This window comes from Anomaloglossus baeobatrachus, chromosome 2 (assembly GCF_048569485.1).
Source record: "Anomaloglossus baeobatrachus isolate aAnoBae1 chromosome 2, aAnoBae1.hap1, whole genome shotgun sequence".
Lineage (NCBI taxonomy): Eukaryota > Metazoa > Chordata > Amphibia > Anura > Aromobatidae > Anomaloglossus > Anomaloglossus baeobatrachus.
In genome coordinates, this window is record NC_134354.1 from 734,842,606 (window position 1) to 734,914,694 (window position 72,089).

Here is a 72,089-nt window from a genome sequence, read left to right on the forward strand (position 1 = left end):
GGTCCGGAGCCTGTCTCCTTGCACAAGTGTAGAAGTTTCTAAGTGACCCGTTGGCCTGAAGCTGTCAGGGCCTCGCTCCCTATATTTATATAGTGGAGCTGTGCTTTCGATGGCTGACACTTGGGATTTCAGTGGGTTACATAAGCTGGAAAACCCTATCCCCCTCGTTGTATTGATGCCTTCGATCTCTGAGATCTTGGGGAAAGTTCATAAAGATACTAACCCCCACAGGTTATTTATCAGGTTGCGTGACGCTACTCTCCGATCTAGGGTCCTGTACCTCGCCGTGCTCGGTACCGGTCCGGTTACTGGACTTGCTGGTGCCGACCGTTCTCCAAAACTAATTCAGTACACCCTTTCCAATGCCCTGTGACCGGATCTCCGACTCCTCTGGTCCAGACCACCATTTGCGACCCAACCAAGGTCACACAGGGAGCTACAACTCCCGCAGCTCCTCACTCTTTGAGGGCTACTACTCAATTGACTTCCTCCCTCCCACCAGTCTGCCTGACCCTTAGGCAGGTGGCCCTATTCCAGCTAGACAACCCACTGGTGTGTCTGACAGGGTGTGGTGTGAGGTGTGGTTAGGATTTGAGTGCTGATGGAAGCAATACCAGTGTGTAGGAACCCAGAACCATGGAGGGTGGGTTCTGCACTAGGAGAAAGGAGAGTGCAGTTCCCTGTGACACCCTGATAGAGTCAGGGGCGTCACACATATCCAATTGGGTTTGTTTACCCCCTTGATTGGGAACTTCATTGAATATATACCAATCATTCTATCGGTATTTTGCCCATTAATTGAGAGGAATTATGATTAAATAGTGTTTGGTATTCACCTTGTTGATTTCTTTATATCAGTGTCTCTCTTGATATATAGGGAGTGATACCTTAAGGAATAATAGATATGGCAAGGAATTGTTACCTGTTGCATTGTCTTAATTTTCTATTTATTTAATAATTGGATGACTATGTTTGGGTACTTTGTAATGGTTTAATATCACTGTGATGTTGTGTTCCCTAATACCTGATCAATAAATATATTCCATTTGCATATTATATGGACATTTGGTCATAGTTTTCTCCTTTTCTTTGCTAAGTTATTAAACAATTGTCCATTACACAGTCCTGATATTCCACATGATTATTAATATGATTATATTCCATGAACTAATAATGATATTGAATATACATGCCTAACCATGTGGAAGTACGTTTTGTCATCAGTGTGTTTCTGTCTAAAGAGATGTATTTTTAAAGCAAGCTTAAAAATGTAGGGGCTAGGTATTAAATCAGATTGTCCCGGGTAGTCCATTCTAGAAAACTGGTGCAGGACGAGAGAAGTATTGGAGACAAAAGTGTGAGTTTGGGATTATGGATTATACATAGGGGCACACACATCTGTAAAGGAATACCTTCAGTGTATAGACTTAAAAAAACGGTGTGTCATCTTCTCCACTTATCTTATCTTTGATAACCAGCCAAGGTAAAGCTGATCGCTGGGAGCTGCAGCTTGTAGTTGTCTGTTTTATCTGTGCTGGTTATTAGAGTTGAGCGCGGTTCGCGGTTCGAGGTTCTCCAGTTCGCAGCTCGAGTGATTTTGGGGGCTGTTCTAGATCGAACTAGAACTCGAGCTTTTTGCTAAAGCTCGATAGTTCTAGTTACGTTCGAGAACGGTTCTAGCAGCAAAAAGCAGGGCTTTTTACAGCTACAGTGTGCAGGAGCCATCGCTGGCAGCCTGCCAGAAGCTGGTAACCAAGATAAATATCGGGTATCCAAGCAAAGCGCTTTGGTTAGTAACCCGATGTTTATCCTAGTTATGTGCAGGAAGCCCACACTTCCCCGCTCAGCTCACTCCGCCCCCTCCTGCACGCGGCATGTACACACACACACACACACACACACTCACACTCACCTGTCCCCAGCCAAGCAGTCCACGACACTGACGTCCTCAGCGCCACCCACTTCGCACTCCGCTGCCAGCACACATGGCTCCGCCCACCTGCACTCTGCACACATGGTCCCGCTCGGCTTACCTGCGGTGATGAAGTCCCGACCTCAGCGCTGTCACTGTCCTCCATGGCCGCCGCTTGTCACATCATCTCTCGCTTCCGACCCGAGACTGACTAGCGGTGACGTCACGGGCCGCTCGCGATACTTGGCTGTGAAGGCGGCGGTCATTGAACTCAGTGACAGGTGCTGTCAGCAGTGCAGGAGATCAGCGCAGGTAATGTACCTCGCTGACAGCAGCACTTGTCATCCCCTGCAGTGACCTGGGCTGACCCATTGATGTTAGCTCAGGTCACTGCACTGCTCTCCCAGCCAATAGGGAACATCCTGCTCTTCATTGACTGGGACAGTGTGGATCTTCATGGCAACCCTTTGGATTACACCAGACCTGGATTGGGAATGTATTGGGGAGTGTTTTTTCAAATAAAAATGTGTTTGTCGTCTATTTTTTTTTATTACTGACTGGGTTGGTGATGTCGGGTATCTGATAGAAGCCTGATCTCACCAACCCCAGGGCTTTATGCCAGGTGACATTACACATCTGGTATTAACCCCATATATTACCCCGTTTGCCACCGCACCAGGGCGCGGGATGAGCTGGGGCGAAGCACCAGGATTGGCACATCTAATGGATGCACCACTTCTGGGGCGGCTGCGGCCTGCTATTTTTAGGCTGGGGAGAGTCCAATAACCATGGACCTCCCTAGTCTGAGAATATCAGACCCCAGCTGTCTGCTTTACCTTGGCTGGTGATCCAATTTTGGGGGGACCCCTACGTGTTTTTTTTTAAAATTATTTATTTCATTTAAAATAACAGCGTGGGGTGCCCTCAGTTTTGGATTACCAGCCAAGGTGAGGTTGCCAGCTGTGGTCTGCAGGCTGCAGCCGTCTGCTTTACCCTAGCTGGCTACAAAAATAGGGGGAACCCTACGTCATTTTTTTTTTCATTTTTTTGGCTAAATACAAAGCTAAGCACCCCTTAGTGCCACATGAAAGGCACCAAAGGGTGCAAAATTACAAAATGCAGGAGAGTGGGACATTATGTGTCTTTCTGCCATTATAATGACAGAAAAGACTGATATGAAGTGCACAAGCACAAGAAAATCACCAGAGCGCTCTACGCTGTGAAAAGCAGTAGAAAATGGCACTGGAGTGAACATGTGACCGCCTCATGTAGGATGAAGCTATGGATCCTGGGTAAATTTATGCATTTACCCTCCTTCAGTTTTTTTGCAGTACACAAAAAAAACGGAAGGCACACGGATGACAAACAGATGACATACGGACCGTCTACGGAACGGAAACGGATGCCACACGGATGCTCCCGTGAAAAAAAACGGACTGTTTTTTGCAGACCGCAAAAATGGATCGGTCGTGTTAATGTAGCCTTATTCTGATCTGCCGTTTATAAACAGCAGGCAGAAATAAGTGAATAACGCCCCCCAGCGTCAGAAAATCTCCGGGGTTTCAGGGCTAGCTGAGACCCTGGAGATCATGATTCAGGACGGTTTTTCTGGTCCCCGCTCACGTGATCACAGGTATACACCGTACACCGATGATCACGTTACGGTAAATGACAGCGCCGGTAACAAATTATTTATCTCCCATCTGGCATGAACAAACATGATAAATCTCCTCCCTGGTCCCCTCCGGTCTCCCGGTGTCGCCAAAGTGCCCCCCCTGATGCCCTCCCAGAAATCCAAGATGGCCGCGCGCACAGCAGCGCGCCGGCCGCATTCACCCTACTCCTCTGATTTCTGTCGCATGTGCCATGACACATGCGACAGAAAACTCCTCCCCAGGCCCTGCCAGGTCACCCCCTATAACCCCACCGGTGTTCCCTGGTTTCCCACGGTACCTGTGCAGCGTTGAGCCCCCCACGGCCCTCTCCTTCACAATAGACGCTGCCGCATGCACAGAGCGGCTGTCAGCTCAGCTTCCTGTGTTCAGACACAGTGAGTGGTGGTTATGCATCTGTAAGCTAAATGGGCGGCACGGTGGCTCAGTGGTTAGCACTGCAGTCTTGCAGCGCTGAGGTCCTGGGTTCAATTCTCACCAACGACACCATCTGCAAGGAGTTTGTATGTTCTCCCTGTGTTTGCGTGGGTTTCCTCCGGGTACTCTGGTTTCCTCCCACACTCCAAAGACATACAGCGCTATGGAATTAATAACGCTGCAATGCCCTGCTCATGAGGTAAGGAACATAATTGATCATGAGAGCTATATACATTTCCAAATGGAGGGATTTGCTTTTATAGTTTCCCTGCTGAATGACTACCAAACATGAGAGTCCGTTATACGCCACAAGAAAACACATCTAAATAGCAAGCTCTGTTGTTAAGTATTCATTCAGCTGGATAACTGGACTTAAGGGGTATTCCATCTCCAAGATCCTATCCCCAATATATAGTAGGTGGAATAGCAACAATATCAGCAAATACCAATATTTGGAAATGTAGAATAGTTTTCCTGATTAGGCATGTAGTACTGACAGTTTATGATGTTGGTTATCTAATAGACGCCATGACATCACAAACTGCTGGGCTTGATGTCAGGTGACCTTACAGCTAGTATCAACCCGATTTATTACCCCGTTTGCCACTGCACCAGGGCACGGGATGAGCTGGGGTGAAGCGTCAGGATTGGCGCATCTAGTGGATGCGCCACGTCTGGGGTGCCTGCGGCCTGCTATTTTTAGGCTGTGAAGGCCCAATAACTATGGACCTTCCCACCCTGAGAATACCAGACCACAGCTGTCCGCTTTACCTTGGCTGGTGATCCAATTTGGGGGGGCCCCTACTTTTTTTGTGTAATTATTAATATTTATAAAATAATTATAAAAAAAGAGCCTGGGGGGACCTCCACATTGGATCCCCAACCACGGTAAAGCTGCCAGCTGTGGTTTTCAGGCTACAGCCGTCTGCTTTACCCTAGCTGGCTATCAAAAATGGGGGGACCCAACATCATTTTTTTTTAATTATTTTTTAAATAGAAAAAATTAATGGGCTTCCCTGTATTTTGATTACCAACCAAGGTAACGGCAGGCAGATGGGGGTGGCAACCCATAGCTGTCTGCTTTATATGCGCTGAGAATCAAAAATACCGCGGAGCGCTACGTCATTTTTTTTAAAGATTTATTTTTACAGCACTGTGATGTCCAGCAATCAAAATACAGGGAAGCCCATTTTGTTTTTAGTTATTTAAATAAATAATTAAAAAAAAATATATATGGGCTCCCGCTGCATTTTTTGTATTGCTAGCTAAGGGTAATCCAAGCAGCTACTGGCTGCTAACCCCCACTGCTTGGTGTTACCTTCACTGGCAATGGAAAATCCAGGGAAGCATTTTTTATTTTTTTTGCCAAAAAACTACAAAAAAGGACGTGAGCTTCGCCATATTTTTGTATGCTAGACAGGTATAGCAGGCAGGTGCTGGAAGAGTTGGATACAGCGCCAGAAGATGGCGCTTCTATGAAAGTGCCATTTTCTGAGGCGGCTGCAGACTGCAATTCGCAGCAGTGGGGCCCAGAAAGCTCAGGCCAACCTGTGCTGCGGATTCCAATCCCCAGCTGCCTAGTTGTACCTGGCTGGACACAAAAATGGGGCGAAGCCTACGTCATTTGTTTTCTAATTATTTCATGAAATTCATGAAATAATAAAAAAAGGGCTTCCCTTTATTTTTGGTTCCCAGCCGGGTACAAATAGGCAACTGGGGGTTGGGGGCAGCCGTACCTGCCTGCTGTACCTGGCTAGCATACAAAAATATGGCGAAGCCCACATAATTTTTTCAGGGGGCAAAAAAATTCTGCATACAGTCCTGGATGGAGTATGCTGAGCCTTGTAGTTCTGTAGCTGCTGTCTGTCTGTATGGAGAAGAGCAGACAGCAGCTGCAGAACTACAAGGCTCAGCATACTCCATCCAGGACTGTATGCAGAAGTTTTTTGCCCACCAAAAAAATGACGTGGGCTTCGCCATATATTTGTATGCTAGCCAGGTACAGCAGGCAGCTACTGGCTGCCTCCAACCCCCAGTTGCCTATTTGTACCCGGCTGGGAACCAAAAATATAGGGAAGCCCGTTTTTTTTAATTATTTCACTTATTTCATGAAATAATTAAAAAACAAATGACGTGGTCTTCGCCCCATTTTTGTGTCCAGCCGGGTACAACTAGGCAGCTGGGGATTGGAATCCGCAGCACAGGTTAGCCCGAGGTTTCTGGGCGCCTCTGCTGCGAATTGCAGTCCGCAGCCGCCCCAGAAAATGGCGCTTTCATAGAAGCGCCATCATCTGGCGCTGTATCCAACTCTTCCAACAGCCCTGAAGCCGGGTGGCTTGTTGGGTAATAATGAGTTAATACTAGCTTTGTTTTACTAGCTAGTATTAAGCCAGAAATTCTTAATGTCAGGCACGTTTGGCCCGGCCATTAAGAATCTCCAATAAAGGGTTAAAAAAAAACACCACACAGAGAAAAAATACTTTAATAGAAATAAATACACAGACACATTAGAGACTCCATCTTTATTACCCCCTGTCAGCCCTCCACGATCCATGGTCTTCTGTCTTTCTCGTTCAACAAATGCAGCTCTGCTCCATCACTGCTGCATGGGGAAAGACGCTGCTTCCCGTGCAGCCTTCACTCCGTGAAGGCTGCACGGGAAGCAGCGTGCAGCCTTCACTCCGTGAGTGATCAGTGCTGCTGGCTGTCAGCGGTAACAGCGGTAACGCTGACAGACGTGTTACCATAGCAACGGTGCTCCCGGAGCCGCGGTTAGCGGTGACGTCACCGCTAACTGCGTTGCTATGGCAATGGTTATCTCCATTAATGACCGGCTGTGTCAGCCGGTCCCTAACGGAACGGGGAGTCGACCGTGTGCTAGAGCATGTCGCCGGTACACGACGATACACAAATGTGCACCGTGTACCGGAGAGTGCAATGACAGGTCCTACATGACGCGTCATAGTCATGTGACCAGTCTGTAGCCAATGAGATAATAGCCACGTGACTGGTCACATGGCTATTTTGACGTCACGATAGGTCCTGCATCACTGCTGGCAGTGCTGGTCACCGGGAGGATTCAGCGATCATCGGATGGAATAGCGGCAGGAGATAGAGTGCAGGAGGGATCGCGGGGACCGGTAAGTGTTATGGCAATGTTTATTAACTGTATGTGTACATTTATAATGCGTTTTTATGTGTTTGTGATTGCCTCCCATTATATCCTATTGGTTCGAGTTCGGTTCGTCGAACGTTCGCCGAACTGAACTCGAACGAGACCTCCGTTCGACGAACCGAACTCGAGCCGAACCACGGCCGGTTCGCTCATCTCTACTGGTTATCAAAAATAGGGCAGGAGCCCACGCCATTTTATTAAATTATTTATTTATTTATTTTTACACTACAATACAACAAACTGCTCTGCAGCCAATCACAGACGTTAACGCAGGTGGCGTACATAGTAGTCTGCAACCAATCACAATATGCTGGCACAGAAGGCAGGTGGGGAAGCAGTGAATATTCATGACGTTTAATGAGCGGGCCAGAAAAGAGTCTTACTGTTATGTAATCTTCCAGGAAACACGGTTTTTATAACTGTCCTGCTCTTAAAACCATTTTGCTACTTTTATAGGATTCTGCATTCAGGGTCAAGTTGGGTTACCAAACCAAATTTTTCAAGTACGTGCAATTTCGGCAACCACGAATATCCATGGGTCTGCTCTCATCTCTAGTCCTACCATATAAAATAAACATTTATATAAATACCATCAAGAGGGCCATAAATCAAAGGACCTAATAGAGATAGCAAAAAAACACGTGTGATTTCTCCTAGAAAAGAGTAGAATATTCTGCCACCTGTGTGGGCCCCTCAACCTCCAGACCCTGTAGCATCAGCTATTATTATAGTTACACCCATGGTCATAGGAAAGGAACCATTATCAATCTTAAATCTTCTTTCAAGGGTCGAGTTCTCCATTTATAAAGTCTCAACCTTGTGTGATGATACAGTTTGAGAGCAAAACTTTAACCAAGTTCTTCCAGCTAAGCCACATTCATACGTATTACACAGGTTTTCTAATACCATGAGCTTTAGTTATTTTACTCTGGGTTCAGCAAGGTTGCCGGCTGAAAAACATCATATATTTCTTAAAGGAATTTTATATCATAATTTAGAACCTTAGGTTAAACTTGCAGCTAATGGCAGGATAATAAACCTAAACAGGACCTCGAGGGCATTTATATTTTCTATTAAGACAGTGACTTTTGGCTCTAAACAGTTTGAAGAAATCTTGCATTGTGGAAGAATAAAAGAAAATACTACAAAAGATACTAACCTTTATCTCATAGCTTCTTGTAAGAAGAAAATGTGACATTTGGTTTTGACTCCATCTTTTGAATATTTTTTTTTGTAGCATATTTTTAAATAAAGTATAGGAACTGCTACAACGTGAATAAATCATTTGTGACCGTCCCCGAATAAATCAACCTTCAATGAATGACTTTATCCGGAAAAAATGTCATTTATCTAAATTGGTAAACAGTAAAAATAATAAAGACTAAGATCAATTTCTATAGAAAATTTATATTGGAAGGAAATTATATACAGCATATTACAAAAGTGAGTACACCCCTCTCACATTTTTTTACATATTTATTTTTAGCTTTTCATGAGACAACACTAAAGATATGACACTTTGATACAATGTACAGTAGTCAGTGTACAGCTAATTTGGTGCCCTCTAAATAACTCAACTCAGCCATTAAGGTCTAAAACGCTGGCAGTGAAAGTGAGTAAATCCCTAAGTGAAAATGGCCAAATTGTGCCCCCAGTGTCAATATTTTGTGTGGCCACCATTGTTTTCAAACACTGCCTTAACTCTGTAGGGCATGGAGGTCACTAGAGCTTCACAGGAGCCACTGGATCCTCTTCCAGCCTCCATGACAAAATCACAGAGCTGGTGGATGATAGAGACCTTGTGCTTTTCCACCTCAGGTGACTTCATTAAACTCAGTGACCTGAAGTAAGGTTACCTACGATCAAAGGTGGAGGACCATAGGAACCTCCAGCTGTGATTGCAACTAACCTGAGTGACGTCACCGCTCATCGCTGAGGCTAAAGCGGGCTTTACACGCTACGAGATCGCTCAAGTGATCTCGTTGGGGTCACGGAATTTGTGACGCACATCCGGTCGCTTTAGCGATGCCATTGCGTGTGACACCTATGAGCGATTTTTCATCGTCGCAAAAACGTGAAAAATCGCTCATCGGTGACATGGGGGTCCATTCTCAAATATCGTTACTGCAGCAGTAACGAAGTTGTTCCTCGTTCCTGCGGCAACACACATCGCTCCGTGTGACACCGCAGGAAAGAGGAACCTCACCTTACCTGCGTCCCGGCCACAATGCGGAAGGAAGGAGGTGGGTGGGATGTTATGTCCCACTCATCTCCGCCCCGCCGCTTCTATTGGGCGGTGGTTCAGTGACGCTGCTGTGACATCGCTGTGACGCTTAACGAACCGGCCCCTTAGAAAGGAGGCAGTTCGCCGGTCACAGCGACGTCGCAGGGAAGGTAAGTCCGTGTGACGGGTCCGGGCGATGTTGTGCGACACGGGCAGCGATTGGCCCGTGTCGCACAACCGATGGGGGCGGGTACGCACGCTGGCGATATCGGTACCGATATCGCAGTGTCTAAAGCGGCATTAAGTCTCTGTCTGAAACTCACAGCGGGCAGTCACTGTTCTATGGCCGCATGCTATGCCTTCAGATGTAGCAGTCCTGGAATTGTTGTGGGACCTCATGTGGATTTCATCGGTGCTTTTGGGGTTAATAAATTGATGAAACAGTGTTTTTTTGTATTTTATTTAAAGTACAGGTCTTTTTCGATGTTTGTGTTTATTTCTTTTCACTTACAGTTTAGTAATGAGAGGTCTGTCATAGACCCTCCCCATTACTAATCTAGGGCTTAGCGGCAACAGTGAGCTGAAATTAAGACTATGGACACACGAGCATTTAGCATCCGATGCGAGAGCATTATTGTAAGTGCATTATTAAAATAATCTTTGTGAAACAATCAGCCCCTTGAGTAAATTAATATGGCATGGACCATGGTGTATCTGGAGTCTCAGAGGGAATTTTGGTTTTGCATCCTTTTCCAGTTCATGGCAGTTAAGGTCATGTTATGGCATGTTGCCACACAATACTACATTAAATGTCTAGGGGGCTATCAATTCTTTCCACAGTTTCTTGGCTTCTTCTACTCAGAGCATGATGAGGAGGAGTCTCAGCTCAATAAAGACATGAAGGGAGTTGAGAATACGGCTGAAGGTGTAAGTGATTTACATTCAAACATTCTGACTTGTGTTACAAAATCACTCTTCTACATCAATAAGAAAAGAAGAAATAGGAGTTATATTTTAATGTTAAGAACTAGGAGGATCCACTTTCTCTCTACTCAAATTGACGCCCTAGGCACTAGATTGTGAATATAGAGCTTGGTGGAGAGTCAGTATTTTTCCCAGCTGTGAAATTGAAAAGAATAACACAGGAGGCCAAAGTCAGAATGCAAACTTATACTCTAACAGACAACAATTACACTGGCAGTCAGTTAGGCACAAAATGTTGAAATGGCAACTTGCCACTTGGTCAGAATATTTAGAGTCTCTGGTAGTGTTAAAGTCTCTCTTCATCTCTGGTAGTGTCATGTCTGTGACTCGCACGGCAGGTATGCGCCATCATATTCACTGCTGTCATCATCCTGTGCCTGGCTAGCTTGCTGAGCTTACTCAAACAACTCTCTCTCACAGCTTTGCTGCTTCCACCTGTTGCTGGGGAGTATACCCCTGGCTATAGGGAGGCGCGGCCAGACTCTGCAGGAATTTGAATTGCACTGGAGGTGGCAGCAGGTACATGCGCTGATAAGCAGCTGACAGAGGGCAGCCCCAGAGGATAAGTAGTACCCCACCAGCAGGTGTCATGGACACAGTACAGTCATTAGGTAGAAGCGGCAGCAGCAGGCAGAGCAGCAGATCTGTCCGGGATGGATGGATGATACAGCAGCAGTGACCGGCGTGGATACTTGCAGTAGCGGGTATCGTGTAAGCCGGCCAGGGAGGATGGTGGATGGCAGCGGCAGCAGCAGATCAGCAAGATGGCACAGAACTGAAATATAAACCAATGTCAGCAGCAGTAAACAGCCCAATCTCTGCAGCAACACTAAGGGAACTGACAACTAGCAATGTAACTAACTCCTGGCCCAAGCACTTCCTAAAGAGAGGAAGTGATTTAAATATCTTAGCTGATCTGAGAGGCACTTCTGGTTGAAGGGACGCTGGCCCTTTAAGAAAAAGTGTGTGGCCTTGTGCGCATCCTTTCGTCACAGACTGTAAGACTGCAAGGTGCACAGAAACTCCGGGAGACAGCAGCATGAGACAGGGACGGAACAGCTACCGCAGGACTCTAGAACAGGTGAGAAAACAGATGACCCCCGCCGTGGGCGGGGAGCAGGACAATGTGGGGACGCTGGCATAGGCATCACACTATGGCTCAAGCATATCATCTTTTGAGGCCCTAGTAAAAACCAGGTAACCACCTAGTTATGCCCCTTCAGGGTAAGCCTGGCTTGTGGCCCTGAGTGTCCACATCCAACAGCCATCACGGGTGGTTTTTGTCCTACATATATATTCAATAGGGGAGCTCTGCATCCTGCCAGGAAAAAGCACACTTGAACATCCAATTGTGTGAATCAGCTCACCGTGTAAAGGCTCAATCCCGATTCCGTCCTGGAGCGCGGACAGGCACTGCCACAGCCTGGTATAATGTAGAAAATAAAGGATGTCCAGCTCTTCAGGCAAAGAATCACGTCTTTATTTCATCATGCAGACAAAGAGAATGACATGACCAGCACTACGCGTTTCAGGTGAAAACACTCACCCTTAATCATGATGCTCATGATTAAGGGTGAGTGTTTTCACCTGAAACGCGTAGTGCTGGTCATGTCATTCTCTGTGTCTGCATGATGAAATAAAGACGTGATTCTTTGCCTGAAGAGCTGGACATCCTTTCTTTTCTACACTTGAACAAACACGAACCTCAGTCGCCACAGGGTACTGCACCTCACTTAAGGTGCGGTACTCATCCTGGATACAGAGGAGGTCGGTACCGGATCCACAACACACAAACTCATACACATATCATGGTTTCCCTCCTCAATGGGGACCGGGCTAGGGTCGGGATTTAAGGCAGTCACCAAACATGGGGGCAGCCACCCACTAGTGACAGGAACTTGGGGGAGAAGCAGCCACCAGAGGAAAATAGGAGCTGACACGACAGAGTTCTCCAGCAGGAGAGGAAGAGAGCAGATGGGTTTACCAGTGGCTCTGGTGGGACGCAGGAGTCAAGATGGTCGCCGAGGGTAGAGCTTAATTGCATCCTCGGGACCGGCGCGGTGCAGGGTGCAGAATCCCAATGTTTAACATACTTCAAGTTGGATCACCAGAATCTGCAGTACTGGGGGATTGCATGTCCCTCTGGCCACCAAAGTTCACGGAGCACAGTGCTACATTGGGTCCGGAGTCGAGACCCACCTCAGCCCCCACCGCTGACCCGTGGCACCTGCATATGGGACGGGAGACAACAATTCAAGAACCAGGGTCCCCAAGTAGCTTCAGGCCTTGGGGATCTATCTCAACAGGCGCAAGCAGGAAGGGCCCACTGACCACTGTACCGGGTCCGACCTCCAACGGAACCGGGATTGACCGGGGCCCATCACAGCAGTGACCTGTACTCTGGGACAGCACTGGAACAGTGAGTAAAGACACCTGGAACTGCAGCCACTGACTCAGCCTTTTGATTGCCGGGGCCATCGCCCCGCGCTTCAGCGCCAACGTCCATTACTACTCACCTAATCATCCTCCCCGGGGCCCACTCCACCTGTGGGGAGCAGAACCATCTTTGCTGCTACTACCAGCGACAGTAGCGGCAGCTATTCATTGGCCACATACCGCAGGTGGCGTCACGAGACAATCAGCCTTCTCACCCTCATCCACTACTACCCTCATTCTCTCCACCACCCATCCTCATCCATCCCTTTTATTGTACGCCTCGGGGCCATGAAGCCAGGCAGGGCCACCCGTGAAATCCCCAGACCCGACATCACCGACCCGGCGACAAGTAACAGTTAACCCATGGCCCCATGGGTGTGTGACGCCCCGGACTAGTCGGGTCATCCCAAGTAGTCACACACAACACCACACGACCTTCCAGTTAGGTGACATCAGCCAAACTAAAAACCTTGTCACCACCCTCCAGGTTTGATGTCCACACCAGGGGGGCGGAGCCAGGCAGTTTGCTCCTCCCACCGAGGAGCTCACAGGCCTGGAGGCGGGAAAAGACATAGTCTAGTTCAAGTACAAGTGGAGAGCAGTCAAGTTCACGGGCAGTCCTGTGTCCAGGCTGCCAACAGACTACCAGGTGGCTGGGTCGGAGCCCAGTCGCCATTGGCAAGGAGGCAGACGGTGGTAACCGCCTGCAGGAGACTGGGAAGATGACCGGTGGAACCGTAAGGGACCGGCACAGGGTAGTGGCCCGCTGGAACCGAACCGGGGAGCCAACTGGATACCGGAGCACCAGGCAGGGTACTCAGACCCAGTACAAAGCCCTGAACCGACAGGGCCGAGTCGAATCAACTGATTGCGGACTGGACTTAAGGACCTAACCCACACAAGTCCTGTTAGAAGACAACATCCCAACCATACAGGGTAAAGCCACCGCCAAGGTATAGAGACCCAAAGGGCCAGCGTCTGCAGGCAAACGGGCTCCTACGGCATATACAAGTCGGGGAGCGGATTACCGGTGTCTAGGCATAGGAGTCAAACATTTACACACAGAGGTGCAGGAGAAAGGCGGAAACCACCAACCTATTCTGGGAGAAGCTGCAGCCGGCTGCAGGCCCCATTCATCACTCCGTTTGGTTTACCAGAGACTCCAGTGTCTTGTGTCAGAGTGAGTACACTAGTGCCATCAGGCACTGCACCGCACTGCACCGCAACACTTCACCCTGCACCCCGGCCCTTGCCTACCGGGCCCTGGGACCAACACCCCCTACCCACGGAGGGGTCAACACCTAGCTGCGCCATTACACCGCTCCCGGGAGCCCCCATCCCTTCGCCGCAGCGTTGGTGTCTACAATCACCACAACCCGTGGGTGGCGTCACGAACTAACATCCCAAATCAAACCACCGCGGCCCCGACCGTGGACTTCCTCACCCAAATCCCCGCGTGTAGCGCCAACTCCCTTGCAGAGCGACGTGACCCCCGGGTCCGTGAGAGGCTCAAGCCACCACCCGCAGTACGAGCACGGATCCGAGCGGCTCGGCGGTCGCAGCCGAGCCCGCGGGGCGCTACACATCGACTCTTCTGGCGTCACGAACAGGATAGAACCGTCCACTTACCTGTGGAAGTGCGCCTTCAGATTATCGCTAGCGGCGTCCCGCTGAAAAATTGGAGAATCCGCCATCTTGGGCGCGAAAAGTTCCCACCTGAGCCGTCTTCCCTGAACAGAAAGGGCGCGAAGACGAAGCCCCGCCCCCCGAGAGCGGAGCGGAGCAAAAAGCAAGTGAAGTGCTTGGAAAACACCAAGGGGGGGGGGCCGGTGAAGATCCGGCCTCATGTGACTGAGGCGATAAAAGGCAGGGATGCCAGGACTCTGCTACCCGTCTAGTTCCTGGACATCCACCGAGCACCATGTCCGCCCCGCCAAGAAAACCCGAGTTCCCGGAGCCTGCGCACGGATCAGCGGCGTGGCTGGAGGTCCAGACGATGCTACTGTGTTGCCGCCACCGAGCTGAAGTGCGCCTCCTGATGGAGCGATGGACAGCCGAGGTGGAGGAGCTGGTTGCGGTCGCGCGGTCGTACGAGGTGGAGACCATTTTTGCAGAGCGGGTAGGTGACCTACGCCCCTATGTCCCTGAGGGACCAGACGCTGCGGCTGAGGGACCTGGTCTGCCCCTGGCCCCTATGTGGTCTTCCCCGCTGCCCGTGCCAGCCACCGTTGCTTCCCCGCCCGGCCCGCTGCCACCTCCACCGGCAGTGGGGTCCGCGGCCCTGGCCCGAGAGGATTCAGATACCCCTAGGATCGTTGGCCCGGAAGAGGGCATGGCAGTGCCCGCGGGGGCTGAAGGAGCGGCCGACCCGGAAGTGCCAGCTGCGGCCCCCGGTGCGACTGCTGGCGTTGAGCGGCCCGCAGTTGAAAAAGGGGTGGAACCCGGCCCGCAGGATCCCGTCGCCAATCCCGAAGAGTCGGATAGCAGTGACTCGGGGCCCGACACGGAGCCGGTTCAGAAGATGAGGAGACCCCCAGCCTGATCGACATGGAGGCAACGTACATCCCGCAGAATGGTGGGAACGGGTACCGGGCGGCCCTCTCCCGCCGCACCTGTTGTGTGCTGGAATTGTACGAGGGCGAGGCGGAGTCTGCCTTAGAGGATGAAATCCCTTGCCCCCAACCAGAAGACAACTAAGAAAGTTAAAGTGCGGTAGCGGTTCCCGGCTACCATGTTGAAGTCCCCGTTGGGACCCTGACTGCCCGTCCCCGTTGGGACTTTTGTTGCCCCTGTTTCACAAAGACATGGCCGAGAACTTGCAGGCCACCCAAAAACTTTTGGGCTTGTAAATAATACCCCCCTCCCTTAACTGGCCGTCTGATTTCACCGCCACCGGAGAGGCAGACTGGAAGATGGGCTTGCGGGAAGCTGTTGGCCGAGGCCCGCCACCACTACAACCGGTGGACACTCTCCGAGTCAGGGGTCCCCTGGACATGGGGCCTCTGAAAGGACTGTCAAACCTGCACCCATCTCATTAAACATACCTGGGCCCGTTCCTGGACTGGGGAAAAGGGGTGCTGACCAATTCTTAGGGGCAGCATCAAGGTCTAGGTTGTTTGGGTGGGTGACTGAGGACCCGGTTCCCGTGTTATTAAAAATGTTATCGTAACGTTCAAGTATGTGCCTCCTGTATGGCAAGATCCAAAAGATGAAAATGTTGAAACTTTGTACAAATTTTATTATGCTTGTATTATGTTCCCGTTTTCTATCTTTGAGAAAAACAAAAATAAACCGGTGATGGACGGGCAGCTTGCGGACGATCTGCATTAAACCAAGGGGTAATGTGACCCCCCGGACTAGTCGGGTCGTCCCAGGTAGTCACACACAACACCACACCCTCTCCTGGTTAGGTGACATCAGCCAAACTAAAAACCTTGTCCCCATCCTCCAGGTTTGATGTCCACACCAGGGGGCGGAGCAAGGCAGTTGGCTCCGCCCACCGATGAGTTCACAGACCTGGAGGCGGGAAAACACAGAGTCTAGTTCAATTACAAGTGGAGAGCAGTCAAGTTTACGGGCAGTCCTGTGTCCAGGCTGCCAACAGACTACCAGGTGGCTGGGTCAGAGTCCAGTCGCCATTGGCAAGGAGGCAGACAGTGGTGGCTGCCTGCAGGAGACCGGGAAGACGACCGGTGGAACCATAAGGGACCGGGACAGGGTAGTTGCCTGCCGGAACTGAACCGGGGAGCCAACTGGATACCGGAGCACCAGGCAGGGTACTCAGACCCAGTACAAAGCCCTGAACCGACAGGGCCAAGTCGAATCAACTGATTGTGGACTGGACTTAAGGACCTATCCCACACAAGTCCCGTTAGAAGACAACAGCCCAACCATACAGGGTAAAGCCACCGCCAAGGCAAAGAGACCCAAAGGGCCAGCGTCTGCGGGCAAATGGGCTCCTACGGCATATACAAGTCGGGGAGCGGACTACCGGTGTCTAGGCATAGGAGTCAAACATTTATACACAGAGGTGCAGGAGAAAGGTGGAAACCACCAACCTATTCTGGGAGAAGCTGCAGCCGGCTGCAGGCCCCATTCATCACTCCGTTTGGTTTACCAGAGACTCCAGTGTCTTGTGTCAGAGTGAGTACACTAGTGCCATCAGGCACCGCACCGCACTTCACCGCAACACTTCACCCTGCACCTCGGCCCTCGCCTACCGGGCCCCGGGACCAACACCCCCTACCCACGGAGGGGTCAACACCTAGCTGCGCCATTACACCGCTCCCGGGAGCCCCAATACCTTCGCCGCAGCGTTGGTGTCTACAATCACCACAACCTGTGGGTGGCGTCACGAACTAATATCCCAAATCAAACCACCGCGGCCCCGACCGTGGACTTCCTCACCCAAATCCCTGCATGTAGCGCCAACTCCCTTGCAGAGCGATGTGACCCCCGGGTCCGTGAGAGGCTCGAGCCACCACCCGCAGTACGAGCACGGATCCGAGCGGCTCGGCGGTCGCAGCCGAGCCCGCGGGGCGGTACAGGTGCTATACAAAGACCCTTATGATTGCCTGAATGTAATTTATGCCAGCTAGAATACATAAGCCATAGAGGGCCCCCCTACATCTCTTGGCATGGCTGTTTCAAGCTCGTGGGTTGCAATGCAAAATGTGATACAAACCCATCCACCTACAAGCCCTTTATAATACTGGTGTCCTGTTATGTGGGAAAGATGTGTTTCTTAAAGAGTTATTCCCATCTCAGTAAGCTATGGCGTAGTGGTAATATAAGTAATCAATGATCCCATCTCTGGGACCTCAAAGATCCTTAGAAGAAAGGAGTCGTAGTACTGCTTTAGTTTTTTATCTGCACAAACACATTGCCATCCACTCTCTTTAGTGCTAGTCTATTCAAGTGATTGGGGTTGCAAGTAGTTCTCTGCACATACAGGTAGCGGTTAGTGCTTCTGAAAAGGGGATGAAACCGTGACCAAAAGTTTTGATACTGATACAATTTTTTTTTTCACAAATTTTGCTGCTGCAGTTTTTCTAGTAATAATTTCCACTAACTCTGGATTGTTATGAAGACTTATCAGATAAATTGAATGTAAATCAAACATTTAGTGAATCATCAAGATCTTCACAGAGAGAAGTTCAGTTGCTGTGATGAAGGCTTCACGGCACCCCAGAAAATCCAGCAAATGCCAAGACTGTTTCCTAAAGAGGATTCAGCTATGGGATTTGTTCAATACTGATGCAGAGCTTGCTCAGGAATGACAGCAGTCAGGTTTTAGTGCATTTGTATGCATAGTGATGTGAAGGCTTACGCAGGGTGACCTGGTGTCAAGAAAGACAAGGAAAGAAGTCTGTTCTACAAGGAAAATATAGACAGAATGGCATTCTGCAGGAAGTACAGGACTTGGACTGAATGATTGTATGGAAAAGAAAGGGTGAACACTACCATGAGTCCTTTGTCATGCCAACAGTAAATCATCCTGAAACCATTCATGTGTGGGGTTGCTTTTCATTCAGAGGATTGGGTTCACTCAAAATTTTGCTTAAGAACACTGTCATGAATAAAAAAATGGCATCTACACATCCTTCAAGAGCAAATTCTCCCAATGATCAAGAAGTAAAACACCTCCTTTGTGGCCTCAATATATGTAAAACAAACCTTTAGAATATATTAATGCCCTGAGAGAGTGTCCTAGAAAACAATGTAATGCCATGTTTTGCCCCTTACAAAGTAATAATGCCCCCTGTGTGTCCCTTTGACAGTCACAATGCATTGAGTACCCCTATATCAATAAGTGCCATAGTAGACCCACTTTGTATGATAGCCCCTTAGATGTCCCCACGCTGTATGATAGCCCCCTTAGTAGCCTCTATTATGTAGGAAGGGCCCTTTAGCAGCCCCGACTATGCATGAGGGCCGACTTAGTAGCTCCTAGTATGTATGAAAGCTCCCTTGGCAGCCCCCAGTATGTGTGAAGACTTCTTTAGTAACCACCTTACAAAATGGCCCTAACACAATATTAAAATAAAAAAATATACATCATATACTCACCTAACCCTGGTGGGTGCAGTGGCATTCAGCAACAGGTTCTGACTTTTGCGCAGACCTACGTAGTGACGTCATCATGTGGGAACTCTGATGTCATCGTGACACTCCGCTCAGGAATTGCTGTTCTGTAGGCCACAGGCCTAAAGCAACCTGCTGCCTGTGGTGCGGAGAGCGGTAGAGTGATGAGACCATTGCTCCCTGGTCTGCCATAGAGTCCTAGTAAAAGTAGCGGTAGCTCCAGTACAGATGTTCCCCTCCAAGTAAGAGGCTAGAGGTGCTGTCCCCTTCACCCTACCCTAGTAATTACGCTACTGGTCTGTGTAGAAACATCTCACTAAAAGATCTAAAACCACTGAAGCAGGAAACTTTGGAAAAGTAAAATTTGTGTCAGTCTCAAAACTTTTGGTCACGACTATATGTGATGCCCTGGCCTATCAGGTCGTTACAAGGGTGCCATGCAATCTGCCCTTCTGCATGGTACCCGCTCCTCCTTGGTTATGGGTCCTGTCTCTTTGGTGTTGCTAAGAACAGGTATACACAAATCCTGAGGAACCAACTGCACCACACCCACCAGACACCCACTGGGCGGCCTGAGGTGAATAGGGCCACCCAGATGGGGAGATGGTAGAAGGAGGGCCAGAAGTGTCAGAGTAGTCAGAGAGTGTCAGTGAGCCGTGACAGGACAAGGTCACGCTGCGGAGCTGGGCTCCTGTACCCGTCCCAGGTGCCAGACGTTGGCCTGGCCTGGAAGGAGCTGGAACCCCAGTCGCAGGGGGTAGTGACAGGGGGCATGATACTGCCACGGAGGGCAGACCGGCGGCCTTGTGCTACAACCGGGCAGGGGCCAGGGCACGACGGGGTACGCGGAACCTAGGCTGGGAAGGAGCTTTATGCAGTCCAGTAATTCACCTGACGAGGACGGAATCTTCATGAACCGTTCTCCACCCGCTCCAAAATCGGGGTACTAGTGCAATGAGGGGGATAGGACTTCCCAAATCCGTCCAGAGAATCCCAAGAGTGAACCCTGAGAGCAAGCTCACCCTGCTAGCCACACAGGTGAGCGGGACCCGAGTAGTTTCAGGCAAAAGAGATCCACACAGAGGAAACACAATGCCAAGGGACAAGGCTTCAGACCAACCAGCAACGCCAAAAGGGCACGGACCCAGCATGCTCACCCAAAGGTTGCAAGGCATTCAGGACTTTGGTTTCCCCGGTGTTAGTGTCTGCATCTCTGGACTGTGCGAGTACATTGTGCCCCACTACTCCCAAGGGATTCCCAGCCAACCATCACAGAGCCCCGGGACACCATTCCCCTGCCCACGGAGGGGTTAACATCACAAGCTGCCATCCCATCACTCCCGGGCGCTCTCCTCCAAATGCAGCAGCGGTGGTATCCCGCCTTACCACGACCCGTGAGTGGCATCATGAACACTATCCAACCCTTTCACCCCCTTTTTGTAAATATCTTTTCCCCCTTTTTCATTTCGAGCGGCCGTGCGATCCCGCCTCGGGTCCGGAGACCCCTCGAGCCACTGCGGATCCGGATCCGAGCAGCCCGTCGGCTGTCGCGGGGCGGCACATATACATCCCTTTCAATTCCAGAACATGATTCGTGTGGGACCCAGAAATAGGACCACCAACCAATGATCATGAAGTGACGCCATATCCCAACAATATGCCATGCTTACTAAGAGGGGAGTTCCCCTAAATTACAGCTTTATTACGCATGTGATGCGATTAAATGGCTTTTGTTTTCTTAGGAAGACCACTTCTTGCTCAGGCTGTCTGTGTCATTAAAAAAATAATTAAAATAGAGGCCGTTTTAAAGCAGGGTAAATAAAAGTTTATTTTTCCAAGGGTTTGAGATAATGGGATTCTGGTAATTAAATACTCTGGTGCTGCTTCAGTAACTCCATTCGCCTGTCCTAGTGTTTATTGTGTGCTGTTGATAATGAATTTGCATATTGTTATTGTCGTTAAAAAGTGGAAATTCATTTTTGCACCACTGTTCAGTCTTCTTGTCTTCATACCTAAACACATATTATTTTAGACATAGTCATAAGATTTGTACACATCCACTTTACCTTAATTACTTTACAACTGTAAACGCAGATGTGACATGTGTGCTAATAATGCCAAACAAATGTAATACGAAGACCTCTACAGGCTGATAATGGATTTACAAAAATCACAAAAGGTTTCTACAACTCAAAAATACCTTTTTCAGCATTTAAAAAAGCATTACAATAAAAGAACAGCTCTCTGCATACCAATTTATTATTGAGCCGAATAGCAGTTGTAGAAACACCAATGTAGTGAGCGCTGTCCAGTGGAAACTAGAGGCAGAAGGTATCTTACTATTTAAATAGATCTACAGTATCTTAGTACCTTACTTAGATATGCCATATTGGCATGAGAAAAGAATCACAGCATGGTGCGTTCGGCAATGAGTCTTGGCTCTCACGAACCCATATAAGTTTATGCGTGCGTGTGAAACATCGCACTGCATTCGGATGTCATCCAAGTGCAGTGCAATATACGCAGAGACAGTCTTCGGAGAAGAGGGAGAAAGTGCTCCCTTTTCTCCGCAGCTGGGATCCTATTGCAAGATCGGATCACAGTCGCATGCATGACACCTGGCTCACGCTCGCAGCCTGAGCCGAAGATCATTAGCATAAGCGCAAGTAAAACTGAGGCCTTAAATAGAGGTCCAGGCATTGCAGATATATGTAGCAGCCCATTACTTATGAAAAACACTTCTTTTATATGATATATCAAGTTTGAGTCCTTCATACTTTAAGTATTTCTTTCCTCTGCCTACAACTCATTTTAGAGCAGTACACAACTCCCAACCTGGCTAGCCCACAGTTCTTCATTAGTAGAGAAGAGTGAACCAGAACTGTAAAGGTCGGGATTCCTACTGAACACTGGGTGTTCAGGGCTCAAACCCTCATATGTACAGTGAGGCAGGTACTTCACGGTTGCCTAGGGAATGGAGAGCTAGAATGGGAGGAGTGACAGATAGCCAGAGGGTTGGCTGGTGTGACAGGCCTGAGAGAAGTTAGTTCTGAGTAGGGTTCCTGGTGTGTGGACATTCCTTGGTAACTTGGGCTCATCAGGGAACTCCGAGGTATCCTCCAATTGTGCGTGTAGCGCCCCTGAAGCCATCAGGGAGCTACAAGATACTGCCTCCCCACCAGGATGCAGGGCCTACCCCCTAGGGACCCAGAAGACCAGTTCCGGTAACAACCAAACACTCCAGATAATCCCTGTTTTCCCCAAAAATTCCCCATAGAATGGTACCAGGCCAGTGTCGGACCAATGGATGGCTACCTAGAGGTGGAGCCAATCCAGTCCACTAGATGACCAGGTGGGAGGGGCAGACAATGGACAGTTAGTTAGTGAGTTGGCGACAGTGAAAGAGAGAGGAACGACTGTCAAGGGTGAACAGTGACCTGAGGGCCCAGGCAGTTAGTTGTCCGTGGAGTACGGTGGAGTGCTCCCGGAACTACGCACAAACGGGGTACAGAATTCTAGGTCAGGCAAATGCTCCAGGCAGACATGATAAAATCTGCACCGTGAGGAGACCATCAAGGATCTCACTGACCTTGAAGTTTGGGACACAGTAGCAAAAGGAGAACCGGGGACAGGATCAGAGACTCCAAGGCCACGGTGTTCACACTACCGTCATTCGGACTGCTGTAAGAGACAACCAGGAGGGGACCCCCAGTCTCTCCAAGCCACAGAGAGTCACCAACCAAAGACAGGTGCAGGGGAAAGAAGCCACCAGGTCACTTAACCGGCACTGGAACTAAGGGGACCTGCGGTTGAGACCAGCCAGCCTCGGGTGACCAGTTTCCAGCTTACTGTGAGTAAAGGAACCAGTTACACTGTTCAGCTGTATATACAAGAGCATCTCAATAATTTAGAATATCATCAAAAAGTTAATTTATTTCAGTAATTCAATACAAAAAGTGAGACTCATATACTGTATTATATAGAGACATTACAAACAGTGATTTATTTCAAGTGTTTATTTCTGTTAATGTTGATGATCATGGCTTACAGCTAATGAAAACCCAAAAGTCATTATCTCTGAAAATTAGAATAATTACCACAAAACACCTGCAAAGGCTTCACAGTCATGGGGAAAACTGCTGACTTGACAGATATCCAGAAGGCAGTCATTGACACACTTCACAAGGTGGGTAAGCCACAAAAGGTCATTGCTAAAGAAGGTGGCTGTTCACAGAGTGCTGTATCCAATCATATTAATGGAGAGTTGAGTAGAAGGAAAACGTGTAGTAGAAAAAGGTGCACAAGCAACCGGGATAACCCCAGCCTTGATAGGATTGTTAAGAAAAGGCCACTCAAAAATTTGGGGGAGATTCACAAGGAGTGGACTGCTGCTGGAGTCAGTGCTTCAAGAGCCACCACACACAGATGTATCCAGAACATGGGCTACAACTGTCACATTCCTTATGTCAAGCCACTCATGACCAATAGACACCGCCAGAAGCGTCTTACCTGGACCAAGGAAGAAAAGAACTGGACTGTTGATCATTGGTCCAAGTTGGTGTTTTGAGATGAAAGTCAATTTTGCATTTCATTTGGAAATCAAGGTCCCAGAGTCTGGAGGAAGAGTGGAGAGGCCACAATCCAAGCTGCTGATGGTTTGGGGGAGCCATGTCATCTGCTGGTGTAGGTCCACTGTGTTTTATCAAGAGCAAAGTCAGTGCAGCCGTCTACCAGGAAAGTTTAGAGCACATCATGCTTTCCTCTACCGACAAGCTTTTTGGAGATAGTAATTTCATTTTCCAGCAGGACTTGGCACCTGTCCACACTGCCAAAAGTACCAATACCTGGTTTAATAACCACAATAGCACTGTGCTTCATTGGCTAGCAAACTACCCTGACCTAAACCACATAGAGAATCTATATATTATTGTCAAGAGGAAGATGAGAGACACCAGATCCAACAATGCAGACAAGCTGAAGGCTGCTATCAAAGCAACCTGGGCTTCCATAACACCTCAGCAGTACCACAGGCTGATCGCCTCCATGCCACGCCGCAGTGATTCAGTAATTCATGCAACAGGAGCCTCGACCAAGTATTGAGGCATGTACACCGTACAGACTTTTCAGTAGGTGCCAACATTTCTGAGTTTAAAATCATTTTTTTCAGTTGGTCTTATATAATATTCTAATTTTCTGAGATAATGACTTTTGGATTTTCATTTTCTGCAAACCATAATCATCAACATTAACAGAAATAACCATGTTAAATAGATCCCTCTGTGTGTAATGACTCTATATAATATTATTATTATTTATTATTATAGCGCCATTTATTCCATGGCGCTTTACAAGTGAAAGAGGGTATACGTACAACAATCATTAACAGTACAAGACAGACTGGTATAGGAGGAGAGAGGACCCTGCCCGCGAGGGCTCACAGTCTACAGGGAATGGGTGATGGTACAATAGGTGAGGACAGAGCTGGTTGTGCAGTGGTCTACTGGACTAAGGGCTATTGTAGGTTGTAGGCTTGTTGGAAGAGGTGGGTCTTGAGGTTCCTCTTGAAGCTTTCCATGGTAGTGGAGAGTCTGATGTGCTGAGGTAGAGCGTTCCAGAGTATGGGGGATGCGCGGGAGAAATCTTGTACACGATTGTGGGAAGAGGAGATAAGAGAGGAGCAGAGAAGGAGATCTTGTGAGGATCTAAGGTTGCGTGCAGGTAGGTACCGGGAGACTAGGTCACAGATGTAGGGAGGAGACAGGTTGTGCATGGCTTTGTATGTCATGGTTAATGTTTTGAACTGTAGTCATTGGGCGATGGGAAGCCAGTGAAAGGATTGGCAGAGTGGCAAGGCTGGGGAGTAGCGAGGGGAGAGGTGGATTAAGCGGGCTGCAGAGTTTAGGATAGATTGGAGGGGTGCAAGAGTGTTGGAAGGTAGGCCAGAGAGCAGGAGGTTGCAGTAGTCGAGGCGGGAGATGATGATAATATTCTATAATATATAGAAATAAATCCCTCTGTGTGTAATGACTATATGACTATATAATATATAGAAATAGATCCCTCTGTGTGTAATGATTCTATATAATATATGTGTTTTCCTTTTTGTATTGAAGTACTGAAGTACATTAACTTTTTGATGATATTCTAATTTATTGAGATACACCTGTATATGCACACACCATATACACATTGCATTTCTTTAGTGGCTAAATATAAACTACTAACATTTATTTTTTTTGGAAAGCATTCTCCCTTTGCGGCTTTGTTTCTATATCTGCTTAAAACATGTTTATTATTTTTCTTTTTTTACGTGATTTAGTAATGTTATTAATGGTAATAAATAGTGTGTATCCTTACGAATGATGAGAGTAATATTGGGAATAAAAAAAAGGCAAAATGTGTACCTTTCCAATTTATCTTACTTTTGTGTTCCATTGGTGTTATTAAGTTTAGCACATAGAGGTCATTCTGGGCGAATCTGTGAATAGAGATATGTGATGGGATTTTGTGACTAGAGACCTCATCCTGACACTGAGTGGACTGGTCTCTATCTTTATTATTTATATCAGTTTGACACAATTAGGAAAAAAGTTGGAGAAGATAATCTGCAACAGAACACAGAGGCCGAGGTCATAAATAAGTACAGCTGATATTACTTTAATTAATGACTAAAGTCTTTTTTCAGTCTTTTCTTTCCTTTAAAAGATCTAAACTGCGATCTTGATTAATAATCTGACCAACAAGGAAAACATGATTTATCGCTTTGTTTTCCTTTCTCTGATAAAAGAAGATAGCAGATGTAACATACATTGTTTCAAACTTTTCTTGCATAATTTAGTGGCTGAAAATGGGGCCCGATACAACAACTTTACATATGACTGACCTATCCAGAAATAAAGGAATGGGGGTGTCTGCCGTGAGCCATCTTCTATGACCAGCTACCTTCTGTCATGTCCCTACCAGAGTCCGCTCCTGTGAGTTCTGCTTTGATCACCAGGTGGTGCCGCATTCCTGCTGTGGACTGTGCTGGTGATAGGAGAGGAGTTGGTGCCAGTGGCTCTGGTGGGCGCAGGCTCCGCTCATCCAATACGCTGGGTTTCCCGGGGACCTGCAGTACCACTGGCTGACTTTAGATGGTGTGTGTCTTCCAGCTGAAGATACCACCGTTCAGCTATAGCCAATGGGAAGACACCACACCCTTCTAAATGTACCCTCCTATCTGCTGGTCTCTGCCAGAGATAGTTTTGTATTCCTGCTTGTGTCTAGTTCCTGTTCTGTCCTGTCTATTGATCCCTGTATTGACCTCTGCCTGCTCATTGACTACTCTCCTGCCTGCCATTTTTGTACCTCGCAACCCGAATTTGACCTCTGCACGGTTTTCGGACTACATCCTTGCCTGCCTGATTTTGTTCCTGACTACTACTCTCATTGGACTGCAGCCTTCCGCAGGTAGTGATCTCCGGGGCCCTGTGTAATTCCAAATCCCTGTATAGGGGTTAAAGGGAACCTGTCACCGGATGTTCATAATACTCACCTAACGGTCAGTGCGGAGCAGATTGGTTGGATGGGCGTCTTCGTCCTCCGGGTCCCGCGCCTCCTCTTTCGGCCATCTTTGTCCTCCTTCGGCCATCTTTGTCCGCCTTGTGAAGCTAGTGTGGATGACGTGTTCTACATCATCTACACTAGCCAACATTGAGGTCCTGCGTAGGTGCACTTTGATGTGCCCTAAGCAGGGCAGGCCAAAGATGGCCAAAAGAGGAGGCGCGGGACCCGGAGAACGGAGACGCCCATCCGACCAGTCTGCTCCACACCGACCATTAATTGAATATTATAAACATCTGGTGACAGGTTCCCTTTAAAGAGTTTCAGGGTTCTCAGGGTCCTGCTTTGTGAGCGGCTTTCCTCTAGCCTGTCTGTTACAGCTAGTCTGAGTCTGTGGTTCCAGGCAGGCGTTACACCTTCGGAGAGCCGATACTTTTCTGATGGTCCAGTCCTGTCCATACAATTCATGATCAACCACTATATGTCTGTCCATTAGAAATTCATAGCCAGATGTGTCTTATCCCAATGATGGCAACTGGCCTAATTCTATTTAACCCTTTAATGAGCAAGTCATTTTTCATTTTTGCACATTCATTTTTTCCTCCCCCTATTTCAAGAGTTATAACTATTTTTTTTTTCAGTTGATATAGCCGTGTGAGGATTTTTTTTTATTGTGGGATGAGTTGTTTTTTTTTAATGACACCATCCATTTAATCATATGATGTAATGGTAACAAGGAAAAAAATTCCAAGTGTGGCTAAATAGCACAAAAGGGAAATTGTGCAATTATTTTTTGGGCGATAATTTTACCATATAACAGATATGGCAGTATGATTCTCCAGGTCAGTACGATTACATAGATACCAAACATGTATAGTTTTTTGTTTTCTTTAAGTGGTGAAAAAATTCAGAAATTTGTAGAAAATTGTTTTCTTGTTTGTGTCACATCTTTCTGACAGCCATAACATTTTCAATTTTGGGGGTATAGAGCTGTGTGAGGGTTTGTTTTTTGAGCCATGAGCTGTTGTTTTGACTGATACTATTTGGGGGTAAAAATAATGTTTCAATTGCCTGCTATTACATTTTTTTCTGTTGTTGTGGTGGCTGGAAAACTGCAATTCCGACGTTTTGATTTTTTTTTACTAATCAAATGAATTTATTTTATATTTTAATAGATCAGACTTTTACAAAAGCAGCAACAACAAATATATTATTTTTTATTTATTTCTTAAGTTTTATTGGGGCAAAAGGGGGGTGATTTTAACTTTAACATTTTTTTTATTATTTTCACATTTTTTTCTACCTTTTACTGTATTTAACAGTCCCCTTAGAGGACTTGAATCTACAATGGTCTGATCCCTTGTCCTATAATCAGAAATGCCACAGCATAGCTGTACAGAGAAAAAAATCACAGTCTCCTATTAACACCGACCATGGGCTGGTCTTCACAGGAGTACAGCAATCATCAAAGAGGAAACTGGAGAAAAACAGTTTTTTTACCGCGCTGAAAACCACGAACATCAGTGTCAGACAAACAATTCTTTTATTTCATTCCTACTCGTTTCGGAGACCCTAACTGTCTCCTTCTTCAGGGAAAGGTCTCCTTTCCCTGAAGAAGGAGACAGTTGGGGTCTCCGAAACGAGTAAGAATGAAATAAAAGAATTGTTTGTCTGACACTGATGTTCGTGGTTTTCAGCGCGGCAAAAAACCTATTTTTCTCCAGTTTCCTCTTTGATGATCCACTTTGCAACAGGGCTGCTGCTGGACCGCTTAAGCACTCACTTATGCCTTTGAAGGAGTTGTGACTGGCACAACCCGACCAGGTGAGTGCACCACTTCTTTATTACCTTCACCCAGTAAATCGGGTAAGACCCTATTGCGCCTTTTCTCTCCCGTTTTATAGGAGTACAGCGATGACAGACAAAGGGGTCATCAGCTTAATCTCAGCTGTCACGACGACAACACATCATGATCATGTTGCGAGCATGCCTACTAGGCTACATGTGTATGCTGCCTTTATGTTGCGTTTTTGTCGCGTTTTTGGATGCAGTTTTGTTGTCAGAACTTTCTGACATTTGACTTCCCACCAAAGTCTCTTTTATTTGTCAGCGCTTTTTTTGACAAAAGTTTGTGACAAAAAAAAAAGCAACATGTTCATTCTTGCGTTTTTGTCAACATTTGTCACCCATTGAAATCAATGAGGGCATGAAAAACGCAAGGAAAAACGGATGCTATCAATTTGGTGCATTTTTGGTGCGTTTTGCATTATTTGCATTTTTGGTGCTTTTTTGGCACCAAAAACGCACCTATATTACAAGCATTTTTTTGACATTTCCAGGCTCTTTGTGACAAGGTGCAGTTTTGGTTGCAGTTTGTGTGTAGAAAAAACTGCAGCATGCACATGTGGCTCAGAAGAGTGCGCCTCCCTGCTGAAGAGCATTAAATGACGCTGTCAGAGATTGCCAGGCCCGTGGCTGTTAGAGGCAGATGATGGCTAAATAATTCACCCTTCACCTCAGCATGGAAGCTCGCTTCAAAGGCAGGGAGACGGCTTATGATGTGCATAGTACGTCATAAATCCTTAAGATGGTTATATTAATGAGGTGTCCACAATCATTTTTGCCACTCAAACTATAATTTTAGGGGTTTCCCTAGGGAGAATGTTCATTTTAATCAATAGATCTTGGAATAATAATTTACACAATTGAATGTATTTAAATTTTATTTCATGTGCTGAGATAATCTTACATATGTGTGTGATGCCCAGGACTAGCCAGGTAGTCACAGGTAGATCCCCGCACTACACCTGTCCCCCAATAAGGTAACATCAGCCAACCATAAAAACCTAGTCACCTCCCTCTGAACTTGATGAACACACCAGGGGGTGGAGCCAGGTGGTTGGCCATGCCCACTGAGGAGTTCAGAGGGCCTGAGGCAGGAAACCAGTAGTCAGAAGCCAGTTGAGTGGTAGTGGAGTGAGGAGTGAAGGAGTCTGACAGGTGCCAGGGTTGGAGCCCGGGCACCTTTGGCTAGGAGGAAAACGGTGGCCTTAGCCTGCAGGAGCCGGGAAGACGGCTCGGTGGAACCATGGTGGACCGGGACAGGGTAGTGGCCCGCCGGTACCAACCCGGGGAACCGTCTCGGAAACCGGAGCACACAGTGGGGTACTCAGACCCTGAAACGAGGTCCAGAATCCACTGGACTGAGTTAATTAACTGATTGCGGTCTGGACTATAGTTCCTTTCCCACCCAAGTCCCGACTGAAGACAACAGCCCACTGATGGGGATAGAAAGCCACCGCACAGGCAGAGAGATCCCACAGGCCAGCATCTATGGGCAAACGGGCTTTCCCGACATGCACACAGCCGGGGAGCGGACTCACGTCGCTGAAGCGCAGGCAGTCTACACATACACTACAAGGTGCAGAAGAAAGGCAAAGACCACCGAACCGGGTGGGGGACCAGACGCAGCTGGCTGCAGGCACCGACCACCATCAACTTTGTTTACCAGAGACTTGTGTGTGTCAATAACAGTGAGTACAACAGTGCCACCCGGCTGCGCACCGCCCTGCACCGCCCAGCTACCCCCCAATGGGTCCCGGGGGCCATCATCCCTGCCCACGGAGGGGTTAACATCTTGCTGCACTACCATCTCCCCCAGGTGCCCCGTAACTGCAGCGGTGGTGTCTACACCTTCACCACATCCCGTGGGTGGCATCACGAACTCAAGCGTGGCTCCGGCCGTGCACCTACCTACCAAAAGTGCCAGCATCCCCTTTCAGAGCAAAGTGACCCTGGGTCCGGAGGCACTCGAGCCACCTACCAATGAGCCCGGATCCGAGCGGCTGCAGCCGAGCACGGGGCGGTACATGTGTCCTTGCTATGTACTGTGTAATGGCCGTGTCTGACCATACAACATTTCCTGGCCAGGGGAGGAAGTAAAAAAGTATAGAAACAAATTACAGCACGGGGTCACAAATAATTGTTTCTTTGAGGTAAAACATTTATTAAAAACAGACATGGAAATGTTCTACCTCACAAAATGAATCATCTTTGATCCCCTGCAGTAATTTCTGTATACTCCTTTACTTCCTCCGACCCCAGGAGCTGTGGTATGATCAGACCATGTTCCTGTACGGTCAGACACGGCCATTACACAGCACATAGCAGGGGCACATATATAAGATTATCTCAGCACAGGAACATTTTTTAAAACATATCTAATTGTGGAAATTATTATTCCAATATCTATTGATTAAAATTATTTTTAAAATTAACTTTGTTTGTGGGAAAATCTTTTTAAGATTAATCTATGGTAAAATCACTGGATTACACACCCACTAAAAATATATACTTTTTTAAAACTGCACATGACCAAAGACATCATCATTATTTCAGAAATGTCTATTTTAGTAAATATTTATTTTTCATATGCAGTAACAATTCTGGATCATTTTTCTCAGACCTCCATTGTACCTCTCTCTTATCCATTATAGAAATATGTATAACTTGACAATTGGGTGTTACTAGTTGGGAGAGTGTAAGGCTATGTGCGCACGTTGTGTTTTTTCCTGCGGAAACGCTGCGTTTTGAACTGCAGCGTTTTCAGTGCCAAATTGCATGCGTTCAGCTTCCGCAGCAAAGTCTATGAGAAAGCCAAAAAATCAATACACATGCTGCGTTTGTAAACGCAGCGTTTTGGATGCCCAAAATCGCTGCGGAAAAAAAGCAGCATGTCACTTCTTTTTGTGCATTGGAGCTGCGTTCTCCACCTATTGAAATCAATGATGTGGGTCAAAACGCAACCAAAATGCACTTGGACTGCATTTTTGTTGCGTTCGGCATGCTTTTTTGACAAGCAAAACAGGTCTTTTCAGTCAATCTCTGTCTGTGGATGTCGGTGAATCTCCCTCTGTCTGGCGGTCGGTCGGTCTCTTTCTCTGTCAGTTGGTCGCTCTGTCTGTCTCTCCCTCTCTCAGCCCCTCTCTCATACTCACCGATCCCCAATCACCGGCACGGCGCTGCACGGCTGTCACACTGCTCTGGCGGCTTTTCCTCTTTTGAAAATGCCGGCCACTCATTATTCAATCTGGTATTCCCTGCTTTCCCCGCCCACCGGCGCCTATGCTTGGTTGCTGTCAGACACGCCCCCACGCTGAGTGACAGCTGTATCACTGCAACCAATCGCAGCCACAGGTGGGCGGGTCTATATTGTGCAGTAAAATAAATAAATAATTAAAAAAAAATGACGTGCGGTCCCCCCCAATTTTGATACCAGCCAGGGTAAAGCCACACGGCTGAAGGCTGGTATTCTCAGGATGGGGAGCCCCACGTTATGGGGAGCCCCCAGCCTAACAATATCAGCCAGTAGCCGCCCGGAATTGCCGCATCCTTTAGATGCGACAGTCCCGGGACTCTTACCAGGCTCATTCCAAATTGCCCTGATGCGGTAGCAATCAAGGTAATAAGGAGTTAATGGCAGCAGCCCATAGCTGCCACTAAGTCCTAGGTTAATCATGGCAGTCGTCTATGAGACACATTCCATGATTAATCTGTAAGTGAAAGTAAATAAACACACACACCCGAAAAAATCCTTTATTTGGAATAAAAGACAAAAACAACCACCCTCTTTCACCACTTTATTAAAATCCCCAAATACCCCTCCAGGTCCGGCATAATCCACAGAGGTCCTGCGACGCATCCAGCTCTGCTACATGAAGCTGACAGGAGTGGCAGTAGAACACCGCTGCTCCTGTGAGCTCCACGCAGCAACTGAAGTGAATCGCGCTGTCAGCGGGAACGTCACTGAGGTAATGCCAGTGTGTGTGCTGTGATGATGGGTGTGGTAGTGCCTGCGTGTACGGGGATGATGGGTGCGGTAGTTACGGTCTGTGTGCGAGGATGATGAGGGCTGTAGTGTTGGGCTGTGTGCGGTGAAGATGAGGGCTGTAGTGTCGGGATGTGTGCGGGGATGATGAGGGTTGTTGTGTCAGGATGTGTGCGGTGATTATGTGGGCTGTAGTGTCGGGATGTGTGCGGTGATGTAGGCGGTAATGTCGGGATATGTGCGGTGATGTAGGCGGTAATGTCGGATATGTACGGTGATATAGGCGGTAATGTCGGGATATGTGCGGTGATGTAGGCGGTAATGTCGGGATGTGTGCGGTGATGATGTGGGCGGTAATGTCGGGATGTGTGCGGTGATGTAGGCGGTAATGTCGGGATATGTGCGGTGATGTAGGCGGTAATGTCAGGATATGTGCGGTGATGTAGGTGGTAATGTCGGGATATGTGCGGTGATGTAGGCAGTAATGTCGGGATGTGTTCGGTGATGTAGGCGGTAATGTCGGGATGTGTGTGGTGATGTAGGCGGTAATGTCGGGATGTGTGCAATGATGTTGGATGGTAATGTTGGGATGTGTGCGGTGATGAAGGCGGTAGTGTCGGGATATGTGCGGTGATGATGTGTGCGGTAATGTCGGGATATGTGCGGTGATGTAGGCGGTAATGTCGGGATGTGTGCGGTGATGAAAGCGGTAGTGTCGGGATGTGTGCGGTGATGAAGGCGGTAGTGTCGGGATGTGTGCGAATAGTGTGATAATAAAGGCCAAGGATTCCCGTGAAATAACGCCTGATGAAGGCGGTAGTGTCGGAATGTGTGCGGTGATGTAGACGGTAATGTCGGGGTGTGTGCGGTGAAGATGAGGGCTCTCTCGGCTAAAGAAACTTAATGCAATGCGCTATTTCACGGGAATCCTTGGCCTTTATTATCACACTATTTGCAAGGCATCCGTCACATGTGTTACACAATGCATTGTGACAGATGCCGTTCAATGGACTGTCCAATTGTAAGGAGGTGGACTGATTGTTGTCTGGCTTCCTTTCCCTGAAGACACCAATTGCATTGTTGTAATTTGAATTGTGTTTTGCGTCTTTTGTAAATAATGTGACCTTTGACATGTGATGTATTGCAATGTGTTCCTGTGTGTGTTCCTGTGTAATGTACAGTAGATAATATGTAATAGTTTAATATGTTATCAACTTATAATGTATATTTGCATAGCACTTGTATATGTAGCTTCCAGAGCATAGGGTAAGAGAGAGTTAAGTGTTGGGACTAGCTAACAATACGAGGGGTTAGCTAATAGGGAAAGAAATAATTCCTTCTAAAAAGTTAGTGATGACCAAGTGTGAGAGATATGGACGTATAGTCTGTAGGTCATCAAGGCCACATACGGTGTCAGAGGAAGGAGAGAGGAGACTGGAGTCAAGATAGCATGATCCTTGAGTGTTGACCAAAACATAGAATGCGAGACAACGCTGATGTTGGAAACCGGTGTTCAAGCAAAGGGGTCCCAAGCAGAATGGTCCGGAGTATGGCTATAGCGACAAGGCCCCAAGCCTAAAAGCTTATGGGTCGGAATAGACTAAAACGTGAGCAAAGTTAGCTTTCCCGGGCAGACACTCATCAAGTGTCTGGGAGTGCAAGGCTCTACTCTGGCACTGCTAGCTATCCCCTACCACCCTCCTCTATGAGGAGAAGAGCTGTGGATACTGAAGCAACTGGTAGTGCAAAGCTCCACTCTGGCCATAGTGGCAAAACCCCCCTTACCCTCTCCTCTAAAAGGAAGAGAAATATAGAGCTGTAGAAAAAGGAAAGTGACTGTCACGAATTGGACAGTAGCGTTAGGCTTGGTTGTGCTGGAACTCACAGGATCAGGAAGAACAGAAACAATCCAGCCGGAACTGAGAATTTGTCTGAATATGCTTTGCACTTGTGTCGCGGGCGGAGGAGGGGACACTGCGCTCTCCCACTGCTCGGGTCCGGCCGCTGCTGCTGCGGCTGCTGCTGCTCGGTGGTGGCTCGAGCGGTGGGCCGGATCCCGGGCACTCGAGCGGCGCTCCTCGCCTGTGAAGGAAAAGGGGATTTGATTGGATGGTGGGGATTTGGTTATTGTCCGTGACGCCACCCACGGTTGTGGTGATATTGGTGACACCACCGCTGCTCTAGACGGGGATCCCGGGAGCGGTGACAGGGAGCAGCTTTGTTGTTAGTTCTCCCCTCCGTGGGTAGGGGTGTTGGTTGTACCGGGGCCCGGTGATGGGGTAGGGATTGATGACAGGCGGGTTACGGGGCCTGGCGAGGAGCATGGTCGCGGGGGCAGTGCTGTGCCGCACGGCACGGTGGTACTCACTCAGCCAATGATGAGGACACAGTTCTCGGTAAAACACACGGCTGGATGGACGGGTCCCACAGATGGCTGCGGTGTTGTTTCTCCCGGCAGGTTGATGGTGACTGCCTTTCCCTGTACCTGTGTACTGTAAACGGTTCCAATGGGTTCCCACCGGTAACCCGCTCCCCAGCTTGGATATGGGCTGGAGGAGCCCCTTTTGACCGCAGGCTCTGGCCCTGGGAACTTTAGCCTTGGCGGTGACTGTGTTTCCCTCTCTCGGTTGGACGGTTGCCTTCTGTGGGACTTGGCTGCTGGGAAACCCAGGAGGTTCCCTTCGCTAACGAATTTGGCAAATTCACGGCGACTCCTAGCCTTGCCGGGGTCCGTAAGCCCCTGCCAGATGGTGCTGACTTCTCTTTGCGTACCGGTCCGGTACTGCCGGGCCACCGCCCGTCCACGGTCCTTACGGTAGCCTCCGATAGGCCACTCCTGCAGACGGTCACCACCGTCTGCCAACCTTGCTGATCCGTCCGGGCCACACACCCAGACCAACTTCAGTCTGCTCTACTACCACTTCACTTCCTCTCACTTCCACTCTCAAACTGATCTGCCTGCTTTTCCCACCTCCAGGACCGTGAACTCCTCGGTGGGCGGGGCCAACCGCCTGGCCCACCCCCCTGGTGTGAACATCAGCCCCTGGAGGAAGGCAACGAAGGCTTTCGTCTGACTTCGGTGTGCCTAACCGGGAGTGCGGGGTGTGTAAGTGTTGTTCTCTGTGGCCCCTGGCTTGTCCAGGGCGCCACATTCCCCCTTAGTAAAATGCAGACCGTCCGCGGGCTGCCCGTCCATCGCCGGCTTTATTTTCACCAACTGGAAAAGATAAACGGTAAAACAGATTACAATTAAAATAACATCTTCCCACATCGGGAGGTACTCTTACTTTAACGTTGCAAACGGTTACGGCTTCCGCTCTCTCCCACCCAAGCAACCTGGCCCTGATGCTGCCCCTAAGCAAACAGGCAGCACCCCTTGACCCCAGTCCAGCACAAGTTACCCGAGCGGGTTCTGTCCTTTCAAGGGGACCCACGTCCATTGGGAACCCCTGAAACCCCCAGAGGATGAACTTCACGGTAATCATTTACTTATCATTCTTTTAAACGGTACTTTCAACACTGGTGGTCCCAACGGGGAACAACTGCAACGGGACTCCACTGCCATCACTCTGATTCTTCGGCATCGGTTGGGGGAGGGGGCACGGTGCACACACGGGCCCCTTGGCTGCCCCTCAACTTTGCATCTAGCGCAAACCACCCCCTCTCCCCGCAGTGACGGGTGTACTGTACCAGGTCTCCGGGCATTAGGTTGCGGCCTGGATGCTCCTCTGGCAGGTGGGCATTAACATCCCGCCGGGCTATAAAGACTTCGGCCTCCAGGCCCGGCTCATATATAAAGCCATAGCCCCGGCGGACATCAAACCGCCTCACCTGCCCTTCATATAGGGGGCCCCGGACACGGAAGGCTGCTTGCCTCAGACTCTCCTTTTCCCGGATCGTACAGGCCACCATCTCCGCCTTCTTCCTCTCTCTCTCGGCAATCTCCGGGCCCAGCGGTGTCGGCTCCCTATCCCAGTATGGTGCTGCTGCGAGCTCCGGGTCGGGCCCCGCGAGACCTTCTGGACACTGCCCACCACTGGTGATTTGGGTGGAAGGTCCCACGGTGACTTGGCCTGGGGTGCTGCTTTGCAGCGGCAACCCGGCGCAACCTCAGCCGAGGTGTGGGGGATGGGCACAGGTGCCTTCCTCCGCTGGGCCTTCAGCACGCAGCGGTCTGTCGGCTCCGGCTCGGGGAGTCTTTCGGGGGATGCCTCCGGCTCAGGCTTCTGCACCTTCCAGGGTAGCACTTCTGGTCGGTCACGGGCTCCGGCTACAGGTCGATCCACCTGGCCGGACATGCAGGGTACCGCTACTGGTTGCGGCGGTAGCAAGCCTAGTGGCAGGGCCGCGGTGGCCGGTACGGATAGCGGGGGAGGTAGCAGGGCGAGCGGGCGTGGACCGGGTCCCTCGGCCGCGATGACCGACCCACTAGGGGTACAGGGGCGTGGGTCACTCGCCCTCCATTCCAAAGCTCCCTCTTCCTCGCGTCTCCGCACGGTCGCTATAACCTCCGCCATGTCGGCCTCCCACTCCTCCAAGAGGAGCTGCATCTTGACCTGCAGCCGTTGTTGGAGCTGCGCGGTCCGGATCTCCACCCACGCCGCGGTTCCAGGCGCGGGAGCTACGGTGCTACGGGACGGCATGTACATCTTTCTGGCGGCCTCTTCCAGGAACAAGATGGCCGCAGGGTCCTGGCGTCCCTGCTTTTATAGACGCGGGCTACATGCGGCCAGACGCTATCAGTCCCCCTTAGTCTCTTTCCGGCTCCTCCTCTACAGGGGAGGGGTTTTGGCCTTCACGCCTCCACTACTCGAGGAGACGCTCGAGCGGGAATTCTTCGCGCCCAAGATGACGGCTTCACAAATTTTTCGGCCGGACACCTCCGGCAGTCCACCTGTTGGTAGAACGGTAGGATCCTGTTCGTGACGCCAAGTTGTCACGGGCGGAGGAGGGGACGCTGCGCTCTCCCACTGCTCAGGTCCGGCCGCTGCTGCGGCTGCTGCTGCTCGGTGGTGGCTCGAGCGGCGCTCCTCGCCCGTGAGTGAAAAGGGGATTTGATTGGATGGTGGGGATTTGGTTATTGTCTGTGATGCCACCCACGGTTGTGGTGATATTGGTGACACCACCGCTGCTCTAGACGGGGATCCCGGGAGCGGTGACAGGGAGCAGCTTTGTTGTTAGTTCTCCCCTCCGTGGGTAGGGGGGTTGGTTGTCCCGGGACCCGGTGATGGGGTAGGGATGGATGACAGGCGGGTTACGGAGCCTGGCGAGGTGCAGGGTCGCGGGTGCAGCGCTGTGCCACACGGCACGGCGGTACTCACTCAGCCAATGATGAGGACACAGTTCTCGGTAAAACACACGGCTGGATGGACGGGTCCCACAGATGACTGCGGTGTTGTTTCTCCCGGCAGGTTGATGGTGACTGCCTTTCCCTGCACCTGTGTACTGTAAACGGTTCCAATGGGTTCCCACCTGTAACCCGCTCCCCAGCTTGGATATGGGCTGGAGGAGCTCCTTTTGCCCGCAGGCTCTGGCCCTGGGAACTTTAGCCTTGGCGGTGACTGTGTTTCCCTCTCTCGGTTGGACGGTTGCCTTCTGTCGGGACTTGGCTGCTGGGAAACCCAGGAGGTTCCCTTCGCTAATGAATTTGGCAAATTCACGGTGACTCCTAGCCTTGCCGGGGTCCGTAAGCCCCTGCCAGATGGTGCTGACTTCTCTTTGCGTACCGGTCCGGTACTGCTGGGCCACCGCCCGTCCACGGTCCTTTCGGTAGCCTCCAATAGGCCACTCCTGCAGACGGTCACCACCGTCTGCCAACCTTGCTGATCCGTCCGGGCCACACACCCGGACCAACTTCAGTCTGCTCTACTACCACTTCACTTCCTCTCACTTCCACTCTCAAACTGATCTGCCTGCTTTTCCCGCCTCCAGGACCGTGAACTCCTCAGTGGGGGGGGCAAACCACCTGGCCCACCCCCCTGGTGTGAACATCAGCCCCTAGAGGAAGGCAACAAGGGTTTTCGTCTGACTTCGGTGTGCCTGACCGGGAGTGTGGGGAGTGTAAGTGTTGTTCTCTGTGGCCCCTGGCTTGTCCAGGGCGCCACACTTGTGTAAAGTGCTTGATGATGTGTGTATGATTATATACGAAGATCAAGTAGAGTTGTTGTTTAACCTAATCCAGTGGTCTCCTTGTGAAAACGAGTCATTATTTGGTCCTGGCCAGCAGACACCAATGGCAACATGTGGCCAACATGGGCATACAGTCCACACAACACAAGTCCAAATACCCAGCCAGGTCTTTTATGTAGCAAGCCAAGGCGTCCGGAGTCATTCCGTTGCCCACAACTTCCACTACGCGCCCCTTTACACAATCATCGTAGACAGTGTCAGATTTTGCAGTGACAAACCTTATTGATAAGGGGAAGGGTTACATCCAGATGTCAACATACTTTAGTGACTCCCAATATTATGAGCACTATCTTTGGCCTCTGCCACACTCACGTGAAAAAAAACATACGTGTGACGATGTCCGTTTTTGTATTCCGTGTTCCATTTTTGGAGTCCGTTTTTCCTCCTCCGTGTAGTGTCCGTGTGCATTACGTGTGTGTTACGTGTGTACGTGTGTGCATTTTTCTGTGCGTGTAATACGTCAGTGTGTGTTCCGTATGCTTTCCGTATCTTGTCCATTTTTCACATCTTCATCAAATTTAGGTAATGATTATTTGTTGGGAATAATGACACATAGGTGGATTTGATTAGCACATTCTTATAATTATCCACAATAAATTAACCTGCTGGTCTTTTTACTTGGATATCCAATGTGCTTGGATATATACTACAACCATGCCATTATCCACGCAGGCCTAAAGGGGGCTTTACACGGTAGCGATATTGCTAGCAATTTCTAGTAATATCGAGCGTGTAAGTACCCGCCCCCTTCGCGCATGTGATTGTTTGTGATCGCTGCCGTAGCGAAAATTTACGCTACGGCAGCGTCACACGCACTTACCTGGTCGTCATCGTCGTTGTGACTGCCGAACAATCCCTCCTTCAAGGGGGAGGGACGTTTGGCATCACAGCGACGTCACCGCAACGTCACTAAGCGGCCGGCCAATCAAAGCGGAGGGGCGGAGATGAGCAGGATGTAACATCCCGCCCACCTCCTTCCTTCCGCATTGGGGCCGGCGTCAGGTAAGGAGACGTTCCTCGCTCCTGCGGTGTCACACACAGCGATGTGTGCTGCCGCATGAGCGATGAACAACATGGATAAACAACCCTTAACAATTTTTGAGTTTCGGACGACCTCTCCATGGTGAACGATTTTCACCATTTTTGAGGTCGCTTAAGGTCGCTGGTCAGTGTCACACGCTGCGATATCGTTAATGACGCCGGATGTGCGTCACTAACAATGTGACCCCGACGATAAAACATTAACGATATCGTAGCGTGTAAAGCCCCCTTTAGTTTTTTTATGTTGGATTTTGTAGGGTACCTTGGCCACCTGCTAGTATTTAAATTTGTCACAATCTTGATTTGAGCCACACGGACAAGAACCGCACGAATAGCACACGGACATCATCCATATCACGTACGTGTCGACACGGACCCATAGGATGTAATGGGTCCGTGAGTACGTGATCCCGGAGCAACACGGAAGTGTCAGCGCTTTTTCTAAACAGACACACGTATGCACGGAACGTACACATGCTCCGTGCAAAAATACTGACGTGCAACTTTTAACATGAAAATAAATGATTCAACGTAAGCACGTGTCTCCGGTACGTGCAAAAAATGGCAAACACGGACCGGAGGCACGGATGTGTGACGGAGGCCTTTTATGGAGTGGTTATAGTTGGCTCTTTAAAGGTTTCTAAACACCGTATTTGTTGGTGTATGGGTATAGAAGATCGATATGTGGTGGAAAACTATTCTGGCACTTGGAAATGACTATTTGCTACTATGAAATTGCCTTCAATGTGAATCTTAACAGTTTTACACATTCCAAAATCTGAAAGAAGGTGAAGAAAATGGCTGTAGAAAAACAAGACAGGACAGAAGTGGCTGATTAATTACAACTTTCAGAGGGAAAGATGAATGAGTTTCACTTCCACAACCGTCTGTGTTATCATTATGGATTATGGCCGCATCACTGCTCAATGGTAAAAAATGTGGCTTCCCTGCATCAGCAGTTTAGTCTCGGAAGGCGGCAGGCATATATTTTTATGTTTCAATCTTTGGTAGATGTATTTGTTTACATTGAAGTGAATGTCAACCCATTATAAACAATATATTTAATTTTATTAACCCCTTCACAATGGGACCACAATTCTGACTTTTTTGGGGGAATTATTTTTACGGTGTACGTGGACATTTTGTGGTTAAAATGACTTTGCAATAAAATTGTCCTTATCAGTATAATTATGGCGAAACCAAACATGTCCAGTTTTTTTTATTGTTTTGGTGGTAAAAAAAAAAATCTAAACTTTGCACAAAAAAATTGGGGGCTTGTGTCACCATTTTCCAAGTCTGCAACGTTTTCATTTTTTGGTCAATGGAGCTGTGTAATGTATTTGTGATGTCCGTCACTAGGTGGCGCTAGACACTACTTGCGAGCAGTGAAAGGAGAGGTAGGCAGACAAGCCAAGGTCAGAAGCCAGGAGGTAACAACAGGACACTGGGAGCAGACAAGGTTAAGATATAAGCAGAGGGTCAGGATTCCAGAAGAGTACGTTCAGGATACAGAGAGCAGGCGGATACGTGGTCAGGATGAGGTCCAAGATCAGAAGCCAGAAGGTAATGACAAAAACAGGGAGACAGGCAGAGAATAGTCAACAACAGTCCAGTGTTGAGAGCTTAGATCAGATCACTTAACACTAAGCGAGCCAAGAGCACTACTGTCTCACAAGGAAGTACGAATGAATCAATGAAGCAGAGCAATCACCAGGAATGAGGAGCATCTGTGTAGGCACCTCCAAGGACCAGCAAACAACCCAGAGCTGAGAGGTAACCCATTCATCGGTGTTCAAGACAAACAGCAGAGCATCCAAACCTGCATAAAGCTCTGCGCGATGAAACAGCAAGTACCAGCTCTGCAGAAGAGCATGGCAGAACATAACAACACAAGATGCTCCGCGCATCGAAACTGTGACAGTATTAGTTTTTGCAAGGTGAGACAACTTTTTGTTCACACAAGTTTGGGATAGATATGATGTTTTGATCACTTGTGGTATTGTATTGTTAGAAACAGGTCTTTGCTGTAACACAACCATTATCTGCCAAGTATTGGACAGGCTCATCCAGTGAGTCCGCTCCATACACCCGCTTCCCTCTTGTGCTGTACATGTACAGCAGATGTCGTGAAGGGGTTAAAGCTCTTTTAATAAAAATAGGTTCAACATTTTATGTTCGTTGCGATATAATAAATATTTATCAGCAGTTGGAACTCTGCTTTTCTGATTATTAATGGGAATCTGTCAGTAAGATCAACCTTTCATCCTCCATCATAAAAAGCATGTATGGTCATGCTGTTCTTTGAAAACTAAATCCATTGACGTCTTTATATCTTTATCTGTTGCTGCATTCCCAAGAAATCAGAACTTTAATACATTTACAAATGAGGCCTTAAGTTTTCTGAGTCTGACAGAGCACTTTCAAAGCTTTTGACTCCTGAATTAGTTTCTACATCCAGAATCAGCCTCTTTAGATTGATTGATTGATTGTTTTGCTTTTTGTCTGTGTGACATCATGCATCAGGCAAGGAAATCAGGCAGCTATACATCAAGCTAAGGATGCTGATGCTGGATGGAGGAACAACCTCAGGATGTAGAGGGTCAAGAAATGCTTTGTCATATATAGAGCACTTAATATTTCATTGCATATAATTTCCAACATTGATTTCTTAGGAATGCAACAACAGATAAAAGATATAAAGGTGTCAATGAATTAAAGCTTTCAAGGACCTATAGTCATCAAATATGTGGCTTGGAGCCTTGATCTTGCTAATAGATTACCCTTAAATTCAAAATCCCAGCATACACTATATAGACTAAGGTATTGGGACACATATCTTGATTATTATATTGTTTTTTTTCCATTCAGTTCATTTCTACAGGTGTATAAAATGCAGCTCCTTGCTATTTAGCCTGCTTTTACTAGGTTTGTGAATCAAAGGGTTTCTATTACGAGCTTACAGAATGGTAATTGGTACTGTAATAGGATGTCATAAATATAAGTCAATTTATGAAATGTTTTCACTTAGTATTAAATAAACGAAATATTAACAATCAAATCTTTGTAGTATCATTGAAAATGGAAGTATTTTCAAACTGCAGCAACTCAGTGGAAACCACGGAACGTTACATATCGGGGTTACAGAGTGCTGAAAAGAATAATATGTCTAACAGAAAAGTGTTATAAAAAGTAATAAAAAACTGCCGAAAAATAGCTAAGCCCCAAGTTAAAACATTACTGCTTTATTAGTCATAAGATAAAAAATGTATATACTGTATACAGTATCTAGAAAAAAAGCCACAATGAAGAAAAAATGATAAACAACGAATGGGATGGGATACAATAAGCACAATTACCTAATGGGTAGGGCATTCAGAGCAGACAAGTGTACACACTTTCCCTACAAGGCCTTAAATTTGTCCCTACTTTGCCACTCTAATAGCTAAAGCAAGAATGGTGCCCCTGCTCTTTGTCATCTTACCCTATGTGCTTCTGACTGAATTACTGCAGAGTCCAATCCTCCTCCTCCATCATCAGCACAAAAGTTGTGCGCTAGCAGCGTCATGATGTTGGTTTCTTTGACTGAGCAGCTACATATAAGTCTTACATCACCAAGCACAGTGCCAAAAGTCAGATGAAGGGGTGTAAAGCCGCCATCACTGCACTCTGGAGCAGTGGAAATGTGTTCTGTGTGATGAGTCTCTTTCTATCTGATTACTTCTCTGCCGTCTGATGGACAGGTCTGGGTTTGGTGAATACCAGGAGAACGTTACCTGCCTGACTGTATTGTGACAGCTGTAAAGCTTGGTTTAGGAGGGATCATACTGTTAGTTTTCACAGGTGCCCTCAGCCCCTTAGTTGTAGTGAAGGCAAATCTTAATACTTCAATATACAAAACAATTTAGGTCATTGTAGCTTCCACCTTTGTGTGAACAGTTTGGGGAAAGCCCTTTTCTGTTCCCCATGTCTGTCCCCAGTGCACAATGTAAGGTTCATAAAGACTAGAGATGAGCGATGTTCGAGGTTCGAGGTTCACCAATTTCATGTTCGAGTGTTTTTGGGGGTTGTTCGAGTCGTTCGACGAACTCGAACGATTTGCTAAAAGTTCGGAAGTTCGAGTTACGTTCGAGAATGGTTCGATCACTAAAAGCGTGGCTTTTTACAGCTACGTGTGCAGGGAGCCATCGCTGGCAGCCTGCGGTAAGCTGGTAACCAGGGAAAATATCGGGTATCCAAGCAAAGCGCTTTGCTTAGTAACCCGATGTTTACCCTGGCTACGTGTGCAAGAATCCCAAAAGCCACACAGAAGCACTTCCATGTGACTTCCGTCGGATGCTGCTGCAGTCTGTGTCCTGCTCTAGCCCCAGCCCCGCGGCTGCCCGCTCAGCAGTGTCCGCAGCTGCCTGCACTGCACGGTGTCCGCAGCTGCCCACACTGCAGTGTCAGCATATGCCCGCACTGTACAGTGTCTGCAGCTGCCCACACTGCAGTGACAGCAGCCACGGGGATGACAAGCGCTGCCGTCAGGAGGTTAGTGAAGTTCCTTACCTGCGGTGATGAAGTCCTGCCCTCCCGACGTCAGCGCTGTCACTGTCCTCCATGGCCGCCGCTTGTCACATCTCCTCTCGCTGCCGACCTGAGACTGTGACTAGCGGTGACGTCACAGGCACCCGCGATACTTGGTTGTGAAGGCGGCAGTCATTGGACTCAGTGACAGCTCTGCTATCAGGAGTGCAGCGATCACCACAGGTAATGTACCTCGCTATCCTCCTGACAGCAGCACTTGTTATGCCCTGCAGTGACCTGGGCTGACCTATTGATGTTAGCTCAGGTCACTGCATTGCTCTCCCAGCCAATATGGAACATTCTGTTCTTCATTGACTGGGACATTGACTATGGTATGGATCGTCATGGGACCCCCTTGGATTACACCAGACCTGGATTTGTTTTTCTTTCTAATAAATTGGTGAAAGAGGGAATGTTTTGGGTAGTGTGTTTTCAAATAAAAATGTGTTTGTCGTCTATTTTTTTTTTTATTACTGACTGGGTTGGTGATGTCGTGTATCTGATAGACGCCTGACATCACGAACCCCAGGGCTTGATGCCAGGTGACATTGCACATCTGATATTAACCCCATATATTACCCAATTTGCCGCCGCACCAGGGCAACGGGATGAGCTGGAGCGAAGCACCAGGATTGGCGCATCTAATGGATGCGCAACTTCTGGGGTGGCTGCAGCCTGCTATTTTTCCATGCTGGGGAGACTCCAATAACCATGGACCTCCCTAGTCTGAGAATATTAGACCCCAGCTGTCCGCTTTACTTTGGCTGGTGATCTAATTTTGGGGGGACCCCCACATGTTTTTTTTTAATTATTTATTTAATTTAAAATAACAGCGTGGGGTGCCCTCAGTTTTAGATTACCAGCTAAGGTGAAGCTGCCAGCTGTGGTCTGCAGGCTGCAGCCGTCTGCTTTACCCTAGCTGGCTATCAAAAATAGGGGGAACCCGACGTCATTTTTTTAAAAAATCTATTTATTTTTTTGGCTAAATACAAGGCTAAGCACCCCTTAGTGCCACATGAAAGGCACCAAAGGGTGCAAAATTACAAAATGCAGGAGAGTGGGACATGATGTGTCTTTCTGCCATTATAATGACAGAAAAGACTGATATGAAGTGTACAAGCACAAGAAAATCACCAGAGCGCTCTACGCTGTGAAAAGTAGTAGAAAATGGCACTGGAAAGCCTCATGTAGGTTGTGAAAGCCTCATGTAGGTTGAAGCTATGGATCCTGGGTAAATTTATGTAGTCTCCCTCCTTCAGTTTTTTTGCAGTACGCAAAAAAATGGAACATACACGGTTGACAAATGGATGACATACGGACCGTATACAGAACGGAAACAGATGCCACATGGATGGATCCGTGAAAAAAATTGACCATTTTTTGCGGACCGCAAAAACAGATTGGTCGTGTGAATGTAGCCTTATTCTGATCTGCCGTTTATAAATAGCAGGCAGAAATAAGTGAATAGCGCCCCCCAGCGTCAGAAAATCTCCGGGGTTTCTGGGGGTAGCTGAGACCCTGGAGATCATGATTCAGGCCGTTTTTTCCGGTCCCCGCTCACGTGATCACTGGTATACACTGTATACCAATGATCACATTACAGTAAATGACAGCGCCAGTAAAAAATTATTTATCTCCCATCTGGCATAAACAAAGATGTCAGATGGGAGATAAATCTCCTCCCCGGTCCCCTCCGGTCCCCCAATGTCGCCAAAGTGTCCCTCCCTGACCCCCATCCCAGAAATCTAAGATGGCCACGCGCACAGCAGCGCGCCAGCCGCATTCACCCTACTCCTCTTATTTCTGTCGCATGTGCCATGACACATGCAACAGAAAACTCCTCCCCAGGCCCTGCCAGGTCACACCCTATAACACCACCGGTGTTTCCCGGTGTCCCACGGTACCTGTGCAGCGTTGATCCCCCGCGACCCCCTCCTTCACAATAGACGCTGCCGCATGCACAGAGCAGCTGTCAACTCAGCTTACTGTGTTCAGACACAGTGAGTGGCAGTAACCATGCATCTGTAAGCTACTGCAATGCTCTGCTCATGAGGTAAGGAACATAGTTGATCAGGAGAGCTATACTACATTTCCAAATGGAGGTATTTGATTTTATAGTTGCCCTGCTGAACGACTACCAAACATGACTGTCCATTATACGCCACAAGAAAACATGTCTAAATAGCGAGCTCTGTTTAGTATTCATTCAGCTGGATAACTGGATGTAAAGGGGTATTCCATCTCCAAGATCCTATCCCCAATATATAGTAGGTGGAATAGTAATAATATTAGGACATACCTTTATTTGCAAATTTAGTATAGTTCTCCTGATTAGGCATGCCCTTACCTCATGAGCAGGGCATTGCAGCTTTGGTAGGAACAGTTACGACATGGACTCTGCTGCTGTGGACCCAGGGAGAGTGGGTGCAGATTCATTGCACCCACACTCCTCACATGGAGGGTCTGCACTCCTAGAAAACGGGGGATACGTTCCCTGAGCATGTCCTCCTATATTCTAGACGGTCCAGAGTCGTCGTGGGACCCCCTTATTTTTTTTTCCTTACAATAAATTGGTGAAAGAGGGAATGTTTTGGGGAGTGTTTTTTCAAATACATTTTTTTGTCTATTTTTTTTGTTAGTAGTGACAGTTGTGATGTCGGGTATCTGATAGACGCCATGACATCACAAACTGCTGGGCTTGATGTCAGGTGACCTTACAGCTAGTATCAACCCCATTTATTACCCCGTTTGCCACTGCACCAGCGCACGGGATGAGCTGGGGTGAAGCGCCAGGATTGGAGCATCTAGTGGATGCGCCACTTCTGGGTTGCCTGCGGCCTGCTATTTTTAGGCTGTGAAGGGCCAATAACTATGGACCTTCCCACCCTGAGAATACCAGACCACAGCTTTCCGCTTTACCTTGGCTGGTGATCCAATTTGGGGGGACCCTACTTTTTTTTGTAATTATTATTATTTATAAAATAATTATAAAAAAAGAGCCTGGGGTGACCTCCACATTGGATCACGAACCACGGTAAAGCTGCCAGCTGTGGTTTTCAGGCTACAGCCGTCTGCTTTACCCTAGCTGGCTATCAAAAATGGTGGGACCCTACATTATTTTTTTATTTTAAACTTTTTTTTTAAATAGAAAAAATGAATGGGCTTCCCTGTATTTTGATTGCCAGCCAAGGTAACGCCAGGCAGATGGGGGTGGCAACCCGTAGCTGTCTGCTTTATCTGCGCTGAGAATCAAAAATACCGCGGAGCACTATGTCATTTTTTTTAATGATTTTTTTTTTATAGCACTGTGATGTCAGGCAATCAAAATACAGGGAAGCCCATTTTTTTTTTAGTTATTTAAATAAATAATAATAAAAAAAAATATATGGGCTCCTGCTGCATTTTTTGTATTTCTAGCTAAGGGTAATCCAAGCAGCTACTGGCTGCTAACCGCCACTGCTTGGTGTTACCTTCACTGGCAATGGAAAATCCAGGGAAGCATTTTTTATTTTTTTTGCCAAAAAAACTAAAAAAAAAAGGACGTGAGCTTTGCCATATTTTTGTATGCTAGCCAGGTACAGCAGGCAGGTACGGCTGCCCCCAACCCCCAGCTGCCTATTTGTACCCGGCTGGGAACTAAAAATATAGGGAAGCCCTTTTTTTAATTATTTCATGAATTTCATGAAATAATTAAAAAAAAAAACGATGTGGGCTTCGTCCCATTTTTGTGTCCAGCCAGGTACAACCAGGCAGCTGGGGATTGGAATCCGCAGCATAGGTTAGCCCAAGCTTTCTGGGCCCCTCTGCTGCAAATTGCAGTCCGCAGCCTCCCCAGAAAATGGCGCTTTCATAGAAGCGCCATAATCTGGCGCTGTATCCAACTCTTCCAGCTGCCCTGGTGACGGGTGGCTTGCTGGGTAATTATGAGTTAATACTAGCTTTGTTTTACTAGCTAGTATTAAGTCAGAGATTCTTAAGGGTGCTTTACACGAGACCACGGATCGTGCGATGCATCATCAGGGTCACGGCTTTTGTGACGCACATCCGGCATCATACACAACGTCATCTCGTGTGAAACCTATGAGCGACACAGTATCGCTCAAAAATCGTGAGTCGTGTACTCGTCGCTCAGTTTCATAATATCGTTTATTTTTACCTGTGCCGGTTGTTCATCGTTCCCATGGCAGCACACGACGCTCCGTGTGACACCATGGGAGCAATGAACTCTGCTTACCTGCGTCCCACGGCTCCCGTCGGCTATGCGGAAGGATGGAAGTGGGCAGGATGTTTACATCCCGCTCATCTCTGCACCTCCGCTTCTATTGGCCGGCGGCTGTGTGACGTCACTGTGACGCCAAACGTCCCTCCCCATTCAGGAAGTGAACGTTCGCCGCCCACAGCGAGGTTGCTCAGCAGGTAAGTACGTGTGACGGGGGTTTCACGACTTTGTGCGACACGGGCAGCGATTTGCCTGTGACGCACAAACGACGGGGGCGAGTATGATCGATTGTGAAATCGCACAATCGGTCGTTCCGTGTAAAGCAGGCTTTAACGTCAGGCAAGTTTGACCCGGCCATTAAGAACCTCCAATAAAGGGTTAAAAAAAGGCACCTCACAGAGAAAAAATACTTTAATAGAAATAAATACACAGACACACTTAGAGTCTCCATGTTTATTACTCCCTGTCACCCCTCCACGATCATGGTCTTCTGTCTTCTTTCTCCTTCAACCCATGCAGCTCTGCTACATCAGACAGCAATGTATGGGAGGAAGACGCTGCTGCTCCCATGCAGTCTATTCACTCAATGAGTGAGCAGAAGCTGCTTGCTGTAAGCGGGGACGTCACCGCTGACAGGAGGGTTTCCATAGCAACGGTGCTCAGATCACATGATCCCCGATGCCGCTATTTACTGGCTGTGACAGCTAGTCCCTGCATGTGGGCTGACTCTGTAAAGAGCACACAATGCAGAACGGGGAGTGGACCATGTGCCAGAGCATTTCGCCGGTACACGGACATGCTCAAACGAGCACCGCTTACCGGAGAGATACATTGACAGAACCTAGCAATGACGTCTAGTCATGTGACCAGTCTGTAGCCAATGAGATAATAGACACGTGACTGGTCACATGCTATTTTGACATCACGATAGGTCCTATCACGAGTGCTGGTTACCGGGAGGATGCAGCGATTATCGGAAGGAAAAGCGGCGGGAGACAGAGTGCAGGACGCGTTGGAGGGACCTGTAAGTGTTATGGCAATGTTTATTAACTATATGTGTACATGTATAATGTGTTTTTAATGTGTTTGTGTTTGCCTCCCATTGTTTTCAATGGGGTTCGAGTGGTTCGTCGAACGGTTCATCGAACGTTCGGCGAACGGAGCCTCCGTTCGGTGAACCGAACTGAACTTGAACGCTAGGGGGGTGGCTCATCTCTAATAAAGACATGGTTGGAAGAGTTTGGTGGAAGAACATGACCGGTTCTGAGCTCAATCCCATCCATCACTTCTGGGATGTACTAAAATGTAGATTATGAGCTTGGCCTTCTCCCCAACATCAGTGTCTGACCTCACAAATGCTCTTCTGGATAAATAGGTAAAAATTGCCACAGACATCTCCAAAATCTTGTAAAAATTCTTCCCAGTAGAGTGGGAGCTGTTATTGCAGCAAAGGGGAAAACAACTCTATATTAGGACCTTGAGGACCTGGCGATTGTTTTTTTGCGCTTTTAATTTTTCCACCCTTCTTCCAAAAGCTATAACTTTTTTATTTTTTCAGTGAATATAGCTGTGTGAGGACTTGTGTTTTGCGGGACGAGTTGTACTTTTGAATGACACCATCCATTTTATCATATGATGTAATGGGAAGCGGCAAAGTAGCAGAAAAAACAGTAAAATTCTACAATTATTTTGGGGTTTGTTGTTTTTTCAGTGTTAATTTTACCATAAAAATGACCTTTCAATATGCTTCTCCAGGTCATTATGATTATGTAGATAGCAAACGCGCAGTTTTTCTTTTATATAAATGGTGAAAAAAAATCAGAAATTTTGAAAAAGCCCATCTTGCGTGTGTCGTGTTTTAATCTCTTGCTATCAAATTTGTTTCTGATGTTGCGGTAGCCAAAAAACCGCAATTGTGGCATTTTGATTTTTTTTCTTGTTACGATATTTAACAATCAGTTTATTTTATTTTAGATTTTGATAGATTGGACTTTTACAAAAGTGGCAATAACATACAGTGGCTACAAGTAGTCTTCAACCCCCTGCAGATTTAGCAGGTTTGATAAGATGCAAATAAGTTAGAGCCTGCAAACTTCAAACAAGAGCAGTATTTATTAACAGATGCATAAATCTTACAAACCAACAAGTTATGTTGCTCAGTTAAATTTTAATAAATTTTCAACATTAAAGTGTGGGTCAATTATTATTCAACCCCTAGGTTTAATATTTTGTGGAATAACCCTTGTTTGCAATTACAGCTAATAATCGTCTTTTATAAGACCTGATCAGGCCAGCACAGGTCTCTGGAGTTATCTTGGCTCACTCCTCCATGCAGATCTTCTCCAAGTTATCTAGGTTTTTTGGGTGTCTCATGTGGACTTTAATCTTGAGCGCCTTCTACAAGTTTTCAATTGGGTTAAGGTCAGGAGACTGACTAGGCCACTGCAACACCTTGATTTTTTCCCTCTTGAACCAGGCCTTGGTTTTCTTGGCTGTGTGCTTTGGGTCGTTGTCTTGTTGGAAGATGAAATGACGACCCATCTTAAGATCCTTGATGGAGGAGCGGAGGTTCTTGGCCAAAATCTCCAGGTAGTCCGTGCTATCCATCTTCCCATGGACGCGGACCAGATGGCCAGGCCCCTTGGCTGAGAAACAGCCCCACAGCATGGTGCTGCCACCACCATGCTTGACTGTAGGGATGGTATACTTGGGGTCGTATGCAGTGCCATCCAGTCTCCAAACGTCACGTGTGTGGTTGGCACCAAAGATCTCGATCTTGGTCTCATCAGACCAGAGAACCCTAAACCAGTCTGTCTCAGAGTCCTCCAAGTGATCATGAGCAAACTGTAGATGAGCCTTGACATGACGCTTTGAAAGTAAAGGTACCTTACGGGCTCGTCTGGAACGGAGACCATTGCGGTGGAGTACGTTACTTATGGTATTGACTGAAACCAATGTCCCCACTGCCATGAGATCTTCTCGGAGCTCCTTCCTTGTTGTCCTTGGGTTAGCCTTGACTCTTTGGACAAGCCTGGCCTCGGCACGGGTGGAAACTTTCAAAGGCTGTCCAGGCCGTGGAAGGCTAACAGTAGTTCCATAAGCCTTCCACTTCCGGATGATGCTCCCAACAGTGGAGACAGGTAGGCCCAACTCCTTGGAAAGGGTTTTGTACCCCTTGCCAGCCTTGTGACCCTCCACGATCTTGTCTCTGATGGCCTTGGAATTCTCCTTTGTCTTTCCCATGTTGACCAAGTATGAGTGCTGTTCACAAGTTTGGGGAGGGTCTTAATTAGTCAGAAAAGGTTGGAAAAAGAGATAATTAATCCAAACATGTGAAGCTCATTGTTCTTTGTGCCTGAAATACTTCTTAATACTTTAGGGGAACCAAACAGAATTCTGGTGGCTTGAGGGGTTGAATAATAAATGACCCTCTGAATAAACTTTTCACAATTTAAAAAAAAAAAAAAAAAATAACATTCTTTTTTGCTGCAGTGCATTTCACACTTCCAGGCTGATCTACAGTCCAAATGTCACAATGCCAAGTTAATTCCGAATGTGTAAACCTGGTAAATCTGCAGGGGGTTGAATACTACTTGTAGGCACTGTATGTGTATTTTTTATTTCATAATTTTTATTGTGATAAAAGGGGGGTGAATTGAACTTTAATTTTTTTTTATAAGATGTTTGTTTACTTTTTATTGTATTTATTATTCACCTTAGGGGACTTGAACCTGCAATAGTCTGATCACTTGTTCTATATACAACAATGCCACAGCATAGCTGTATACACAAGGGATAACAGTCTCCTATGAACGCTGACCCCTAGTTGTCATGAAAACTCATTGGAGCACCGATGAGGGGTCAGAACAATGCATGCCCCTGCCAGTGTGTGTTTAATGCCGCTGTCAAAGATTGCCAGTGGAATTTAACAAGTTAACAGCTGCAGGCGGAGTGCCACTGTACCCGCCACTGTTAGGGGCAGAGGTCAGCTGATTAAATCAGTTGACATGAACAGGGAAAGATTGTGCACTTGGCGTGGAACTGTGTAGTTCCAACTGGCGGTGGCACCGGGAAAAGTTTATTGTTGTGGGTGTCGGGTGTCGCACCCACACTGATCAGACACTGATAACACTGGTCAATGCAATTTTTCTGGAAAGGGTTTTAAAACATATTTTAAGTCAATTTTGCCTGCTGATTACAAATATGAACTCCGTTTTTGGCTATCAGGATTTCGAGATATTTTGAATTTTTGATGAAAATTACTCATATCGAATGTTTTGTGATAAAAACACATGATTTTAGGTACTACATTTTGTATATTTTTAATCAAGGAATGACAAAGATTACAAAGTCTATGTACAGCAAATCAAATATACTTACAGAATTAAACTACAAAATATAAAAGCACATATATATGGCACACAGATGAATGGCAAATGGCAGTTATTTGAACTTTCTTTTCTTGGCTGATCTGTGATGTACAGCTTCTGGGTTGTCTCTCATCAAGCTTCAGCAATAGTCAGCCATCATATGTGAGTCCCACCGGCCTTGATACCGTTCTTCCATTGTTTTAATGTCTTGATGAAAACGCTCCTTGTTCCTCGCTCACATCCCCAAGGTTCTCTGGAAAAAAGTCCAAATGGTTGTGTAAATAGTGAATCTTGATACTCAATCTACATCCAAGATTTCGCAGACTCAGCTCTTCCACAATCTCTTCATAGTTGTCTGCTTTCTTATTCCCTAGAAAATTCTGCACTATATTACAAAATGCATTCCAAGCTCTTTCTTCTGTCTCATTTATTGATGTGATAAAATTTGGGCCTCTCATAAGTGTTCTTATTTGAGGTCCATCAAATATTCCAGCCTTTATCTTCTCTTCACTAATACCAGGAAAAGTTGAACATATATAGTTAAAGCATTCTCCACTGTGATTGAGAGCTTTGACGAACTGCTTCATAAATCCAGGTTTTATGTGCAAAGGAGGAAAGACAATGTTCTTCCCATCCACTAGAGGATCATGGGTGACATTGTTATCGCCAGATGCCAAACTCTGTCGCTGAGGCCATTCAGTTTTCACCCAATGCTCTGCTGTAGCTCTACTGTCCCAGTAGCACAGAACACAAGGGTGTTTTGTGTACCCTCCTTGCAGATCCAAAAGAAAGTTAACCATTTTCAAATCCACACAAATTACCCACCCATGAACATTATATTATAACCTCTCTAGAACAATCTTGATGTTTTTATATTCTTCTTTAAGTTTTACAGAATTACCTATTGGTACAGAGCCATACTTATTTCCATTGTGTAATAGAACACATTTTAAACATCTTTTGGAACTATCAATAAAAAGCTTCCAATCCCTTGAATCCATATGCTGGAAGTCCCATAAAGAGAAGTAGCCCTTCAGCATCTGTACAATAGACAAGCTGGCCATCTGAATGGAAGTACTTATGCAGTTCTGCTTCCCTGTTACGGTAAAATGAGACACTTGTACCGGGTGTCAACATTCGATTCTCTTGTAGTCTTGAAGCCAATAGTTCAGCAAACTCTTTTGGTAGATAAAGATCACTAACCAGATCATTCAAAGCAGACTGTGTAAACAGAATTGGTTTGTCACAATCTTCATCACATGGCTGAAAAATATCTGGACTGTCTTCTTCATCAGTATAACAATGTGAGGAGAGATCTGTGTCAACATTTTCTGGAAGCGCAGTACATTTTGGAACAGGTATGTCTTCACTATGGCCAACTGGTCGAATAGCTGAAGGGATACTCGGGTATTGCAAATATTGCTTGTTTTTCTTATTGAAACCTTTTACATCGACAAGGCAAAAACAACAGTTTTCTAAATGATTGCTTGGTTCTGTCCAAACCATAGGAACTCCAAACTGAAGTTTAGCATTCTTTCCTTGAGACCATGATCTCAAGCTCTCAATACAGATTTTGCACACTTTGTGAGGAGCCCAATGCTTGTCTTGGTCTCCAAGTTTTACTTTGAAGTACGCAAAATACACCCTCTTAACAAAGTCAGTAATGTTGTGCCTCTGAGTCTTCACAGTAAAGTTTCAACAGATGTAACAAAAAATATTTGGATCATTTGAGCACTGTGTTCTGTGAGATGTAGAGGCCATTGTTAGATCAGCAAAACATCCTGCACAGAAATACAAGATAAAAGTTGTTCGCTACCTGAGTTGTTCATTGAATTTCTGTCCCCCCCACACACCTTAGGTATTGATTCACAAACAAAAAACAGAAAAACAGCAGGATAAAAACAATAAATATCAAAATTCATTGAAGATTTCAAAAAATAAAACAATACCTGCACACGACTGTTTAAAACTGTTTGTTTACTTTCTTATCATAACAAATGGGAATTATGCAGGTTCAAAGAAAACAAAGATATTCTCACATTTATTGGGAGACTAAATGAAAACTAAATTTACCTTAGTGAATCGTATAAACCAGCACTTTTGATACACTACTTATATTTTTCATGGCATTCTATAGCGCAAAAACGTGATGTGATAGAGAAATTATAAGTTTAGATTTGAATTCAGCACCCTCAAATTAGGCAAAAACTGTTCATAAAGTCCATGCCAGAAAATTTTAATTTTTTTTTGTAGACCAGTGTAATCTATCCTAAGGATTGGTCATCATTGTATAAATCCCGAACAACTCCTTTAAAGTCTGAGACATCATAAATATGCTATGTAAGCATTGTCTGAGTAAACTTTCACTGTAGAGAATCCACTAAATAAATTAGGCATCATTCATGTAGCGCCCCTGAAAGCCTCAGGGCTAGAGTTGAGCGCGGTTCGTGGTTCGAGGTTCTCCAGTTCGCGGCTCGAGTGATTTTGGGGGCTGTTCTAGATAGAACTAGAACTCGAGCTTTTTGCTAAAGCTCGATAGTTCTAGATACGTTTGAGAACGGTTCTAGCAGCAAAAAGACCAGCTAATTACTAGCTGGCTTTCCGCTGTAATAGTGTAAGTCACTCTGTGACTCACACTATTATGAAATTTCAGTGTATAGTGTCCTCGAACAGCGCATACAGATCACTGCTGTATGGATAATGGCGATCGCCATTTTTTTTTTCCTTGTCTTCCTTCCCTAAGCGCGCGCGTGTAGTGGGGAGGGCCAGCATGTCAGCCAATCCCAGACACACACACAGCTAAGTGGACTTTTAGCCAGAGAAGCAACGGCATGTGTGATAGGATGTCCATGTAACATGTCCCTGCATTATAAAACCGGACATTTTCCTCCAGCACGCCATTATCTGCCTTCTGCGTCCTTGGTGTCAGTCATCACTGGCGCAGCTCCTATCGCCGATACTGCTGTGTACGCTCCATGCACAGCGCTGTACAGCATAGGGATAGCACTTTCTATCAGTCCTTTTAAGGGCTCATACTGGCAGGGTCAGAGCCATAGGTGACAGGTCCGTGAAAACAGAGTTTAACAGCTACACAAGATGACAGCGTCTGTGTAGCTAAGGTCAGGGATTTCCTCGCTGCATTTCCCCATTAGGAGGGTTAGAAAGGCAGGCTTCCTTTCCTCTACCCAGACCCACAACCCTGCCACTGTACCCTCCTGTCCTCTGCACACTCAAACTCATTGTTACTAAGCCATTATACTAGCAAACACTGAGTGAACTTAGTGGCATCCTAAAAGTGGCTGTTGGACTTCTGTATTGTCCCACTAGTGCAAAGATATTTGCAGCACAACTGTCTGCATTGCACACTCAAACTCATTGTTACTAAGCCATTATACTAGCAAACACTGAGTGAACTTAATGGCATCCTAAACGTGGCTGTTGGACTTCTGTATTGTCACACTAGGGCAAAGATATTTGCAGCACGTCTGCCTGCATTGCACACTCAAACTCATTGTTACTAAGCCATTATACTAGCAAACACTGAGAGAACTTAGTGGCATGCTAAACGTGGCTGTTGGACCTCTGTATAGTCCCACTAGTGCAAAGATATTTGCAGCACGTCTGCCTGCATTGCACACTCAAACTCATTGTTACTAAGCCATTATACTACGGTAGCAAACACTGAGTGAACTTAGTGGCATCCTAAACGTGGCTGTTGGACTTCTGCATTGTCCCACTAGTGCAAAGATATTTGCAGCACGTCTGCCTGTATTGCACACTCAAACTCATTGTTACTAAGCCATTATACTAGCAAACACTAAGTGAACTTAGTGGCATCCTAAACGTGGCTGTTGGACTTCTGTATTGTCCCACTAGTGCAAAGATATTTGCAGCACGTCTGCCTGCATTGCACACTCAAACTCATTGTTACTTACTAAGACATTATAATATCAAAAATTGAGTAAACTTAGTGGCATACAAGAAGTGGCTGTTGTACTCCATTAGTGCCCCACTGGTGCAAATCTATGTGCAGCACCTCTGCATGACACCCACCTGCCCTGTTTTTAATAAGCTATAATAATAGCAAAAACTGCTGCAACTTAGTGGCATCCAAAAAGTGTCTGTTGTACTCCATTTGTGCCCTACAGGTGCCAAGCTATTTACAGCACCTCTGCATGACACCCTCCTGCTCTGTTTTTAATAAGCTATAATGATAGCAAAAAATACTGCCATTTAGTGGCATCATAGAACTGCCTGTTGGACTTCAATTAGTGTCCCACTGGTGCAAATCTATTTGCAGCACCTCTGCATGACACCCTCATGCACATTTTGCTACGCTAATTTTATAGCAAACTCAGGGAATTCCTTGCTGCAGTTGATAATTCGGAGGGATAGAAAGTGAGGCTTCCTTTAGCTTTTCCTTCTGTTCATAGACAGCATCTCCAAGTCCACACCAGAAGAGCAAGACTGCTGAGACCCCAACAAACCCACAACCAATCGTCCCATGTAATGAAGAATCAGACTCAGGTATATAAAATCAGAACTCTTTATTATGGAGATTTAATAATCAAATCTCATCTTTTAGTGGATGGTGGTCGGTCACAGCCCAAAATATCAAACTAAAACCATTGAAATAAATCACAGTAAACCAGTACAAAGCGTTGTGCCGCAGCCGGACTCCCGGCGGGGGTAACTTTTGTACCAAAAAACCACCAACGTTGTTGAATTGACCGCTGCTGTGACTTAATCAAATATTATGAAAAACAAAAATAGTACAACTCATTGTGACACAGCCGGACTACCGGCACAAGTAAGCCAAACCAGTCAAAATAATTCTGTTGAAGCCGGACTCCCGGCACAGGTAGCTTTTACAGTACCACTCATTGTCTCACAGCCGGACTTCCGGCGCAGGTAAGCGTCCACACTGAAACCATCAACGTTGACAAAGGGAGGGAGGGTGGGACAGCTGCCTCCGGGTCCCACAGAGTGGGGAGAGACCGGAAAAAGAAGGGATTGAGATTATAAAGGGGGAAGCAGGAGGAGGAGGAGAGAAGAATTATTGGCTGCCACAAACTGGGAGGAGGCAGAAAATTACATGGGACGACCAGATTAACCCCTTATTACGGGGCACAGCAGTCAGGGGGCCCCAGTCAAATACTGGAATGCTCCACAGACTGCTGAGACCCCAACAAACCCACAACCAATCGTCCCATGTAATGAAGAATCAGACTCAGGTATATAAAATCAGAACTCTTTATTATGGAGATTTAATAATCAAATCTCATCTTTTAGTGGATGGTGGTCGGTCACAGCCCAAAATATCAAACTAAAACCATTGAAATAAATCACAGTAAACCAGTACAAAGCGTTGTGCCGCAGCCGGACTCCCGGCGGGGGTAACTTTTGTACCAAAAAACCACCAACGTTGTTGAATTGACCGCCAAGGAGGAGCAAAGTGGCAAACTGTGCTCCGACCCCCACCCAGAAACTAAGGCATGCTAAATACCAACCTGCAAACCAAAGAAATATCAACCCTAAGTCATGTTAAACGTATACCAGTGAGAAACAGAAGCTCTGAATCGTACGCCTCAAATAAAACGTGGCACTCCAGCATGAAGTGTACCCAACAATCCATCAATAGCCGCCCTGTCATACCACGCGATGAATGACCTTTGACTAAATCAATACAAGATCACAAGGAATGACCTGATTAAACCAGTATTAGCTCCTAAATCAACCTGGAACTCATCATAGTGAGAATCTATGAGGAAGAGGCAGAGGTCATCCCAAAAGTAACATGTAAAAATGCGTCCAGTAAGATCATAACTCTTTTGGCAGATCGCTACTGCCAAAACCGGTCTCTGATGCCTCTCCAATGAACGTCCACTTCCACCTGCATAGCTCTCCATTCTCCGGGCTGCTCATGGTGAGCAGCCAAAAAATCCATAGCACGGATCTGACACCATCTGAAAAAGAGAAAATTGTTACCAAAGCAATAAACTGGTCTAATATACCTGAGGAAACAATCAGTACATAAAGGCTCTGTGATTTGACCTTGGAATCTGAATTGAAAAGACCAACTGCAAAACTTACGGTATCATAACAACGATCACCAGGACTTGTTCTGGGGAACAAAATTGTATTATTTCACTTCTCCTCCCATGATCGGGACACTGCAAATCTCCCAGTATGCAAAAGCAGCGTAAAGGCGCTTAACCACACCTACCAGAAGTAGCACCTACCTATTTTTAAGAGCTAATTATTATTTTTTTTTTAGTTTGACCATTCCAATCATTTTTATTTCTTTTTCTCATGATGGCCTTATTTCCTAATTTTTGTTGAAATTGATGAATAGTCAGCACCCTGCGTCGTATCTGGTGTGCAAATGTGCAGGACTACCCTATACAGTATATCCTTCGCAATTAAATCACAGCCTTTAGTAATGCAAGAAAGTACTTTTTTTTTTTTTTTTTTTTTTTTGACATAAATGAAATTGTATAACTGAAATAGACAATACAGTAAGATCAGTCTAGAAGTCATTTCAAGGCACCTGTACATGATTGAGGATATCCGGTAGAGAGAACCTTTGGCAATGTCTGATTTCATCTTAATAATTCCATCACCTATACAATAAGGAAATACTGAAAAACACTATATATGTATATATGCGTAAAAGACCAGCTGCCAACCATTACATGGACTGGCGAAAATAAATAAAACTATTGGAAACCTAGATTACGCTCATTTGGACTTTTTTTTTTTTTTTTTTATTAGTTCTTACTACTTTTGGAAGCAATCACGTAACAGTGAATGTATGGAGAAACATTGATTGCAAAAGAAAGGTCAGTAGAAACTAGGGACAGGGGAAAATTGGTCCAAGGATAGAAAACAAGGAACGCAAGAACCAATACCTAAAGGCTCGATGGTGTGAAAAAAGAAAAACACTTAATAGTAAACATATGAAGAAACGGTGATCGAAAACGAATATCACTCACATCATGTTTTACCGTAAGCTCACCATGTTGTGGAGCCACCAAAGACTTCACCAGCATCAATAAATCGAGCGCATCCTGATGGAAATGGATCCCCTCCACTCGGGCATTAGGGCAAAACTTTCAGAGTATAATGAAAGCAAGGAGGGGCTTAAGCAACGATACTTCACGGGTATGGGGAAACCAAACACTAAAGAACAATAACCTAACGGGCAATGTACCGGGGGAGGGTAAGGGGTTTAAGAATAGGAACGCTCATGTTTATCAACCAAAAGCGAAAAACAAGTCCGGGTGTGGTATCAAGTGTAGTATCAATGGGGAACAACACAGAAATTCTAGGTGAAGTATCCAAACCCTAGACCCCGAGACCCCACAACGCACAGAACCGACAACATTGAAAAGATAAAATCCCAACCCAGGGACTGCAGTAAGGCAATTATAGGATAAAAGGATGTAGCATTATACAATATTTTTATAGGATACCACGATGGTGAAATGTAAAAATGTCCACGAATGGGACTGAACACAGAGCTCTATCTGTAACCTGCACACTACCATTGAGCTATGTCGTAATCACGGCAAAAGGCCAAGTCTAAAAAGAAAAAAGAAAAAAACAGAGGAGGGAAAATGCCACCCGCTGAGGGAATCACTACCCGAAATGAACAAATACCCATCACAAAGGGTGCGGCTCCAAATAAGGAACACTGGACCAAACAAAAAAGGAACAAAACGTGGTTAATAAAGTTGAGAAGCATTAAATCATCAAGGTGGCGTATGATGGAAAGACCTCGTCACGTAATTAATGACCATAAAGAAAAGAAGTAAAATGACTGAATGTAATAACATGAATAAAACAACCCAAAGAAGGAACGTGTCATAAATTAAAGTCTGCAAAGCAACCAAAAATGCAGAAAAAACGGTGACAGTGTGGGACCCGATGTGTGATGATGCATGTTACTGATGTAAACCTGAGAGAGGAGATGGAATCTGATAGCTACAGTATAATATATATTTCTATATATACACATACAAAAACACACTTGTGTAAATGTCATTATCGGATATATCGGGGTTAACAATGAACCCTTGTAAGACATTATTAGAAACACCATGGTTAAGGCTGAACACATGGATGCAGACAGCCGCGACATCATCTAATAATAATTAGGTAGGTGACCTGGCGATAGGGGGCAGCAGAGGGGTGTCCTAACACAAACTGACCCTGAGCGGGGATGGATCCAGAGACCCCAGTATGGGAGAACAAGTAAAGCATCATGGGCAAACCCCCAAAAGAAAAATGGCAACCCGGTAACTTAGCGTCTCTCTGAGAAACGCGCAGGGATCAAATACTTGACGCCATGTTCTCATCCATTGCACTTTAATTGGTGGATGCCTACCTGCTATAACCCTCACACCAAACCGCTGCACGACAGCCTATATAACTAGTCATAGCGCAACCCTGAACTGGAAATGCTTTTTTTTTTTTTTTTTTTTTTCCTTCCTTTCTTCATCTGCGGGTTCTTTTAGGATACTGCGGTTACTAGCAGGGGTTAGTGTACACTTAATTCCTGGGGATCTGGTTAACTAAAGCTTTTTTTTTTTTTTTTTTTTTTTACTGACATCATTATAGTTGTTATTATTACTATTATTATAAACTGGGATCATGGAAGACTAATCAACCCAAGGGTACTCACCGCTGTCAGGAGGAACCAGGAGAGTCCGGCTGGCTCAGGCAGATGCTGGAGGGTCGGCGGGAGGACCTGTAACATGCCCTTCTGTGGGGCCTTGCCAATGACTAAGGGATTCTTCAGACAATGAAGGTGAACGCCGTGGCAAACGTCTTGAGCGATGACTCCTTCCTGAAGGCCTGTGGTAATGCAAACAACTGCTCCGGCTATTACGGGCCGGCCAGCAGTGACTGATACCGAGGAGCGTTACCGTGCGGAGCGGGTACCACAGCTGTAATGGCAGCACCGCCATGTCGGGGATCCAGCACCCGCATGCTCAAGGACCAAGGAGGGGGCGGGGGGGGGGGGGGTTAAAGAAAGAGCCATGCCAGCAGGAGGCAGCACATGCAGTTTAGGGGTTAATAATGGGGTGGGAGGCAGAAGCAGAAATGCAGTGGGTTTATAGCCGCGGGGAGGGGAACATGCACATCACGTGTGTTTACTATTATGCAGAGCTTGGATCCCACTGAATGAGGTGCTGCGCTCGCCCATTATAGAGGCAACTAACGCTGCAGGGTGGGTTTGATAGTGGGGCGGGATATAGGTGGGATAGATTCTACAATGTGTGGGCTCCATGGCACCCAACATTTCCAGAGGGAATAAACTTTTTTTTTTTTTGTAAATGTTCTATTTATTTGTTACATATAGACTATAATGGGGGTAGGAGGGTGGGAATTATTATAGTGGACACGAGGAAATATCCATGTCAACCAAACCAGCCACATCCACCACCTGAAAGGAGCCCATACACTCCAGGACTAACCACCTTGGAAGAGCCCATACATTCCAGGCTTATCCACCCGGAAGGAGCACATACACTCTAGGACTAACCACCTGGGAAGAGCCCATACACTCCAGGCTCATCCACAGGGAAGAAGCTCATACAAGGTGGGTGCAGGTACTTAAAAATAGTAGCGATGCACTCCCTGTATAGAGGGGGCGTGGCAATCGCTCAGTGATGGTGGGCGGGGCCAGAATGGAGCGTCCACACAGTGCAACCACGGGTTCAGTGCAGTTACTAGGGCATAGCACAAAGGGTGGGGGTGATGCTACTGCTCTCTGTGACTAACTGAGGAGCAGCCAGGGACAGACCATCAAGGCTGGGAGGGAGGAGGGGGAGGTGAGTGAGGAGGTGCACGCTGCCTCCACTGGGCCTTATATGCAGGCAGGCACGCTGACCTCCTGCTGGCATGGCTGTGAGCAGGGACAGGAGGTGAACCATCAGGAGGGACGGGACACTGGCCAGAGATCTGGGATGACAGCCATGCATCCCCATCCCTCCTGATAGTCTGGGATGGCAGCGGTTAGATCGACTGCCGTACTCACTCTCTCCAGGTGCACAGAGGGGACAGCTGCCTCCGGGTCCCACAGAGTGGGGAGAGACCGGAAAAAGAAGGGATTGAGATTATAAAGGGGGAAGCAGGAGGAGAGAAGAATTATTGGCTGCCACAAACTGGGAGGAGGCAGAAAATTACATGGGACGACCAGATTAACCCCTTATTACGGGGCACAGCAGTCAGGGGGCCCCAGTCAAATACTGGAATGCTCCACATTTCTCCTCCACGTCTAAGTGTGGAGAGGCAGCTAGTGCGCATGCGTGTGCCGATTTACCCCAGCCGCAGCCTAACTACAGTGTTTCGCCTAGTGAGTATGCTCAGCCTGACTGTGCCATTCCTGAGGCTAAGTCTTCATTTCGGGATACAGCGCATGCTCCCACACTTTGTGCGAAAAGCCTCTTTGCACAGGTACTTGCATTCCGTGCCGGGTCTAAGTCCTGTTTTGTGCCTAGACACCATGCTAAACTGATAGTCTTTTTTCAGAGACTGTATTTCATGCAACTGAGCATGCTCAGGCACTTACTGCATCAGAGACTAGGTCCGGTAATGAACTCTTTGGCCCTGCCCCTGATGTGGGGGGCCCATATAGACCACAGGGCATCAGGTGTCCTGACGATGTGGCTAGGCCACTCCCAAATGGCTTGAAGAGGCCCGCCCCTATGACTTGTCACCTCATTATTGATGGTCAGACGATAACTGGTGAGGTGTTTGTTTTGTGGCAGCCATGAGGTCATTATTGAAGTTTCGGTTCCAAATAGGACGCTAGTTATGCCACTCATGACGTGTCACTCTGCTTTTGTCTCCAGGAGGTGCATTGTGGTCCACCCTGGTTTGGGGCGGACCCAGGTTATAAAAGGGGCTGGAGACAACAAGGAGGTGCGCAGTCTTCTATTATGCTCCGAAAGAGCACACCTCCATGTGTTGAACCCATTGCGGCTTTAGGCCAGAGGTAGGCAGGGATAGGGCGTCGATGCTGGCCGCCACCACAGTTGGTAACGCAGAATGGTTAAGACCAGCTCCTGTACTACAAGTCCTGCTTGTGAAGCCCAGTGGCATTAACAGGCCTGCTGCTGCTGATGCGCCTGCTGTCCACAGGTGTGGCCCCAATGCACACGGTCAGCGTACTGAATGGCCCCTGTGATGTTAACAGGGAGTTCCTGGGCTGGGTGGGCGTGTGGACCCTGTGACGCTAACAGGGCTCACAGTCTCCAGATCCAAGTGGCGTCTAACTCGGTTCAGGCAACTATTAGTTTCATAGCCACACAGCTCTTTATCCTCCATCTAACCTTCCAGTTGCCAACCTCTCCTTTTCCATCTGGGAGCACGGTGGACATTGACTGCTGATGGGGATATATACCTTTCTCTTTCTTTTCTTATTAATTTTCGTTATATAGCAGTAACATAGTATATACCACCTTATCCAAATCTGCCAGTCCCACCGTAACAGATGGTGTTTCTTCATCAAATGTTACTTTTGCTTAACCAACAAACCCACGGACAAAAACTTTTTTCCCCTTTCCAACACACCTGTTCCCCTTTCCACCAGCATCTGTCCTTTTTGAACTCATTTGGTATATGACCAAAAGTGCAACTCTGCAGGGACACCGTACTCAACGCCATCTCAGCACAGCAGCCAGCCCTCGGTCCCTCAGATGTGGACAAGTAAAAGCCCATTTCCTCCTATCCATGACAAAGCGTTGAGATTCACTCTGTGCAGCACTGGTGTTTACTGGAAAAGCAGATCTAAGAATCCGTACCACCTTCTGCAGATACTCCTGTATACGTGCATCCCTTTCTATGGCAGGAATTATTTCGCCAAATTTTGTCTTGTACCGGGGATCTAACATTGTGGCAACCCAGTAGTTAGCATTACTTCGAATTCGTACAATCCGAGGGTCATGTTGTAGGTAGTGCAGCAAGAAGGCGCTCATGTGTCTTGTGCATCCAGGAGGACCAAGTGCTTGGTGTGTTGGTGGCAGAGAGGTGAGAATCGTGCCTCCTTCTTCTGCCCTCTCCCCCCAACCTCGCACAACCTAAATGTGAGCAAGCTCTCACTCATCTGCTGAGTCTTCCATGCCCATCGCCAGTTCGTCCTCGATTTCTTCATGGGCTCCTGCACCTTTCTCAACAATTTTTGCAGATACTATGCGCCCTTGTTAATCCCTCTCCCCCACCATGACTGCCGCCTAGGTGCCGCTCATCGTCTGGACCTTGTAGATCTTATTATCCCTTCTGCATATGACTCCTCCTGTACTTCCTCCCCTTCCTCTTGGACCAACACCTGACTCCGAATAATGCATACAGTGTGCTCCATCCTGTAGATGACCAGAATTGTCACGCTGAGAATGGCATCGCCAGTGCTAAAGATCTTCGTCGATATTTGTAAACTGTGTAGAAGCGTGCATAGGTCCTTGATCTGACACCACTCCAGCAGCATGATCTGCACCACCTCTGGATCAAGTTAGCCCAGGGTATTCGTCATACCGTATTGCAGCAGGGTTCGGCGGTGCTGCCACAGACGCTGCAACATGTGCAGATTCAAATTCCTGCGTGTCGGAACATCGCATTTCAGGCGTTTAACCGCCAGACCCTAAGACTTCAGGAGCGATGAAAGTTGTTGAGCTGCTGGGTGCGAAGGATGAAAGTGAGCACATAGCAGCGTGCCCGCTGCACAAGGCCATGTAGGCCGGGATGGTATTTTAAAAATTGCTGGAGAATCAGATTCAACACATGAGCCATACAAGGCACGTGTGTCACATTGCCCTGACGAAGGGCCGCAGACAGGTTTGCATCATTGCCACACACGGCTGTTAAGTCACCAACGTAGTCCACTCAATCAATTTGTACTCTGGTCACCAGGTGACAACGTGTTCCTTTCGTGTATAGTGCTGATGATGGGAAAGGAGTCGATGCCAGCGGCGCAGGTGGACGCAGGTTATGCTCACCCACTGGGCTGCGTTACCTTGACAGATGCAGAACCACAAGCTGAATGTAGGTGGTGGGTATCTCACAGATGAAGTACCATCATTCAGCTACAACCAATGGGAATACACCGCACCCTTTTTTAGGCCCCTCCTGTCTGCAGACCACTGCCAGACAAAGCTATGAACCTCTTGTTACTGTTACCCCCAGTTCAGTTTTATGATCTGTGTGCTTGTTACCTGTGACTACTTTTCCTGCTTGCTGTTTATGTACCTCGTTGGTAGAGATGAGCGAACCAGTCCCGGTTCGGCTCGAGGTCGGTTCGCCGAACGGAGGTCCCGTTCGAGTTCGGTTCGTCGAACGTTCGACGAACCGAACTCGAACTGCATAGGAAACAATGGCAGGCAATCACAAACACATAAAAACACCTAGAAAACACCCTCAAAGGTGTACAAAAGGTGACAAACAACTCACAACACAACACAAACACATGGGAAAGTGACAAGGACATATACTCATGCGAAAACAAAACAGCTGGACAAGGAAAAAGAGGAGGACACACAGATATAGGCATGGCACGCCCTTCTAAAGTCATGTAAAACACCGCAAGGTGACTCCAAGCGGAGTCTCCCTTTTTTCCAAAAATTGGGCCCCACACACACCCACCCCTTCAGTGGCAGCAGTTGTGCCCCAGTTGTACACTTCACAGCTAGATTTGCATCAAGCACATTCAAAAATACGCCATTCTTATCCGTCCCCAGGATGACACCGGGGTAGGTAGCAAAGTCTTTCCTGATCCCAGCTCTGTTCATCTTGGCTTCTTTTAAAAACACATCAAGCAAGGGTTACTCCAAGCGGAGTCTCCCTTTTTTCCAAAAATTGGGCCCCACACACACCCACCCCTTCAGTGGCAGCAGTTGTGCCCCAGTTGTACACTTCACAGCTAGATTTGCATCAAGCACATTCAAAAATACGCCATTCTTATCCGTCCCCAGGATGACACCGGGGTAGGTAGCAAAGTCTTTCCTGATCCCAGCTCTGTTCATCTTGGCTTCTTTTAAAAACACATCAAGCAGGGGTTACTCCAAGCGGAGTCTCCCTTTTTTCCAAAAATTGGGCCCCACACACACCCACCCCTTCAGTGGCAGCAGTTGTGCCCCAGTTGTACACTTCACAGCTAGATTTGCATCAAGCACATTCAAAAATACGCCATTCTTATCCGTCCCCAGGATGACACCGGGGTAGGTAGCAAAGTCTTTCCTGATCCCAGCTCTGTTCATCTTGGCTTCTTTTAAAAACACATCAAGCAAGGGTTACTCCAAGCGGAGTCTCCCTTTTTTTCCAAAAATTGTGCCCCACACACACCCACCCATTCAGTGGCAGCACTTGTGCCCTAGTTGTACACTTCACAGCTAGATTTGCATCAAGCACATTCAAAAATACGCCATTCTTATCCGTCCCCAGGATGACACCGGGGTAGGTAGCAAAGTCTTTCCTGATCCCAGCTCTGTTCATCTTGGCTTCTTTTAAAAACACATCAAGCAAGGGTTACTCCAAGCGGAGTCTCCCTTTTTTCCAAAAATTGGGCCCCACACACACCCACCCCTTCAGTGGCAGCAGTTGTGCCTCAGTTGTACACTTCACTGCTAGATTTGCATCAAGCACATTCAAAAATACGCCATTCTTATCCGTCCCCAGGATGACACTGGGGTAGGTAGCAAAGTCTTTCCTGATCCCAGCTCTGTTCATCTTGGCTTCTTTTAAAAACACATCAAGCAAGGGTTACTCCAAGCGGAGTCTCCCTTTTTTCCAAAAATTGGGCCCCACACACACCCACCCCTTCAGTGGCAGCAGTTGTGCCCCAGTTGTACACTTCACAGCTACATTTGCATCAAGCACATTCAAAAATACGCCATTCTTATCCGTCCCCAGGATGACACCGGGGTAGGTAGCAAAGTCTTTCCTGATCCCAGCTCTGTTCATCTTGGCTTCTTTTAAAAACACATCAAGCAAGGGTTACTCCAAGCGGAGTCTCCCTTTTTTCCAAAAATTGGGCCCCACACACACCCACCCCTTCAGTGGCAGCAGTTGTGCCCCAGTTGTACACTTCACAGCTAGATTTGCATCAAGCACATTCAAAAATACGCCATTCTTATCCGTCCCCAGGATGACACCGGGGTAGGTAGCAAAGTCTTTCCTGATCCCAGCTCTGTTCATCTTGGCTTCTTTTAAAAACACATCAAGCAAGGGTTACTCCAAGCGGAGTCTCCCTTTTTTTCCAAAAATTGTGCCCCACACACACCCACCCATTCAGTGGCAGCACTTGTGCCCTAGTTGTACACTTCACAGCTAGATTTGCATCAAGCACATTCAAAAATACGCCATTCTTATCCGTCCCCAGGATGACACCGGGGTAGGTAGCAAAGTCTTTCCTGATCCCAGCTCTGTTCATCTTGGCTTCTTTTAAAAACACATCAAGCAAGGGTTACTCCAAGCGGAGTCTCCCTTTTTTCCAAAAATTGGGCCACACACACACCCACCCATTCAGTGGCAGCACTTGTGCCCTAGTTGTACACTTCACAGCTAGATTTGCATCAAGCACATTCAAAAATACGCCATTCTTATCCGTCCCCAGGATGACACCGGGGTAGGTAGCAAAGTCTTTCCTGATCCCAGCTCTGTTCATCTTGGCTTCTTTTAAAAACACATCAAGCAAGGGTTACTCCAAGCGGAGTCTCCCTTTTTTCCAAAAATTGGGCCCCACACACACCCACCCCTTCAGTGGCAGCAGTTGTGCCCCAGTTGTACACTTCACAGCTAGATTTGCATCAAGCACATTCAAAAATACGCCATTCTTATCCGTCCCCAGGATGACACCGGGGTAGGTAGCAAAGTCTTTCCTGATCCCAGCTCTGTTCATCTTGGCTTCTTTTAAAAACACATCAAGCAGGGGTTACTCCAAGCGGAGTCTCCCTTTTTTCCAAAAATTGGGCCACACAGACACCCCATCAGTGGCAGCACTTGTGCCCTAGTTGCAAACAGGATGTTTTGATTTGCATCAAGCACATTCCAAATCCACAAGCATTTACTCTCCCCAGGATGACACAGGGGTAGTAAATTCCTTCTGGATCCATGACTTGTTCATTTTGATGAACGTCAGTCTGTCCACATTGTCACTGGACAGACGCGTGCGCTTATCTGTCAGCACACACCCAGCAGCACTGAAGACACGTTCAGAGACAACGCTGGCAGCTGGACACGACAAAATCTCCAAGGCGTAACTGGAGAGCTCTGGCCATTTTTCTAGATTTGAAGCCCAAAAGGAGCAAGGCTCCATTTGCAAAGTCATGGCATCGATGTTCATTTGGAGATACTCCTGTATCATCCTCTCCAGCCGTTGACTATGTGTCAGACTTGTTGTCTCTGGTGGCCTTGCAAAAGAGGGTCTAAAAAAATTATGAAAAGATTCCATAAAATTGCTGTTACCAGCACCAGATACGGTCCTACTGGTACGGGTAGACTGTTGAAGATGACGAGACCGTCCCATGTTTGTCAAGTTACAACTGGGAGATTCCCTCCCTGCACCTGCACGGTTGTTTGGTGGAAAAGCCGAGCTAAGATCGAGTAACAGCTTCTGCTGATACTCCTGCATACATGCGTCCCTTTCTATGGCTGGAATTATGTCACAAAATTTGGACTTGTACCGGGGATCTAATAGTGTGGCAATCCAGTAGTCATCATCACTTCTAATTTTGACAATACGACTGTCATGTTGGAGGTAGTGCAACAAAAAGGCACTCATGTGTCTTGCGCAGCCATGCGGACCAAGTCCACGCTGTGTTTGTGGCATAGAGGTGCTACCCGTTCTTTCTTCCTCTGACATCTCCCCCCAACCTCTTTCAACTGAAATTTGACCAAGGTGTCCCTCATCCGCTGAGTCTTCCATGTCCATGGACAGTTCGTCCTCCATTTCTTCATGTTCTCCTGCACCTTGCTCAACATTTCGCCTGCTACTATGCGCCCTTGTCGATCCCTGTCCCCCATGGTCCCATGCCTGCTGCGTTGGTGATGATGAACGTCTGGACCTTGGTAATGTTGTTGTCCCTTGCGCATATGAATCCTCCTGTAGTTCCTCCCCTTCCTGTTGTCCCACCCCCTGACTCCGAATAGTGTTTAGCGTGTGCTCCAGCATGTAAATGACTGGAATCGTCATGCTGATAATGGCATTGTCAGCGCTAAACATATTCGTCGCCATGTCGAAACTGTGCAGAAGGGTGCATAGGTCCTTGATCTGAGACCACTCCATCAGGGTGATCTGCCCCACCTCTGCATCTCGTTGGCCCAGGCTATACGTCATGACGTATTGCACCAGGGCTCTGCGGTGCTGCCACAGTCGCTGTAACATGTGGAGAGTTGAATTCCAGCGGCAGGCCGAAAGACTTCTGGAGCGATGCAAGTCGCTCTGCTGCGGCGCTTGAACGGCGGAAGTGAGCAGACAGTTTTCGTGCCCTGTTCAGAAGGCCATCTAGGCCGGGATAGTGTGTTAAAAATTGCTGGACGACAAGGTTCAACACGTGAGCCATACAAGGTACGTGTGTCACCTTGCCCAGGCGAAGGGCCGCACCCAGGTTTGCAGCATTGTCGCACACGGCCTTACCAGGCTGCAGGTTGAGTGGAGACAACCATTTATTAAACTCGGACCGCAGAGCTGACCACAACTCCTCAGCTGTGTGACTCTTATTCCCAAGACATGTCAAGCTAAAGACCGCCTGATGCCGTTGCGCTCTGCTGCCAGCATAGTAATGAGGGGTGCGTTATTCCTTCTGCGCAGTGAGAACGCTGGTGGCCTGACCAGGCAGGCTTGGGGCGGAGGTGGAGGACCCAGATGAGGTGGAGGATGCAGAAGCAGTGGCGGAACTTGGACAGACAGAGGATTGACACACAAGTCGTGGGGACGGCAAGACTTGTGCAGCAGACCCTTCACCATCTATCACCATAGTTACCCAGTGCCCAGTCAGCGACATGTAACGTCCCTGTCCATGCTTACTGGTCCAACTATCGGTGGTGAAATGCACCCGTTCACACACAGAGTTTCTCAAGGAAGCGGTGATGTTGTGTGCGACATGCTGGTGTAGCGCGGGCACACCTTTCTTAGAGAAGTAGTGGCGACTAGGCATCTGGTACTGGGGCACAGCGACAGACATAAGGTCTCTAAAATCCTGTGTGTCCACTAGGCGGAAAGGCAGCATTTCGGTAGCCAACAGCTTACAGAGGGATAGAGTCAACCTCTTAGCTTTGTCATGGGTCGCAGGAAGTGGCCTTTTATTTGACCACATCTGAGGGACAGAGATCTGGCTGCTGTGTGTAGACGGTGTTGAGTAGGGTGTCCCTGGAAAAATGCAGGTTTGTGAGGAAAGTGCAGGCGGAGACATGATGTTGCCTTCATCCAACGTTGGTGCTATCGATGTCTGAGAGAGCTGTACACACTCACTTGTTTCCCCTTCCAAACCAACTTACGACCTACCAAGCAAACTGCCTGTTGCGGTTACAGTGGTGGAAGTTGTGCGTGGAAAAACAGGTGTGACAGCTGTCCCCACAGTCCTAGAAGATGAAGAGCGCGCGGATGCACTGGAAGGGGCAGGCGGTGGATGGTTCGCTCAGCTAGGCCGCATTGCAGCACGGTGAGCTTCCCACCGGGATCTATGATATTTATTCATGTGACGATTCATGGAAGAAGTTGTCAAACTGCTGAGGTTTTGACCTCTACTAAGAGAACCATGACAAAGTTTACAGATCACATAATTTGGGCGATCTTTTTCTATGTCAAAAAAGGACCAGGCTAGGCAAGGCTTAGAGGCCATGCGACCTGTTGATCCACCCCGAATAATGCTCATAGGCAGAGTGGTGGCTGAGGATGCAGTTGTAGACGTGCTACCAGTGCTCCGACTCTGTCCAGGAAGGCGCAAGGTAACTTCGTCGTCGGTTGCATCCTCCTCCACCGCCTCTGTTGACCTCCTCGAGTGCCTGACTGGGGGTTGACAGTAGGTGGGATCTAGAACTTCATCATCAATTGTTGTGTTTGCACTCCCCTCGCCCTCAGACCGAGCCTCTTCTTGCCCTGACCGAATATTTAAGTTGTCATCTCAATCGGGTATCTGCGTCTCATCTTCATCAGTATGTTCCTCATTGTCTATAACCACAGGTGTTACAGTTTGTGACAAAGGGTCAACATTATGCTCAGAAACTTGGTCCTCACAGCCTGAATCAGAGTCACAAAGGTTCTGGGCATCACTGCAGACCATTTCCTGTTCTGTACTCACTGTAGCTTGGGAGCAGACCTCTGATTCCCAGGCTATAGTGTGACTGAACAGCTCTGCAGACTCAGCCATCTCAGTTCCACCATACTGTGCAGGGCTGATGGAGACTTCAGAGCTGGGAGAAAGCAAGTTTGA